At 32.4% G+C, this 51,529-nt stretch overlaps 7 protein-coding genes across 9 annotated transcripts; 3 read left to right on the forward strand and 4 right to left on the reverse strand.

Moving 5' to 3' along the window:
* Positions 1-925: 925 nt before the first annotated feature.
* On the forward strand, positions 926-23,578 carry LOC109598249 (uncharacterized). The gene is made up of 10 exons (XM_020014123.2): positions 926-1,155; positions 17,032-17,330; positions 18,711-19,004; positions 19,196-19,506; positions 19,561-19,701; positions 19,757-20,310; positions 20,366-20,532; positions 20,591-20,723; positions 20,789-22,763; positions 22,821-23,578. Exons 1-10 carry the CDS (start codon positions 1,139-1,141, stop codon positions 23,091-23,093), a joined length of 4,164 nt encoding a protein of 1,387 aa, XP_019869682.2. The 5' UTR covers positions 926-1,138; the 3' UTR covers positions 23,094-23,578.
* A 77-nt stretch (positions 23,579-23,655) lies between these two features.
* Positions 23,656-25,417, reverse strand: LOC109598225 (protein starmaker-like). Of its 2 annotated transcripts, none has more exons than XM_020014083.2 (2): positions 25,081-25,417; positions 23,656-25,026 (listed from the first exon to the last, which is right to left on the reverse strand). In XM_020014083.2, exons 1-2 carry the CDS (start codon positions 25,264-25,266, stop codon positions 23,725-23,727), a joined length of 1,488 nt encoding a protein of 495 aa, XP_019869642.2. In that variant the 5' UTR covers positions 25,267-25,417; the 3' UTR covers positions 23,656-23,724. The 2 variants fall into 2 exon arrangements, with proteins under 2 accessions (XP_019869642.2, XP_049817403.1); XM_049961446.1 differs by having other exon boundaries at positions 23,656-24,390; positions 24,721-25,415.
* A 952-nt stretch (positions 25,418-26,369) lies between these two features.
* LOC109598235 (ER lumen protein-retaining receptor) lies at positions 26,370-28,297 on the forward strand. Its single transcript, XM_020014104.2, has 4 exons — positions 26,370-26,532; positions 26,779-27,038; positions 27,088-27,340; positions 27,738-28,297. The coding sequence occupies exons 1-4, from the start codon at positions 26,442-26,444 to the stop codon at positions 27,770-27,772; spliced, it is 639 nt and encodes a 212-aa protein (XP_019869663.1). The 5' UTR covers positions 26,370-26,441; the 3' UTR covers positions 27,773-28,297.
* Positions 28,298-28,327: 30 nt separating this feature from the next.
* On the reverse strand, positions 28,328-30,575 carry LOC109598237 (nucleolar complex protein 4 homolog A). Its single transcript, XM_020014106.2, has 5 exons — positions 30,498-30,575; positions 30,051-30,411; positions 29,666-29,995; positions 29,075-29,552; positions 28,328-29,016 (listed from the first exon to the last, which is right to left on the reverse strand). Exons 2-5 carry the CDS (start codon positions 30,382-30,384, stop codon positions 28,662-28,664), a joined length of 1,497 nt encoding a protein of 498 aa, XP_019869665.1. The 5' UTR covers positions 30,385-30,411; positions 30,498-30,575; the 3' UTR covers positions 28,328-28,661.
* A 541-nt stretch (positions 30,576-31,116) lies between these two features.
* On the reverse strand, positions 31,117-33,093 carry LOC109598236 (bifunctional coenzyme A synthase). Its single transcript, XM_049961444.1, has 6 exons — positions 32,878-33,093; positions 32,448-32,823; positions 32,193-32,393; positions 31,739-32,136; positions 31,540-31,683; positions 31,117-31,485 (listed from the first exon to the last, which is right to left on the reverse strand). The coding sequence occupies exons 1-6, from the start codon at positions 33,091-33,093 to the stop codon at positions 31,261-31,263; spliced, it is 1,560 nt and encodes a 519-aa protein (XP_049817401.1). The 3' UTR covers positions 31,117-31,260.
* Positions 33,094-33,221: 128 nt separating this feature from the next.
* On the forward strand, positions 33,222-34,565 carry LOC109598239 (glutathione S-transferase theta-1). Its single transcript, XM_020014109.2, has 5 exons — positions 33,222-33,362; positions 33,413-33,503; positions 33,871-34,021; positions 34,082-34,265; positions 34,323-34,565. The coding sequence occupies exons 1-5, from the start codon at positions 33,251-33,253 to the stop codon at positions 34,457-34,459; spliced, it is 675 nt and encodes a 224-aa protein (XP_019869668.1). The 5' UTR covers positions 33,222-33,250; the 3' UTR covers positions 34,460-34,565.
* A 116-nt stretch (positions 34,566-34,681) lies between these two features.
* Positions 34,682-50,304, reverse strand: LOC109598238 (uncharacterized). 2 transcript variants are annotated; one of them, XM_020014108.2, is made up of 5 exons: positions 50,047-50,304; positions 46,319-46,345; positions 39,030-39,341; positions 36,481-38,589; positions 34,682-36,420 (listed from the first exon to the last, which is right to left on the reverse strand). In XM_020014108.2, the coding sequence occupies exons 3-5, from the start codon at positions 39,322-39,324 to the stop codon at positions 35,630-35,632; spliced, it is 3,195 nt and encodes a 1,064-aa protein (XP_019869667.2). In that variant the 5' UTR covers positions 39,325-39,341; positions 46,319-46,345; positions 50,047-50,304; the 3' UTR covers positions 34,682-35,629. The 2 variants fall into 2 exon arrangements, with proteins under 2 accessions (XP_019869667.2, XP_049817400.1); XM_049961443.1 differs by lacking the exons at positions 46,319-46,345; positions 50,047-50,304 and adding exons at positions 40,177-40,776; positions 41,059-41,214.
* Between the last annotated feature and the right edge of the window lie 1,225 nt (positions 50,305-51,529).

A 51,529-nucleotide genomic window follows, 5' to 3' on the forward strand; every position in this document is an offset into this window, starting at 1 on the left:
TTTTTAACAACCAAAAAACTTTGTTAACATGACATTTCTATAAATATAAAAAGATTGTCTTATTCTCTTATTTTTTTAAATAAAATCATTAATCTAAAAAGAGATAATAATATTGTGTAACATTAATTAGGTGTTATTGTATTATCTTAGATGAAACATTATAATAAACACATTTTTTCTCAGGAAATCCGTCATTACAAATTTATTTCAAGGATTAAAAGCCTTGTTGGAATAATTGTTAATTGATACAATTGGAGCTTAGCACTGTCACTGTTATCAATAATTTAGATTATTTTGGGTAGGACATACGTACATCCATTATTTATTCTTACAATCAAATTTACAAGACAGTTAAGGTCGCAGACATACAATAACCAAAAAACAAACTCCGCATCTTAAACTAGCACCATAGTGCTAAAACACCAACATATAAATTCCAAGCAAAACCAGTTTTTTTAATTTGATTCAACCAATCGCAAAAGTGAAAGTTAGCTCCGTATGTGACGTAATCGAGCAATCTTACGTGGTACCGGTTCGTAACAGGTCTGTGTGATTTGCACTGACCAATCGCATCGTCGAAAGTTAGCACTCGTGGGCTAAAACACTGTTGCCGTCTGTTCTAATCGTACTCCTTTTCATCTCCATTCCCTGCATACGTTTAACTCTGCATTGAAAACCACTGTCGTGGAGTTTGGCATGAAAAATCGGCGGGCCGGTGCGAAAAAAATCGAAAGTCGGGGTGCCAATACACGGTTGCCGGTTTTCGTTCGGCGGGGTTCTGGTGGGACAGGACGGGGTTCGTGATGATGTTTGGGTGCCACTGATTGGCCGGCATCCTCCGCGCAAATCGACTTTCTCCGTTAATAAGCGGCCGCGGTGCGAACGTACGGCACACCAGAACGAGAGCCTGCGGTGATCCGGCAGGACCTGTAGTACCGTACAGTAGGGGTATATCTTTGCTGTAGTACGCGTGCGACCACCGGATTAGACGGATTGGGATACGATACAGTGCGATGTGTGTGTGATTCCCCTGTGGATATTCGATTAAGGATTTTTCGTATATTATTTCTTGGGGGTAGACCGAGTATTTATTATATTTTATTTTGTTGCTGCAGTCACTGGCACTGACTACGGAAAGATGGGGATATTTATAGGGTAAGTTAATTTTTTTTCTATTTCAATTTCTAGAATTAGTAAATGCATTTTGTTCACTAGACTGAGTGAATTTTATCAATTTTTATCCTCGTGTTTATTAATAAAATTAAATTATTAATTATTGTGATTGGAAGCATGTGATTTAGTTACTTTCGCTTTTTTATTTAGTTGATTTAAAATTTAAATAAGTCGTTTCGTTCTTAATTATTAATAGTTAATAAATATGTTAATAGTTTAACATTTTCATTTCAGAAAACATTCTTACATATTTTATTGTTCTGTGTTATATTTTGATAATAATAATTACTTCTAAATTTTATTATTTAGAAATATATATATATATATATATATATATATATATATATATATATATATATATATAAATTTATATATATATATATATATATATACATATATATATATATAAATTTTATTACATTATTTTTTATAATTAATTATTATTTATGCCCACTAAACAAGTGAAATTTATTAAAATTTCGTTGTTTTTTTTTAAATTAGTATAAAAGTAAAAAATATTTTGTTTTTACATAAATAATATAATTTTTAAAATTGTGAAACATTGTGGCATATTTTAAAAATTATTCATATTTTATTTTGCATATTTATTTTAAATATTTAAAAGAGAACATACAAAATATATTTTTACTTACTTTAAAATTTTTATAAAAAAAAACATTTATTTAATTAAAATTATTCGTATTTAAATATTTAAATTTATGATTCTAAAAAATTCATTTTAATTATGTTTTTAAATTGGTACATGACTTCACAGATTAACAAATTACTTAAAATATAAAATTTAAACGTAAATTTTTATAATTCTAATAAATATTTTTATTTTTTGTATTTAAGACTATAAAAATGCAAAAATAACAATTTTTTTATGGATTACTGAAGTGGAAAATTAACAATTTTTAAAATTCATCATATTTAATTTAAACATGTATAATTTATTGAAATTTAAAATTTTTATATATTATTAATATTTTTTGAAAAAATATAAATATTCATTTATTCATTATTAATATTTAAATTCAATAGAATTTATTAATAGAGAACTGCGATTATTAAATTTGAGTCCTTGAAATACAAATTTATAACAAATTTTATGGTTTAATTGAAAAATTAATATATTTTTAATAATTTAATCAAAATTTAATTTTTTAAATATTTTAATATTTAATTGTTTTTAGGTATTAAAAAACTCTAGTTTAATAGTATTTTTTATTGAATCACTTTTACATTTTACAACAAAAATAATGAGATTTACGACACTTCCATTAAAACAACTAATAAAAACTTACATTTCTCAAATTACTTTACAAATTTGTAATGTAACATTTGTATTACGAGAGAATTACATATGTATAGAATGTTTATTACAGCATTGTATTGTAAGCTAAATGCCAATTTTATAAATTAAATTCACGGACTTTCCAAGAATATAAAAATTCAATTCAAAAACAAACAATACATAATGTATTTAAGGAACAAATCTGTGCACTAATTAGCTGTTAATAAATATTAAAATGAACGGCAAACAACGAAAATTACGTCGAACAATTAAATCCAGTAAGCAGTGATACAACGGGAAGTACTTTTGTAATTGGCAGTTTATCGAGTTGCGTAAAAAATTTACTAGACTGTGGTATAAATTCGTAATAGCATTCGGCGGAATTAAATTGCCTGTAAAACCGTATCGAAATCCCGATGCTCATCGTTCGATGGCACGTCGAAAAAAAGTAGGACGGCAAAACGTAGAAAGTGACAGTCTCGTGACCGAACGTGAAAAGCGCTCGATCTTAATGTCATTTTTATTTGCATATTTAATGGACGCGATTAAACAAACAATGCGACTGTTTATTTTCGGGAGAAACCGAAACGAATATTCCGACAGAAATTTGATTTGGAAGTGGGTCAAAATTTTGAGGGGATCGCCTCTGGATACACAGGGGCAATGGTCATTGTTGAATTCTGACTGAATTATTATTGCATAAAACTAGTTCCACCCACCCAAAGGTGGAAAAAAATGCTATAGTCATTCTTAACCTTAACATTATGTAAATTTGTTTATTTTTGTTGCCGTGTGTATGTGTGTGTGTGTAATAGAACAAGAACAATAAATAATTTTACGTCTGGCAAACAATTATAATCAATTTTCGTAAATATCAACGAATAAATACAAGTATTTCAAAACAATAACATAATACATAAATAACCAGTTAAATCATTCATAAAATAAGACACTGACACCTATGTATATAGGAATATTTACTTAAATATCATTAAAATATTAATTTTTAATAAAAAACATGCTCAATTAAAAAACATTCGTCCTTGCCAATTAAAAATCGTTAATTCAGTTTTTACGATCGTATTCTAAATAAATGACTCCAAAAACCTGATTCGAAAATAAATCGTTTAATATTTCACAACTAATTAAACTAATATTGAATTGTTTATATATAAATAAACAATTTACGTAATGATTTCTCTTATAGAAACAGAGAAATGCAGGTACCAAGATGATTCGCAACCCCGAATAACAATTAAAGCGATTAGGATGTGTGGTAATTGTTGCAAAATTCCGCCCATCTTTGTTCTTGTTGGCAAAGCGTTCGCTTATCCGAGAAGCGGTTGAGCAATATTTGCATTTATGGACACGATCTGTTCGTCAGTCGATAGAAAAGTTACTTTTTGCGAGATTTTAATGAAAATTTATATTGAACATTTGGTTTTTCTATGTTTAAAAGGACGAAACGTAAGTTTTTGGTGGTGATTCAAATGACGGATTAAGCGACGAACTTTTTAAATATTAATTATTATTAGAAATCTAGTTTAAACTGGATTTTATAAAGAAAAAATGAGTGCGAATTTACTATTTAACATTTTTAATTTGGTTTATTGAACATAAAATGCATTTTAATTATTAAAAAGAAGTAACGTTAGTTTTTTTGGAGATTGAAACGATGGACGAAACGGGAAACGTTTTTAATTTGAAGTATTATTATAAACTCGGTTTAAATTCGTTTTTTTTTCATAAATAAGTATAATTTTTTATTTCAAATGTACTATTTAACAATTTGTGTAGTTTATTTTAATCATTAAAATTAAAGAAATATAGTTTTTGGCGATTTTAACGAAGAATTAAGTATCGAACCATATTAGATTTTAATTATAGACATTAAAAATGTAGTTTAAACAATTTTGTTAAATAATGTCGTTTTAATCAGTAAAACGAAACAACGTTAGCATCTTTTTTCATTAGAAAAAAAAAACAAGAGAAACCTTTTTAAAATCTTTCATGTCTTCAAATAAAAATTGTTTAAGACTAGTACGTACAATATTTATGAATGTAAAATTGTTAAAAAATGCACAAAAGACTTTCAATTTTGTGTGTGAATTCATCAACAAATTTCTAGATTCTTAGTAATTTTCCAAATGGAAATAATGTGGGAGCGGCGACATTTGAATATTTTTGATTAATTTTAGATGACAACAATACTTTCATTTTTTTTTTGTAAATTATAACTTTCAATTTTTAACCTCGTTTAAAAAAAATTAAGTTTTGGTAAAAATGCGAGGGCACTTTCAGAAGCAAATTAAAAACAAGTTTATTAAAGGAAACGTTTTTAAATGAGTGTTTCTCAACAAATAAATTTTATCAGATGAATTCTTGCAGAAGATCCGAATTAAATAAATAATCCGAATTTCGCAGCATCCTAGAAACAATTATCGATCGTCCTTCAACTTGATTAAGGATCAAACGCCTGACATTATCTCAGGGTCTCGCGGTGTAATTCCCGTGGAATGTTCACTTGCGAAGAAGATCAGCGGATTGGATATCGGGTCACAAGTTTGCGTTCCAAATAATACTTTGGTCGTGTGATGTCATCGTCGAGTGAAAAAGCACCGTAGAAAGTTAATAAAACATATCTGCATAAAACGTGGCGTATTTTGATCGTCGATTTCTTACATTATCGTTAAGTTTTATCGCCTCGGGTTTTACGTTTGATGTCTGCTTTGCATGACGACGACGGAACGCTCAAACCGTACGACCAGGATGTACCATTGTTTGCTAATAGGAATTCGTACGTACGCGGCAATTTGCCTTCATTAAAATGATAATAATTCCCCCGAATCGTCCTTTTAAACGATCGTTTGCGTTTACGGATTTAAATCGTTAATTGTTTGTTGATGATTAACTCCATAATTGTACTTGATGTGTTGGTTGTAACTAACTAAAGCATGGAAATCGGCTTTTTGAATGGGTTTTCATTAAAATTCTTGCAAGATTACCTTTTATGCGATTGTTTCTCTTTAAGGATTTAATTATGATTAACTGCTGCTTTGTTGTTAATTAACAGCAGTTTTAAGATTAGCTGTAGGTCACAACTGAACCCGAACACATAAAATACACATCTTTACGATTTTTGGCAATGCTACTTTTTAACGAATGCAAATCGCGTCCGATTATAAATTCAAATCTCAAGGCGCCTCGTAGATTTTTTTTATTACGATTTCATGATAATTGAATGAAATCAGGATGAAGGAATAAATTTGGTTCCTTGTGCTGTGCGGAGGAAAAAAACCGTGTAAATGTCAGATAAAATCATATTATTAAATATATCACAAGTTTTGAATAATTCAATTAGGTTGGACTGACAACTTTCGAACGATTTTAAAATATGTTTTAGAAAAATGTTTTTTTTTTCATGGTTTTCGATAAATATATGAATTTCTTCGTCTAAATATAGAATTTAATGCAAGTTTATGTATGTGATTATATTATGCTAATAACCCGAAAGGTTAGAGTCTCTTTCCTTTTACTAAATTGTAAATTTCACGCAATATAATAATATATATATATATAATATTTTATAACATTTATAATATGTTAATTTGATAACACTTCGACTTCCTGAATGTGTTAAACCAGTTTTAGTTAAAAATATTATTAATTGACGTGTTATCAAATGAAATTTCTATTCAGAGATTGAAATATCAAATTCAGGTACGAAGCTTTACCTAAAATTCGTAAAAAGATGTTAAAATATAGTTAAATAAAAATATAAAAAGGTTAAGGTTTTTGAGTTACAAACGTACGTGTATATATAAATAAATATAAATTTTAAGTTTAATAAAATGAATTAAAACAATAAAAAAACGACACAACTACACAATAAACAATTATTTCAATGGACAAATATATAGTTATAAGTTGGTATCGTAAAAGTATGTTAAAATTAAATTAAAAAAGAAAATTGAAAAGGTGAAGATTTTTACAACACAAACTTTATTATGTAGTTGAGAAATACAAACAATATAAAATTTTATAAACATTTTATAAAAAAAATAAATAATAAACAGATTTTCACCCTTTAATTTTATTTAAGAGAAGGAAAAACAATTTGAAATATGTAAAATGATTATATTTATAACCTGACAAGTTGGAATCGTAAATTATGTTAAAATTAAATTTTAAAAAATCGAATTGAATAAAATTTAATCATAAAGTAATAAAGTATTTATATTAATTGTATTTGAAACTTACGATTTTAATATGTCTTAAAAAGAAGAAAATTATTAACAATGTAAAATGACAAAGAGTCAAAAATGTTCCATCATTTGAAATAAATCATCTGCACATTTTCAATTTCCGCACTCGTTTTAAATGTCAAGATATAACCCACAAACACACACACACACAAATTGAATCCGACAATTTCGAATTAGTCACAGATTGTTCTTCCTTTTATAAAAACAACTCGCACAATTGCAAATTGATTTTGACCGTGACAAATCGAAGAGTCACACACTAAAGGTTAACTGGCGTCTTAAGGATAATTCATTTTGCCATAGTACCATTGTTGGCATTTTTGCGAACAAAGCTGCACAAAATTTCGACTATTAAACAATTTTAATAGTGAAAGTAATAGTTACACAACGTATGAATCTGCAAAAAAATGTTCACAATGCACTTTAGTGAATCACAACCACAAGTTTTGGTCGTAGACTCAAAATAAAAAAAGTAACAATAACTCTTTTAGGATAATTAGGTGAAAGCAAGTTAAAAGCATTATCATACAATTTACATAATTGCAATTGTATAATGTTTTACGAAAAAAGAACACTCGATTGTTGTTGTTTTAATTGGACGAAAACATACCATTTACCCAATTTAGTTCTAGTTGTGCATGTAATCAAAAAAAAAAAAACTGTTGCACCGAAGGGGCGGTCATAAATCAACTTTCTAAATACGCTAGATAACAATTACCAGTTTGACTGGACCCTTCATCAATAAACCGAATAAACCGAACGATAAACGAGATTTAATAATCGAACGAGCCGATGGAATTTCAGGAAGCGATTTCGTCCGGGCGTGCCCATCAAAACTAGTTTAATACGAGATGCGTTATGTAAAGTTTTTACTTTTTAATTGTGCCGGTAACTCCCCGAAGACGTAACAATTCATTATTATCTAGCGAGTGTAGATGTTTTGCTACCTGTGAAACCGCACAAAGCGTGTACAACATTTAAAACCGCGATGTAAAAATTTAAGAAAAACCGGTCAATAAACACATAAGAATTATTCAATCGTAGAGCCAATCAACATGTTTATTTATAATGTAATAAAATTAGAAACAATTTCCATGCCAGACTCAAGGTTAGCCTAGGTTATGTATAATATTATCACCAGATCATCTCCGATAACAAATCAATAAATAGTGCATAAATTAATAATAATACTATGATACTATGATAGTTTCTAAATCGTGTTGTTTAATGATTCGAATCGTTTCGTATTATCGCATAACAAAAGTGAAGTTCGAACAGCTGTTGAACAATGGTTGTAGATGTTAGATTGTGGCGTTTAATTAGTGGTTTAATGGTATTAAAACACGGACAAACAAGCTCGACATAATGTTTCAATTTTATTTTAAAATGGTTATTGTTTGCGGGTTCGTGAGAACGATATAATTAATTTAACGAACGGTAAAAATAATAAGCACCATTTGTGATTTTTATTGTTATTGTTCTATTGAAAATTCCAAAGTGTACAAAAATAGAATCTGAAACGTTTAATTTGCATTTTTATGTACAAGACATTCATTACTTCTATTTAAAGAAAATCATAAATGTTAACAGTTTGAATAAAAATAAAAAATGCACAAAACATTTTTATATGTATTAAAATTTTGAATTTCAGAATTCTCAAATTAATTGTTTCTCCTTTTTACAGATATTGATGATATGTTTATAAATCCAAAATCTGATTATATATTTAAAATTTGTTTTAAACAATTAAATACAATTAAATAAGGTTGTCTAAAAAGGGTGTCATTTATAAATTTAAAAAAATGAAAATGTGTTTTATTTTAAAAATTATTAAATATTAAAATTGGTTTTAAGTATCTACACTTAATAACGGAATAGTAATTTTTTTGTATGCTAATTTTTATTTTTTAAATTAAATAATATTCAAAATTATAAAAAGATAGATGTTTTAATATTTCTCGAAGAATAGAATTAAATGATTAAATAAGTAAAATAAAAATTAAATTCTTCCATCTTATTAAAAACATTTGAATTTTATATTCTAACAAGTTTAAATTTGTTAAAATAATTTTTTAAATATTTTTCCGTCAATTTAAAATTTATAATTGGATGTTCATTAAGAAAATTAAATGAATAATTAATAAGACATTCTGTTACATTGGAATTTTTATTTAATGTTGAAGTTTAAAAATATTAAAATTGTAAAAAACGTTTAGTCTTTTAATATTTTTAGGAGAATAGAATTAATTAAACTTTTAACTTATTTTTTTAATTTTATTTAAAACATTTTGATTTGTATAATCTAATTAGTAAGTTTAAATTTATTAAGATTTTTTAAATTTTTTTCTCATCAATTTGAAGTTTAAAAAATATTAAAAATTGTAAAAAACTTTTAGTCTTTTAATATTTTTAGGAGAAAGGAATTAATTAAAGTAGAATAGAGTTTTCTAAGTTAAATAAGTAAAATAAAAATAACTAACTTAACTTAACTTTTTAATTTTATTTAAAACATTCTGATTTATATATTCTAATTAGTAAGTTTAAATTTATTAAGATTTTTTAAATATTTTTCTCATCAATTTATAATCCGATGTTGATTATGAAAATTAAATGAATGTTTAAAACATATCAAACACATTTCAATAGGCACGTTCTGCCATTAATAGTCAAAATATCGACAGTCAAACATTAAAATAATTATATGCAAAACACAGCCAAAGGATCACAACCAAGGTAAACGAAATGCCATCGCAATCTCGATAAATATTTCAACAATCCGTCCCGATGACATTTAGATCTGCCGGTATTGTCTTCGGCTCACAATTATCGTCAATTGCAATCGAATCCTGTTTTTTTCATATTATTATTATTAACCAGGTATTTACCCGAAGCAACGGATTCGGCTAATTAAATTGTTGTTTGTCGGCTACTTAAATGTCACCGAGTCCATTAATTTCTCGACGATGATACGTAAACAATCTCTTTGAAGGATTTTCGGTAATACACGCGCTTAGCCGGAAAAATTCACACATTCCACTGTTTATTCAATGAAGTCATCGTTTCGTGTCTCTTCTATTATTAACCGTCGGCTAATTACAATTCAAGATTCGCGCATGTACGACATATTTATTACTGTTTTCCATACTGCCGTGTTCATTTCCCTGCACACGTTAAACGAGCAGGATCTTCGGGAAAAGGTAAAAATCGCCACAAATGCTGTCAAGGTTCCCCGACACTTAATAACAATTATTAATATAAATATGTAATAGAAACGCTGCGGCATCGTGAGTGGTGGTGTCGAAAGAAATTCCGTTCGATTCGAATACGACGAGATAAGGCCCGAAGGCCGGTGCCGGGGGATCTTGCGCAAAAATTGCGTCACACCAGCCACAAGGATTCCGAATCCTCAACTCGATTGCTTCAGTTATTCCCGTTTCTTTTCTTGTGCCGCCTATTGTATGCTTGATTTTATTGGGATCATTTTGGACTGGGCCCCAATTAAATGACATAAATATCTTTTTTGGCGGAAAAAATTCACCGCAATGTAAGCGTCTTTATAATCAAAAGTTCTAAAGGAAGGGGTTTAAACGCCATTGACATCAGAAAATATCTTTTTTCTAATTTGCCAATTTATCTTGAGAATATTTGCATTATTTTTCATTATATTCTTATCGTATCTCTGCAAATAGAGCGGTGTTAACACGTTAAACAAAGAAAAACATCAATTTCTAATTTGTCTGAACAGAATTGTATTCCTTCTTACATCAGTCGTAATATAAATAAAATTGAAAAACTTGTTGTTTTTCAAAGTCCTATAGAAAGGAATTAGGAATTTCGTTGTTGAAAAATTTGACTTATTATTAAGTAAGTTAAAAGACGTAATTGTCACTATCGCAATTGAAGCTATCGCCATCGCTATGTTTATTTAAAATTAAAAGAGCTTATAATTCTAATAAAATTAAAGTTAACAACCATAAAAATAGATAATTATTGTTATTAAACAAACATCGTCGAGCATCCATAGAAAATACCACCTGTTCATCATTACCGTGCATGTACATGTACAAATAAAGTGTTGGATTCCAATCATTCCGTGGCAGCATTCAATCAAACCGCTTCCACATAACGAACGGCAACAAACCTCCCATCTTAGTTATTCGACAAGGACCGCAGAGGATTATGCAACGCGCATTAAAAAAACCGCACATTTAAACACAATAATTATAGCCGCGTGCGAGAATCCGCGTATTTACATTAAGTGATTTTTCAACGTGTCTGGGCCAAGGATGAAGAGTGACGTTGATTTAGCGCCGTTCGCGGATCCGTTTTGCGAAAACGCTCGTAAATTCGCAACGAGCAAATGCCGGAGTCGCTGACGCCGCCGACCACCGTCGTCGCCTCCGCCTCCACCTCCGCCCCCGCACCGGATAATGGTCCCATTGACGACCGTTGCATTTTAAAATTGTTGCGCAACCCGAATTAATTTCGACACGACTTATGGTAATTTTCTGCGGTGAATGTGATGCATTCACATCCACATGCTCGAACTGAAAAACAATTTTCACCCGTCCTTTATTGTAAATCCTTGAACTCTTTCGATGCTCGATCGGAACGTGCCGAAAAACATGGAAGCGTTTTGTTAACAGGTGCGACAAATGGATCGATATTAGAAATGTGCGTTACGAAATCTATTGTCGAAACGCGTACATCGATGAGGAAAAATCAGCGTTTTAATGCAATCAATGTCGGTTCGTATTGAGGTCGATGCAATTTCGTATTGACCGTACTACATGGAATAATTAATGTTTATGTTTACATAAGCTTTTGAATTGTTGTTATTTGTATGGAAACGCATCATTCTTCTTGTTTTTTATAATTGTTTCGTGCTATTCTTATTTAGTGCGGATTGTTTTTTATTATTCCCCTCTTTTTATCTACGTATCGACCTATATTATATAATTTAATTTTTTAGAATTATATCAAAAGTGTGGGTGAAAATATTACATCTCACATTTTTTGTATATACCAGGGGGGCCAACCTCTGAAGACTCTTTGAAGGATTATTTGTGGCTCTCACTTAAGAGAAGTGAAATAAATGTGTTTAATTTTTAATATTTAAATTCAATACACATATTTTTTTATATGTTTTCAATAAATATAATTTCTGTAAAAAAAATTAATACCTCTTTTGCATATCTTTTAAATAGGTATTTAATTGCGGCTCGCGAAATATTTAAAATTTTGAAAAATGGCTCGGACTATCAAGAAACTTGGCCAACCCTGACATATACAGTCGAACTAGATAACTTGAAGTAGATTGGTTGGTAATGGTGTTCAGGGTGAAAACTATGTGTAATATTTACTTGATAACTCGAACTAAATATTTGGCACAACCTTCGTTAAGTCGAATTTCTCCTACCTTAGGTAAACTCCTCGAAATTTTTCGTTTCCGATGATACCTGTCTTATGTCCGAACGGCATTCCCTGCCTGCGGCACTTCATCAATTATCGATTGATTAGAATAATACTTTATGGTGTTTACATGATTACAATATCCTAAATTTTACTAAGGATTTTTCTAATGAAATGTCTGAAAGACAACCCCTATAATGGTAGTGCTTGTATTTTGCTACTAGGCTTCGTGTGAGAAAACCTATGTGTGAAAATGTCGACAAAGCTATTTTGGAATGGTTTAATCCTTTCGTCAAACACATTTATTTATTTGCATTAAAATAAAAACTTAATACGTAATATAATACATAATAATAATAATAATAATAATAATAATAATAATAATAATAATAATAATATTGATTGTTTTATGTATTCTATATTTATAGATTTCAAAATGTTGTTTTTGATAAATAATATACTTTAGCAGTATCTTTTATAATATCTAGCTTAAATAGTACTTACATATATGATGAATACACATTTATAACTTTCTATGTTTGTATTTTATTTAATAACTCCATTTTTTGTAGTAAATCATGGTTTGAATTATCGAAATTCGGCTGTATTTCTTCAATTACAGAATCTCAACATTTCCATTTATACAATTTAATATTTTTATCAATTACTATTCTATTAACCTATAAAATATTAAAGTTAATATTTATTATAAACGTAAACGTATCACTTTTCATTTGTTCCGTTAAACAGAAATAAGATATCTATTGTTAAGTGAAAGTAAAATAATATCCTATCCAAGAATATACCGGATATATTACAACTTATCCGGCAAATTTTAACCACATACTCACTGTTACATAAAAAATCAATTTATCAAAAAAAAAATTGTAATAAAAGTCCAACAGGAAACAAGGTAAAAAAATAATATAGTTGAATTCAATAGCCGACCTAAATTGTCCCATTGGTTTGGATGCATCCTTAGGCACGTCGAATCCAATTTTGATGTAATAATTCAAATGTTCCTCCTTCCCTGCTGATCCTGATATGATCAGAGAAAACATCTACAGGATTCAGATCTGGGAACCGTGGAAGTCAAGCTAATTTATTCTTTTCAATTCCGACTTCAAATACTAAATATAAAACATTATTATTTATCTCCTTGAAGTGAAAACTTCTTTAGCCGCGTTGGGCACTGCGTCACCGACATGCTCGTCCTTCTTTTGTCTGAATTTATGTATGTATATAGAAATCAAGTTTACAACAGCCCGTAATATAATATTCTTGAATAATAAAAAAACATTTAAACATGCATTGTTACTCGGAGTGTCAATAGATGTTAAAACCACATTGATGTTGATAATTTTAAATCAAGTTTTCACTTCTATCGGCACTCTCTATAACTGTAACTGCCATTTTTTTATACAAATACATTTTTTATGCAACTTTAACACCCTGTATAGACGTTGACTTTAAATAATAATTAGTAGTATGTTATCACATCAAAACCAATTTAACTGAGCAGTTCTATACAATCGATATATTCAATGATTGCTGTTCATAATTTAATTTATTTTGAACTCTTTAAAACCTGTCTTAGTGAATTAATAGTAAGAAAATCAAAGTACATAATGTTAAGAAAATTTTGCAAACACCAATATTTGTAAAACTCTGGTCGTTGTAATATAAATGTGATATGTATTGGGTTGTTCGGAAAGTCATTTCGTTTTTTCCCGATAGAGGATTTAATTGTATTTTTTTGCACCCAACTTCACACTTAAGCCGTATAATTTTTATATGCATTGAGAGCTCATATAGCAGAAGAAGGTGTGTTGACAGTACGCCAGTGCTAGAATTGGTTCGCTAGATTCGATCCGGCAATTTTGATGTAGAAGATGCACCACATTCGGGAAGGCCGGTTGAAGCTGATGAAGACACGATAAAGGCATTAGTTGATGCGAACCGGCGAATAACGACACGTGAGATCGGATTGAGGTTAAATTTATCAAATTCAACATTTCCGAACAACCCAATAAATTATGTGTTGCAAAAAAGAGTAATGAAATCCAATATGGCGGACATTAACTGTCAAAATATTATTGACCGTAGTTACCCCCATTTTTATAAATATATTAGAATAAAGTTTAAAAACGATAAGCAAATAATAAATTCAATTAGTTTCTTTGTGAACATCGTCATCATCCCATTTTGTAAGTCCACAGTTTCTTGTTCAGTGAGTATGACCTATAAATCATTGCGTTGCATATTAAGATTGCAATTACGCGATAATATACCGCTAATTAGAATTACAAAACACACATAAACAGTTACAGGCAAGAATGTTCCGTTTGTCTTATATTCGTATCATTGAAACGAACTTGATGCGCATCCGCCATTTTTAACAGAAATTCCGGTCTATTTACCGGCAATTGCGACAGGCGCGCATACACAAATTGCCTTTCGTCCGGATCGCGTTGCGCAATCGTTATTTTAGTCACTGTCACTTTCTAAACTATCGCCGATACACAAAACGGCGCTCTTAAAAATCCATCAATTATGAAACGAATCCATTTCCGGACGATTCCACGACCACGTTGGGTAACGTGTCTTTGAACCTTGGGTGGTGATGGGGCGAAAATTCCGAAGACGTCGACCTTTCGAGTCTTTGTTTGTCGCACAGAAGCCCGAGCCTTTGTTACGTCACCAGTTCCTTGAAAGTGTTAATTAAGATTGAATTACGCCTTCGCGTCCACCATCCTCGTTCCTGATTCACTCCTATTATTATTAAAACTATTAACGCGCGCACGTATTATTATTTTCATTAGGTCGTTATTATCCGATCTGTGTCAAGATGCATTGTGCCCGTTTCGTTATTGGTTATCAACGCGTCTTTGATTTTTCGCTTTCGTTGCAAATTAGATACAATTACGGCTATTTGTGTCAGGACGCGTTCACTCATGTATGGACGTTTGTTTGCACGCCACGCGATTTCGTTAACATTGCCGCCGATTTTGGCAGTCGAATATCGACGTGGAAACGGTGAAAGTGGACGACGAGCAAAACTCGGTACGTTTTGTGTCCACGGCCGAGGCGGTTTCGATTTCGAACGCGTTCGAACGCAAAAACTAGTTTAATGTCAATAACGCCGTGGCTGTTTACACTATCCGATTCACAATGGAAGTGATACGGTTGTTATGCAATTACGATTCAAGAATTTGACCAGGAAGGCTTCACGAAAGTTACGCAACCAGAGGTTCGATCGTTTGTTTGCGGAGGAACGCTGGGAAATTGCATAAATTTACTTTCTGTCATCATTCAATGGAAATTGTATAAGAAAACATAAAAGATTTACAAATATTTCCAGCTAAACATCTTACAGTAAATTCACAGAAAATGTATTGTATTAATTATATATTATTTTTGACTGATAACTTGAATATTTTAATAACTTTTCGATGACTGTATATATCATACATTTCAATGATAATTCAGAGAAACTTATATTCTTTTGAGAAAATCTTTGTAAGAACTTTATCTTAGCTATTTCAATGTTTAACCTGTTACCGCCACTGTCGAACTTCCATAACTCGTATTCCTGATAACTCGAAGCAAATTGGTCGGCAATGGTACCCAGGATGAAAATTATGTGTAATTTTTACATGATAACTTCGATTAGAATAATGCCGGAAACTGCTATTTACTTTATGCTATTTACATGATTACAACACGTTAAATTCTAATTGGAATTACATTTTACTAAGGGTTTTTCCAGTTAAATGTCTTAAAGTCAATCCCTACAATGGTCATGCTTATATTTCGTTACTAGGCTTGATATGAGAAAACCTATATATGAAAATGTCATCAAAGCCATTCTGAAATGATTTAATTGTAGGTTTTTTTGAAAATGAAAATAAAAATGCTTTCGTCAAACACAAATAACTGACTTTTTTGCATTATGCACTATGCATATTACATAATACAAATACACAATGATAATAATAATATTGATATTACATTTTTTATAGGTTCTAAAATGTTATCTTTGATAAGTAGTGTACTTATCTAGCAGTATATGTTATTTTGTAATATCTAGCTTAAGTCATACTTACATTGATAACTTTCTATGTAAGTCTTGATAAGTCGAATTATTTTGTGGTATATCATGGTTTGAGTTATCGAAGTTCAACTGTATTTCTATATTACAATATAATAAATTAAATCGATTAAATTGAAACATGTCAATGTTTAAATCCCTTAGCGATTTAGAGAAGCTTATATTCTTTTGTGAAAATCTTTGTAAGAACTCTATCTTATATTTTTCAATGTTTAACGTGTTACCGCCACTCTATATAAATGGATGTAGCTAGAAAATTCAATAAAAAATATGATAAAGGTTCACAAGATATACATCATCTTAGAATCCTAAAATTATTTACACTTATTTACACTGTGGGACTACTGTTATTAATAATATTTATGTATGTATATATTCGATTGAATGAATAATTTCAGAAATTGTTTGTACTCTCTTTGATAACTCATGGCTCGACTTATCGAAGTTCAGTTATGCGCCAAAGAAAATGAAACTAGCACACATTCCAATTAAGTCACGTCATCACGTTTTTCATTCAGCAATTTAGCTTTCACATCAAAAACCGCTAAACCTACTCCAAACTTCCTTGCGATTACAAAATTACGACCCAAAGAAATTGTAAACACAATTTAAATGGAAAGGATGACAAAGACGTTTCAGTTTTTAATCAAATATTACCTAACACTTTCACTTCTAATGCAATTCCTCGAACCAAACAAACCCACTTTTTATTTACTCGACACATAAACGAAGAGGTCACCTCAATTAAATCCCCGTTTTCTTTTGAATTTTAGGGCGATCCTATCGCTGCTAGCGATTACACCGAGCCTAACTAGTCACAGCCCTTACGAGTACAACGTAACGTCGTACACTAGAAGCCTTCCGGACGACCTTCGACCCATCGCGCTCCGCGCTTTGAAAATCGAAGCTCAAGCGGGCAAACCCGGTAAGGAATGTACGATTGAAGACCAGATCCCTTGTCCACCGAACAAGTTCCGGCAACCGAACGGGATGTGCAACAACGTCCGGCACTCGAGATGGGGAAGCAGGGGCTCGGCGTTCCTGAGGCTGCTGCCACCGGTTTACGTTGACGGTAAGTGGCACGGTTATGGTCAATTTCACTTTCATTGACCGAGGAAGTAGACACCTGGTCTAACGTAAGTCATTGTTACTTTCCACGTTTTGCCTATATTTTTGCTCGGCCAGTTTGTTTGCATTTGACATTTAATAACTGATCATTACGCCACTTCCCGCAATCAACCGTGAAATTGCTCTGACACATCGTCGCGATGAAAAAATGCAGGAAGCACAAACAAGCCTATAACTTCTCTAATAAAAGTGGAGTTCTTTGACCTTCACAGGTTCAATAAATCTTAGAGAATGATTATAAAGTGGTTCGTATCAAGGTTTTCCGCTCTATTAAACGGTCGTCTGTTGCGAACTCGAGACGGTGAGAAGAAATTGTGAACTCTGACCGGTCCAGTCACTTTCTTCCGCTCGGATCAGGAAGTCTGCGCGTGTTTCGAATTATTGTAATTTTCACCGAAAGCGAGGTGGAAAGAAATCGATTATTGAACGGAGAAACTGTAACAGATTAAATAATTAAGTTAATTAATAACATTTAACATAGATATAGAACAACATGGAACTAAATTTTAATAACCAAGATGATTCTGACAGTTTTTTAATAAGTAATTACAAAGTGTATTCAGTTTCATTCTAAATAACAAGACGTAGAGAAAGTAACAACTCTTGACCGGCATTCCCACGTCTGACGTCATCGCGCATCAAAAACGGATGTTTTGCAGGCAAGATAGCAAATCTGTCTATCTCTAATATTAAAAATGTTTATAATTCACATAAATGACAAACAAACTCAAATTACTGAGGTGAAACCGAACAACGGTTCCGTTAATTTTTGATGCCGTGTGCACACCACAATTAGCAAAGTAATTTATTGAGGATATTAGATGGGACTCGCATAACACTTTCTTCTCGACACGTAAAAAGGCGGCCGTTGCGCAATCGTTAATAATTTTAGATGGGTGAAACCGTTCTAGAAATGAAATAAACAAACCGCACAAAATGACCGAGTCGATTATCGAATTGGTTTATGGATTTGCGTTTTGTTCCGGCTTTTCTAGCTCATTAATTTTTTTTGTTTTGTTTCGGATGTTGGCTGGATGGATTTTATGTGAGCGCATGTATTATTTATAGAAAGAAAGTAAATATGTGAAAGTGTCTGTCTTATATTAATTGATAGTATCCGATTTTTTATCTGTGGCTTGCCAGCACAACTGGGCAATTTAAGTTGACACAAATTTGTAATTGTTGTTTTCATTATAAAAAATTATACGAAAACACCTCGAATGTCCATTTACGTGATATATGAACATTAATTAATTCCAAACATTTCCGTTCTGAACGTTTAGTTTTAATAATTTAATAAACTGTCCTCTTTTTATGGCACTAGGAATCTCGAAACCGAGGGAGTCCACCCACAACCACCACCTCCCAAGCGCCCTGGACGTAGCCTCCACTCTCCAGAACATCCCAGCTGAAAAACACGAATCGGTCACCGCGTTGTTGGGCGCCTGGAGCGAATTGCTGCTCCACGATTTGGCCAGCACAGGAAACCTCAAGAGTCAAGACTGCTGCAGCGACGATGCCAAAAAACACGCCGAATGTTTCGGAAAACTGGGCAACGGACAATGCAGGGAGTACATGCGTACTTTACCTGCCGTCGACATGGATTCCTGCAACTTCAGTAAGTGTCATAGTGCGTGCGTTACCAATTCCAAGTGAAAACGCATAGATCTAAACAGACGGTTGTAGGTTTATGTCAAGGTGACTCAGGCAAAACTAGTTCCATTAAGATTGTTTGTTAAGATTGCACACTCCTTTTGTAGATCCAGTTATTGTTTCTATATACGAGGGCTAATCCATCATTTACTTTAGGTCACCGTAACCAGATGAATTTGGCCACATCCTACCTAGACGGTTCCGCACTTTACGGAAACACCGAACACCAACTAGAAAGACTCCGAACGTACGATGCCGGTCTGGTAAACGTATCCGCGTGTCAATCCTGCCAGTCAAACGCTTTGTACTCCGCCATTTTGAAGGAACACAACAGGATCGCCATCAATTTGGGTCAACTCAACAGACACTGGGACGACGAAACTTTATTCTATGAGAGCAGAAGAATAGTTGCTGCTGAAATACAACACATCACCTACAACGAGTTCTTGCCAACTGTTCTTGGAGATGTAAGAAGCTTTTAACATCAGTGGTCACAATATTTCATATTGTTTTCATTACAGGAGGCTGTCGTTCATTCAGAACTCGAACTTAAAGCCCATGGACGCTACTCCAAATACTCTAGCTCCAAGAAAACTGGTGTGTATAACGAAGTTGCAATCGGCGCATTCCCGGCGCTCTTATCGATGATCCCATCAAGCCTGGTTAGTTTTTTTTTTTTCATATTTTTTTTATATAATTATCATATCTGTTTCTTAGAAAAATGAAACAGCTGAGTCGTTTGCGGAAATGATCGACGTTCTGATAACAACACCAGCTCAATCTCCAAGCACGCACATGATGGTAAACTTGCGAGACGATTGGGACACAGCAGCCCTTTTCATCCACATGGGACGAGACCACGGTTTGGCTCCCTACCCAAGCTGGATCCAGTATTGCTCCAACGTGACCTACCCAAACCAACTAACCTTTAATGACCTCAAACTGACAGGCATCAAGCAGGAATATATGAAAGCACTGAAATATTTGTATAGGAACACCGACGATATCGATTTGCTAGCCGGTGTATTGTTGGAGAAGCCTATTGCAGGTGCCGTTGTCGGTCCGACTTTGAGGTGTCTGTTAAAGGAGCAGTTCAGATTATTGAAAGAGTCCGATAGGTTTTGGTATGAAAATGATTTGCCTCCAAGCAGTTTGACCACTGAACAGTTAAAGGAAATCAAAAAGATTACTATAGCTGGTTTGTTGTGTGCAAATACTGATGATTTGAACAAAATTCAACCTAAGGCTTTTGTTCAAGAGGATCCCTATCTGTAAGTTTCTAATTTTTTCACAGTAACTATTTAGTTTAATTATTTTTGTATTTAGTAATGCTCCAATCTCCTGTGATCAACATCCTCTTCCTCAACTGGCTGAGTGGGTGGAAATGGACCACATGGCAGATCTGAACGAAGATATTTTGATGGAAGCTTTAAACAAGGGCGAACACGAAGTTTTGCAAAGGAGAAAATTAGAATATGAAGCTTGGAGCAAATGTAAGTGATAGTTTTTTATATTATTATATTTAATTTTCTAAAAATTGTGTTATTACAGTTGGTGGAGTTGATCCTAAGTCACCGACAGGAACTGCAGCTTCCTTTAGCAAAGCCAACAAACAAGCCTTAAAGATTGCCAATTCTTCACTGCTCTTCGAATTCGCTTCCAATGAAATAATCAACTCCCTAATGTAAGTTAATTACTCTTTCATATTGTAAAATATTTTCACTAACGATTTCCCTTTGTTTATTTTAGGCATCGAAGAAGACGTCGCCAACTGTTTGACAGTAACGTTCTTTCGAGCGTGTTCAGAGACGAACTGTCGGATAATCTCCAAAACGTGGATATAGCTTCCCTAATTCCTCCCCAAACCTTAAACGACAACCAATGCGACGAACTTGGACCTTGCGATCCATCTAGTCCCTACAGAACGTATACAGGACATTGCAATAACATGAGAAACCCACAATGGGGTAAAAGTTTAACAACTTTCGCCAGATTGTTGCCCAGTGTTTATGACGATGGTATATCCAAACCTAGAATTAAGGGGGTAACCGGCGACCTCCTTCCAAATCCCAGAGTGATTTCCACTTTAATTCATCCCGATATCAGTAATTTACATAACAGATATACTTTGATGACAATGCAATTCGCACAAATCTTGGATCACGATTTGACCATGACACCAATTCACAAAGGATTCTTCGAAAGTATCCCCAATTGTAGATCGTGCGACAGTCCCAGAACCGTACACCCTGAATGTAACCCCTTCCCTATTCCATCCGGCGATCATTATTATCCAGAAGTCAACATTTCTTCCGGAGAAAGGCTATGTTTCCCGTTCATGAGGTCGTTACCAGGTCAACAAAGATTAGGTCCCAGAGAACAGATCAACCAAAACACCGCCTTTTTGGATGCCTCTGAAATTTACGGCGAAAACCCTTGCGTAATAAACGGTTTGAAAGGATCAGCCGGTGACATGAACTTCACTACTCATCCGATTAGAGGAAAACACTTGCTGCCCCAAAGCGACAAACATCCCGAATGCAAATCTCCCACCAACCAGTGCTTTATTGCAGGTGATGGAAGAGCTAGTGAACAACCGGGATTAACAGCTCTCCACACTATTTTCATGAGAGAACACAATCGTATCAGTCAGATTTTAAGACGGATAAACCCGCACTGGAACATGGAAAAACTGTTCGAACAAACTAGAAGGATTATTATAGCAGTTAATCAACACATCACTTACAACGAATTCTTGCCTAGAGTGCTCAGTTGGAACGCCATGAATTTGTACGGTCTTAAATTGCTACCGCAAGGTTACTACAAGGAATACAATCCGACGTGCAATCCTGCTATATTCACCGAGTTTGCCGCGGCTGCCTTCAGGATCGGTCATTCACTGCTACGACCTCATATTCCAAGGGTGAGCGAGACTTACCAAGTCGTGGAACCACCATTACTACTCAGAGACGGATTTTTCAAAACGGATATTTTCATGGAGCATCCCGGTTTGGTCGACGAAATTGCCAGAGGTTTGGTTTCGACACCTATGGAAACACTTGACCAGTTCATCACCGGAGAAGTCACCAACCATTTGTTCGAAGATAGAAAGATACCGTTCTCTGGAATCGATCTAATCAGTTTAAACATCCAGCGTGCTAGAGATCACGGAATTCCATCCTATAACAACTACCGTGCTTTGTGTAACTTGAAACGTGCAACCACATTCGAAGATTTGGCTAGGGAAATCCCAACAGAAGTTATAATCAGATTGAAAAGATTGTACGCCACCGTCGACGATATCGATCTATTCCCAGGCGGTATGAGCGAAAGACCGCTTCAGGGAGGTTTAGTGGGTCCGACCTTTGCCTGCATCATTGCCACGCAATTCAGGCAATTGAGAAAGTGCGATCGTCACTGGTACGAAAGCGCAGATCCCGTTGTGAGGTTCACCGAACAACAGTTGGCGGAAATCAGGAAAATCACTCTAGGAAAAATCATTTGCGAAAACATGGACGGTCCCGCCGAGATGCAAAGGGCTGCGTTCGACCTACCGTCAAACTTCTTGAATCCAAGGATCCCTTGCGAGAGTCACCCGGGCATAGACTTGTCGGCATGGAGGGAGAACACCGGAAGCGGCTGCATTATCGGAGACAGGCACGTGCAAGTTGGCCAAAGCAGTTTTCCCACGCCTTGCACCAGTTGCGTCTGCACAAACGAAGGCGTAAGTTTATATTTTTCTCACACTATTCAAATTACTCAATAATTTTGTATTTTTTAGGGCAACTGTGCATCGTTGCGAGTAACAGATTGCAATCAGTTACTAAGAGAATGGTCGAAGGAAGCAATTTTGAGAGATGACGTTTGTACCGCACAATGTGGTTTCCTGTTGGGTGGCGATCGAATTCAGGGAGGCCCGTCGAATATCAACACTAATTTGAGTCCACCGCCACCACACGCGAGGACTAGACAATTAAGCAGGCCAAAGTTCACATTTGGAGGCTTCTCTCAGGGTTTTAACTTTCCGGATCTGTCGCCCTTCATCGCAAAATGATTGGATCCGATATATGTTTGGACATTGAATGAGTGTAAATGTAGTTAGTGTTATTGTATAAAAACGAACTCATCGCCTATAATCAGTTCCAGTAAATTATTATTGTTATCTATATTTTTAAGATGTAACCAATTTTGTATTTTGCTCAGCCCTTAGTTAAGACAGTGTATTATAGAAAGAAGGCAAATGCAAAAAAAAAATGCAGAAGAGTCTGCGGGTGTTTTTGAAATTTCGGATCTCCATAAATGAATGTTATTTTCAAAAACGTACCCCTAATTTAGCTCAGCGAAACCCCTTGTACATATTATTAATTATTTCACGACGAGATAAAAGGAACAAATATGAAGTATTTAGGTTTAATTGAATTTTTGTATATAATCTCTTTTTTTAACAAAGTATTTTCACTGCCTTGTATGTAAATTAAATTTTGTTAATATTCGATATTTGTTAACATTCCGATTTTAATGAATATTGTATATTTTTAATATGGTTTTATTTCTGCTTACCTGGATTTCCTACATAAAAAATAAAATTTTCTTAACGAGCAAGAATAATCATTGAAGAAGTGTAATTTTTTTATTTCAAAAATTATAAAGCTTCACCAGCTTAATAGTAAAATACAACGAAATACCTAATGTTTTTCTAACTGAGCCGTATACTTGGCGATTTTCTTCTTTAATTTTCTATCTTTGACCAAATCCCTCTTTGAAGAGAATTGTGTCTGACATCCAATGTATGGGCACCACGCTGGTTTATTTTTGAGCTTCATGATTTTAATGTGGTTCTTAATTGAATGGCGCTCAAACACATGATTGCATACGGAGCTTCTTAGCGGATGTTTAATAGGTATCTTCAATATCGGATCAAGTGGAACAGTAAAATCTAAACGTTGTTTACGCTTGTCTCGTTTACATTCGTTATCACTTTCATGCTTGTCAGTGTGGACGTTATCGGTCTTAGATTTCACGTCTTCTAAATGACTCGCAGACTGTTTTGAAGGGTCCATTTCAGTATCAGATTCATCACTAACAATATAAATTTGGCCTTGTTTAAAACCAAAGCTTTCCAGCATCGGCTTTGATTTAATCTTAGCAATTTCATACTGGCCAAAGACGATTTCGTTATTGGTCTGGTATGTTACGCCTTCTATTTGATTCACAGACTCTTTTGGAGGTCCCATTTCCATATCAGATTCATCACTAATAACGTAGACTTGGTCATGATCAGAATCTGTTGCCTTAGGCAAGTCTCCTTTGTTATCAATCTCATCTTTGTCAGTGTGGACTTCGTTATTGGCCTGGTATTTCACGTTTTCTTTTTGACTCAGAGACTCTTCCATTTCTGTATCAGATTCGTCACTAATAATATAAACTTGGTCATGGTTAAAAAAAGTTTTAGACATCGAGTTTTTTTTATCTTTACCAGTTTCATACTGGCCAAAGTGGATTTCGTTATTGGTCTGGTATGTTACGCCTTCTATTTGACTCACAGACTCTTTTGGAGGCTCCATTTCTATATCAGATTCGTCACTAATAACGTAGACTTGGTCATGATCAGAATCTGTTGTCTTAGACAAGTCTCCTTGGTTATCAATCTCATCTTTGTCAGTGTGGACTTCGTTATTGACCTGGTATTTCACGTCTCCTTTTTGACTCAGAGACTCTTCCATTTCTGTATCAGATTCGTCACTAATAACGTAGACTTGGTCATGATCAGAATCTGTCGTCTTAGCCAAGTCTCCTTTGTTACCAATCTCATCCTTGTCAGTGTGGACTTCGTTATTGGCCTGGTATTTCACGTCTTCTTTTTGACTCTCTGGCTCATCTGTATCGGATTCGTCAAATAAAGTGAAGCGTTGACCGTGTAATAATACTATCTTCTGTTTAATGCGACGCGGCTTTTGTAGAGTAGTTGGAGTAATTGAGGCCAGTTCCTCATAATTTATGTTATGATTATTTTCTCCTTTATAAGAATCCTTATCACTTACAGATTCCACATCCTTATTTTGACTGTCCCAGTTTTCTGGAAGGGCTGGATCCATTTCAGTGTCAGATTTTGAATTTATGTCCTCATCACAAATGTCCATTTCGTCGTTATCAGATCCGCCATCGCTTACGGTTAGCATATCCTCCTTGTTGCTTGATGAATCTGATACAGAAATGTCTGGATCCATTTCTGTATCAGATTATGATGTGCTGATGATTCTCGTCGATGTGAATATGTATTTCGTCGTTATTAGAAATGTAAACTGTTTCGGTTTGCATATCCCCATGACTACTTGACGATTCTTCTGAAAATATTGGGTTCTTTTTTTTTCTGACCTAGGATTTTCGTCGTTGCTAAGTGAATTTCGTCGTTATCAGAATGGCCATGGATCACTGTTTCCACATACTCATGATCACGACGAACCTTCTGGGTCCCTTACTATATCAGATTAATATGATTTTCGTCACTGTGAATGTGATCTACGAATATGGAATGCGCTTTTCTTAGTTGTGCCTATTTCTGAAAGACCTGGATCTGTTTGTGCATCTCTATGGGATTGTAATGAGCTGCTATTTGATATGAAAAATATGAAAGAGGATATTTATTGATATATTTGTAAGTATTTCGAATTTAAAATCTTATGGTATCTTTACATTGTGCCGTAGATTAATTAGAAACAATATAATTAACGTTTATTTCTTTTATTTCAAAATTACCTAATATTATGACTAAAATTAAAACTATTTTTTTAAAAATATTTGTATATTGTTATAAAAAAAGTATAAGTATAATTGTATTACGGTTCGATTAAGTAGGGACAATTAGTTGAACAATTTAAAATAATTTTCATGAAATTATTTAAAAACTTTTTTATTATTACAAATTATATAAAGAGTAAACATTATTAAATAAAAGAGAATCATTAGAAGAAAATATTTTTCGCATAATTCTAATGGTTAGAACAAGTAAACTTTTTAAATGATATAATTACTTATTTAATTACATTGTAAATAATAATGTTATAATTTATTTTCTAATATGACATTTAATTATCAAATATTTACAATTAATATACGTTACATTATTTGTAAAATAAATTTGAAAACAAGTACATTAATTCTATTTAAGTTGTCCTAATTATTGACATACATACTACTAAATAGTATTAGGCATCCAGATGCGGTAAACGAATTAAAATCATCACATTTATTTTTAGACCATTTGAATACGTGATTTACGATTTTGTGTTGGCAGTCCGTTGTTTGTGATACGCGACCGCCATCTGTAGACGAACGATGGAATAGAGCCACGTCACGTCTGAATATCGGGTGTTGATAGTAAACTTAGTAAAAGGAAGAGAAAATGAACATTTTCCGACTTACCGGGGACTTATCCCATTTGGTTGCTATCATCATACTCCTGCAGAAAATATGGCGTTCCAGATCGTGTGCGGGTAAGTGTTAATTTAGTTCAAACTTCCCTTTACCGGGTTCATATTTTATGTTCATTATTTAAGGTTTGCCGACCCAGTTTTTCCCCACACAAGCCCTTTTTGTTTCGTCAACGCCCAGCGATTGTTCCTATGTTTGTTTTAAATTCTTCTCATACAATCCGCCACGATAAACTTAACCTTCCACGTCAATAACACTACCTACAATTAACCTGACAAGTTCTATCACATTGATGTATTTCATTTCAGGAATATCCGGCAAAAGTCAAATCCTTTTCGCCCTGGTATATACGACGCGGTATTTGGATCTCTTTACCTCATACCTATCAGCTTATAACACATTCATGAAGTTTGTGTTTCTGGTTACCTCCTATGCTACAATCTATCTCATTTACATAAAATTTAAAGCAACCTACGACCACAATCACGACACGTTCAGGATTGAGTTTTTGGTTGGACCTGCTTTTCTATTAGCACTGTTGATCAACAATGAATTCAGTGTTTTAGAGGTAACTCTTACACTGGTCATAAGTATTTGTTTTAATAAATATTTTTTAGATTTTGTGGACATTCAGTATTTATCTGGAATCGGTGGCAATTTTGCCACAGTTGTTTATGGTCAGTAAAACTGGTGAGGCAGAAAGTATCACCTCACATTATTTGTTTGCCCTTGGATCATACAGGGCTTTATACATTTTGAATTGGATCTATCGCTATGCAACCGAAAGCCACTATGATTTGATCGCGATCGTTGCCGGAGTTGTGCAGACTGTGTTATATTGTGACTTCTTCTATTTGTATGTCACCAAAGGTTTGTATTACTTTTTTACTTTTGTTAACAATTAACAACAAATATTTATTATTATTATTATTTATTCATAAATAATTGACAAATAAGACATTAAAATTCCATAAGGTGTCGTTATTTAAATTGATAAAATAGTCATTATATATACATTTGTTAATGTGAAAATAATTAAAATTGATTGTGCCATGTAAGTTTAGATATAATTTATATACATCTCATCAAAGCACTTGAATATTAATAAATAAATTTAAATAGTCAAATTTATTTTAAAGTATTTTTGAAATATGTTTTTCCATTTTTGTAATAAACTGTTTCTATTTGCACAAACACAACAATTCAAACTATATTATGTACACACTTATAAAATTTACATATTTTAATGTGTTTATATTTGTTTCAGTTCTCCATGGAAAGAAATTACAACTACCAGCTTGAAATAAGCAGCTCAAGCAAGACTCTTTTGTACAAAACAATTTAAAAGTGTTTAAATAAATTTTATTAAGAATTTTTTATTCTATTTATAAATTCATCTGAAGGAATTAGAGCATATATAAAATTATTTTTTGTTAATTTTCTCATCTTACAACGTTCCTGTTAGTGGGAAACTACATTTAGTTTTTAGTTCTTGGTGTGCTTAACTATTTTTTTATGTGTTATATTTTTGTTATTTTGAGCTAAAAGCTGTTTGTAACAATTTCTCACTAATTAATTGATGTGAATGTATATAGGTATAAGTTGAATAACCAAAAACAATCAAATGTTATTGCTGAATGTATTATTTTGTATTGAGAATAAAACACATTACATTTTAATTCTAGGTTTTAGACATTTGATGCCAATATTAAAGTATTGTATAATTTTACTGTATTAAATTTATTAAGCCGTAAATGAGTTTAACTCGTTAAAACACCGATTATAATTGTAAAGATCTTCCTAATAAAAACAAAACGGTAAATTTTACTTTTATTTTATTATTAAATAAAACGCTGGTTTACAAAAAGCAACAATTTATTAACATAAAAGTGTATTAAACATTAACATATCTATCCTAGGATTATCCATATAAAATAACACAGCAAATATACGGTTCCCAATACGAGTACAAACGGTGAAATTCTTGATAGGAGAACACGATAATACATCAAGATTATCTCACATTGGAAAACCCTTTAGTATAGTCATACCTCAGGCATAAATATCACTGTCCAGTAAAAAATAACATAAAAAACAACCAAAGGTTTACATTTTGGTTAAATACACGATAATTAAAATCAATGTGCATAAACATCGCTACGCAAACCGTCGGAATGTCACAGCTCCCAAACTAAAAGTCCCAAAACTGCATAAGTTTTTCGCCTTTGGCAAGCGCCGGTCCGTTTGGCTTTTCGAATTGCAACACGATCAATTTGCTATGTTTCTTAACCTCTTTGTCGAAAATGTCGTCGGCGTTTTTGTCTAACACTTGGCTCAAATCCCATTCGACGCTGGGCAGGGGCGAGTTTATGAAACGGGCGGCCGTTGCAACTGACGGTTGATAGTGTTGTTGCAAGCTTTGGATTTCCCACAGAGAACTGTTGATCGCGTTAGACTTCAACGGATCTCTTTCCTCCATTATGTAAGGATCGGTACTGGCCGGATCGAGGTTTGTGCTGTTCAGCAAGCATTTCAATCCAGGGTGTCTAAAATTAACAATTACTATCATAACGCTCATTGTGGTTGCTCCGCTACTTGTCTTACCTGAGAATTAAATTTCCTATAAAATGACAAATAATGATCACGTCCTCGGATGGAGCGATTAAAGCCAATCTGGCCAATCGTTTAGCGAAAGCTGCAACTAAATTCTCTGGGAGATGAGTAGAACTAAGAAACAAATCGGATAAATAAAACAAACGCGCTTTGTATTTTGTATGGAAAATTTCGGGTTCGAACATCGAGTATAGTTTTGCGAAAATATTCGGGTAATCGAGATTATGCACTTGGATCATTGTAAATATTCCCTGTAGAGCCAGAAGGCTGACCGGCCCACCGATATCCAACGAATCCATCAGAAAGTCGGTCAATAGTAAAGGTTTCTCTAAATGCGGCAGTAGGGTTTCCAAAAGCACTATCAACAGTTGCTTATGTGTTTGAGGCGTGTGTTCCCATCGCATTATGCATTGCCAGATCTTGTTCAAGGCTTTTTTTGTCTGACCCTCGTCAAATGTGAAAAATTCATCTGGAAAACACAGTTAAATTAGCAATAAATATGTATCAATTAATCTCAATATAATATTTTGGTTTATACTGACTTTCTGTTGCCAGCTTAATAGTTTAGTAAAAAAAACTTACCATTGTTTATAGCACACAGAATTTTCGTTTCTGGGTTTCTAGTGACTTGAAGCTTTTCTAATAGCATCAAATAGTTTACCATGTATATGTCCTTGGGATTTGTTTTGGCCGTAAGAGAAGGCAAAACCTTCCAAGTAAAAAATAATATATCATCATACATTAAATACTCTGTATACTTATTGATAATTTGACTCTTGTTCTGTTTGGTTGATATGATTTCCATTAAAATGTGTTTGAGTTTTTGCAGTGGTACATATTGTTCAAAGTTGCCTTTAGTTTCCAATGGATATCTTCCTTCATATGATAAAATGTTCATAGCACTAGACAAAGCTATAAAATCCTCATTAAAAAATGACCAATATAATAAAATAATTAAAATATTTACCTTGCACTTGTACCTTAGTAGATTCATGTCCAATACACTCTACAATCTTGCTAAAACAGCCCTCATAGTTGCTTCTGATCCAATCATTGTACTGTTGATCACTGTATCCTTCAACGGTTTTAAACGGCACGAACTCTATATGCATAATCCTGTCCTTCAGCAAAGCAGTGAACAGCATTTCCAAAGTAAGTAAACAGGAAACAGTGTCATTTCCAGACTGGAAGTGTCCGACGATTTCCTGCAGACATTCGGTTCGCTGCATGTTAGCCAGGAACTCCTGGGCCTTGGCTCGCAGCATTTTCGATGTTTTCAACGGCTTCTCTTGCTGAGACATTGCGCAGCGAGCCGACCTATCAAAAAACTAAACAGACCGTACCCGAAGTTAGGTTAGGAAAGGATGAGCAGGGATTTTTATTTCTATAGCACTGCATAAAAAAACATGTTTACCTTGTACAATAAAATATATATTTACTCCTTGTTTTCTAAAATTATTGACACAAGAGGTCTTTTTTATTGATAAAATTCGGTTAAACTAAAATAAATTACAAAATTGTCAATTTGAAATAATTTGCAGTGTTGCCACATATGACGTTTTAATTGATAAATATATATTTACTGATTTTTTTCTAAAATTGTTAACACAAGATGTTTTTTTTGATGATAAAATTCGGTTAAACTAAAATAAATTACAAAATTAGCAATTTAAAATAATTTGAAGTGTTGCCACATTTGTCTTTTTATTTAAAAAAATTTTAAAATTTTTCGAAACTACAAGTTTGTCGCCTCTAAACAATGCTAAGTAGTTAAAATTTCCGGGCGACGATCTTTTTTTAAAGAGTCACTTGAAATTGTGTTGATACAGAGCAAAATTAGTTTAACGCAATCTTAAGAAAGGAGGGACACTAGAGAGTAGTGTCCTTAAAAAAAGTAAGTTTAAGCTAAACGATAAAACTATTTAATATAAATGTATATTCCACACTCACGCAGAATACTGGACTCACCCTAGATTTAAATATGATTATTTTTTTATATTTTAATAATTTTTTGGTTAATGAGACAATACAACAAAAGTAAAAAACATATATTTCCAATATATCTACAAAATGTTCCTTAGAACTTGTTTAAATGCCCCGATTTGACTTAGACAACAATGATCTTTTAAAAACATCTCATGTGCACATATTTACATAAAAATCTAAAAATTTAAACATCATAAATGTTTAATTCTTTGTTCCAGTAACTGCCAAGCACGTGTAACTTGTTGTTTAGTATATTCCTTCGTCCATAGTGAACAAAAAACGACATTCGAACTCTGAACATACTTCGAATTGCACGGCTGTGAATCAATACGGTTGTTTGCTTGTTCTTCCGTTAAATTGTTCCTATTTTTTAGCCGTTCTATAGCTTCCGTCCTGGGCACAACAGTTGTCCAAACCTAAACAAAAAACAAGTTAAAATTATCAATTATATTGAGTTAAGTTCAATTTACTTCATGGCAGATTCTTTCCCAACCAGCCATCAATAAGACAGCTGCTTCAATAACAATAACTTTCTTGTCAGACTTCCGAATGATTTCCTTCACCTCCTCCTCAATTCCGGGCCAGACAATCGAATTCAAAGCCTCCAATTGTTTCTACAATAAATTTATAGTCAATTTAAAATATTTTCTAACAACAAACAAATCGTACAGCATCCTGAAATACGATCGGACCGAGAACTTTGCGGTCGATTTCACCATCAGTTCCTACTATTTTCTCACCGAAATGTTCGATTAGTTGTTCGTAGCATGGCTTCCCCCGTTTGTAAACTTGATGAGCTACAATATCGCAATTAATTATCTCCGCGCCCAGTTCACTCAATTCATTTGCAACGTTGGATTTGCCACTTGCAATTCCGCCTGTAAGTCCAATAATGTAAGGTGATTTGGGAATGTTTTTCAGTTGTATTGGGTTTAAGAGTGTGCCTAAAAGTCTCATTCTTTGTGTACTTGAACTGATTTTAGATTCTTCTACAGGGTTTGGGTTTGGTTCATCTACCAGTTCGATAGGTTTTACAACAAGCTCTGGCAGATTTTTTTCTTTTCTAACTGGAATGATACAAATGTGAATTAATAAAATATTACAATTGTTGTTACTATTATACTTTCATTAATTTTTAGGCCTCCTCTTAAAGTTTCTGCACTAACAACAATTAATTCCATTGTAGGGTCAGTTATTGCAGGTCCGAATGGATCAGAAATAGGAACTACATTATACTGGAGTTCTGGACAAACGTCTTTCAGAAAATTCACCACGTTTTCTATCCTTATATCTATTGGCTGAATCAGTTCCCATAATGTCTTTGCTAAAAACAACATTTAAATTATTTAAAATTTTAAATAATTTGTGCCAAACTCACTTTTTATCATGTTTTCTTCAGTAACACCAACAGTAATAGTCTCTTTGGCCCTTAATATAGCCTCACTAAGTAAAACTTTGTGAGCCAAATGCAACCTATCGAAAGTGCCACCCAAAACAGTATGTTTAAACACTTGATCATTGTCTGTACCTGTAAGTTTGGCTGGTTCCAATTCACCAGCATCAACAGTTAATATGTTACCATTTTTGGAGAAGTTACTGATTCTTTTACTAATAAAATTGTCTATATCTGGTTTACTGTACGGTTTGTCGAAGATGATCAGATCAACCGGATAGTGTGTTTGTATAGTAGAAATGTTGTACTTTAAGCCAGATAATAAAACCCTCACATCCAAGTCTTTGCAATGTGTGGCAGCCTAAAATAATTATGCTAATTAACAAAAATTTAATCAACTGATTATCATGCTTACCTGTGAATAAATTCCAAAAACAGTTTGACTAAATTTGGGCCAGGTGTTGAAAACGTTGGGATAAAAACTACCCAAAGGTTCGCCCAAAGCGGACAACAATTGTATATACAGAGTGTTTTTGACGTTGTTTTTAACAGTGGATAAAATCTTACCTATTTTATTGGGGTTGGAACAGACAATCAGACCGGTTTTACCCAACATTTTATTCCCTGTCATCAGACCAGGTTACATAAAAAATGCGAATTGTTTTCGTGTTGCATTATAAAACACGATAAGATTAATCCTGCTAAAAATACAATAGTGCCAACTTAATGCTCTTTGAACCTTTACCAGGGTCAACAAAGCATAAGTGTTGCACGGTTAACTTGACGAGATGACTTTAAAATTGTTTTACGACTTATTGTCGCAACCCTCCAGAACACTTTACATCTTCCTAAAAATCAACAACATTCCATTCGAAGCTGTTCCGGTTGCGTTAAGAAAAGGTATTGTTTATACATTGAATGTTCAACAGGTGATTGACACTTTGTTACAGGAGAACATCTTACCGAGGAGTTCAAGGAAAAGTACAGCAAATTCGGAAAAGTGCCCTTTATACATGACGGAAATTTCAGGTTATCCGAAAGGTCAGTTTTACGAGGGAGGGTTGTTATTAACTTTTCAATTTTTGTTTTAACTAAATTAGTTACATTGATTTGTTTTCTATTTATATATTTAAATTTTTTTTAACCAACCGGACATGGATCTTTTAAAATGACTCGTAATGATTGGTTTTATATTTTTATTGGTGTGCTTCGTCGTTTAACATATGTTTATTGGTAGCTACAATTACTGGTGTATTTTTTATTCAAAGATACAAATATTTTTAGCCAAACAGTTTGGAAAATATTTAAACAATTAGGAATTCTTAATAATAATAGATCATCTATAGAAAATTGAATTACTGATGTTTATTTTTAAGATGAAAGAAAATTTTTTAAATGTTTTTTTCAGCGTGGCAATTATCCGATATTTGGCGGAAACTCGAAAAATCGCAGACCACTGGTATCCGAGAGACATAAAAGAAAGAGCAAAAGTCGACGAATACCTAGAATGGCAACATTTGAACACCAGGGCAAATTGCGCATTATATTTTCTCAGAACAGTACAAAACCTTTCTAATTTTCTTCTAATTATAATACACTGTATAATTTTAATTTCATAGGTAGTTGAACCAATGATGACTGGGGCTCCACCAACGGAAAGTCGTGTAAAAAGGTTGAAGAAAAATATGGAAAATTCTCTCAAGGATATGGAGACTTTATGGTTAGCTAATGATAAAAAATATATAACAGGCGACAAAATTTCAGTGGCTGATATTTTTGCCGCCACGGAAATCGAACAGACTCGTACGTTTCTTTTATACAGATTTGTTAAAATATTTCTCTATCCTTTTTTATTTTAAGGTATGGCTGGATATGATCCCAGGGCCAAATACCCAATTCTTGAAAAATGGTTAGAAAGGGTGAAGAAGGAAACTGATCCTTTTTATACCGAATCTCACGTTTTTGTTGATAAACTGGCAGCAAAGTCTAAATTGTAAAAGTTGACAATGTTTTATTTTTTATTTTTTTTTTAATTTGTCTAATATAATTACAATGTTAAAATTCAGATATTTTAAGTAAACTAAATAATAAAGGAATGTTTATACACTATATACTTTTATTTTGGAGAACTTAAAAATAACTAATATATGATAATATTTATATTGATATTATCTACCACTTACCAACTTGGGATATAGTAAAAACATATTTACGTTTTGTAAGATTTTATTTGCAGACTGAAACTCCCATTAATACATATTTTTGACTTTTAACATTTTATAGTATATAAACTGCAGAAACAACAATTAAATAAATGTACAAAATACATTTAAATAAACTAAATTTTAATTTATTTGAACTGATCGACCATTTAAAACAAATCAGGCAATTAAAAATGACTTACAAATATGAATCACAATTTAGTATAAATCCTAAAATTACTTAGTAAGAACACATTTTAAAAAATTTATTTTACCTTGTTTATCGAATATAAATTATTGACAAAATCTGACTTATCTAAATGTGATAATATATTGGCCTGATTAATTATTTATTTGTTTTATTAAAAACATGTTTAATCTTATCTAATACGTGTAATAAATAATTATTATATAAAGGAAAACATAATTATTGTCACAGTATAAAACACAGAATATTCTTGAGATGGCGCCATTTTGAATCTAGATAATACAACTCTTATAATTAATTAGTCTTGTAACAAAAATAATATATATTATATAATATATGTTTTATTCATCATAAAAATATTTCTGTAGGATGTTCAATAATTTTAATGCCATTTTGAACCACTATATTTATTTATAATAATATTATGTTTGTTTGACCGTGGCTCAAAATAACTAACAAAATTTCAAGTCTGACAAATGATTCGAGACTGGTAACATGTAATTCACAACACAAGGTTACAAGAAAACCATTTACCAGAAAAGATTTTTTATTAGAAAAGTAAAAAACAAACGTTTTATAATACATTTTCTAAAATACGTATACATTTATATTTTACACGTGAACAAGTTTTAATCGTAGTATTCAACTAGACAAAACACATATGACACTAATTCAAAGTACTTAACTAGATTCAATAAACTTAAAACTAACAGTGCAATTCAATTCTTAAACCTCCATCAACGCAAAAACGTAAAATCTCAAGAACTAACATTATTCGTCGTCGTTTCTCTATATTTCTGTTCGAGATTGTTTATATAATTGTTGAACAACACCTTTAAACCGTTGGTGTTGTGCATGGTCAGAAAAGTCTGAAATGAAATTGGAATGTTGCCCCTATAAATCTGATATCCAGTCACGAATTTATAATACCAAAAAAAATCTTCGGGCACGTACTTGTGCACCATATTGTATTCAGTCACATACTCGTCTGGTTTGGCCAGAATGTCCTTGTCACTGAACTCACAGTCGGGCGGTACCTTAATGATTTCTTTCCCCGTTTTAAACATTTGATTCTGCACGTTCTCAACATGTTCAGGCCTGATTCCGTTTTTGTAACACTGCTTGTAAATATCCTTCACATTGTAACTCTGATCGGATTTTTTCAAATTCTCGATGAACAAATGGATCTGTGCCTCGTCGAAGTATCGGATGAAATAGTGTTGTTCGCGGATGTAGCAAAGCTTACCTTTTGGTATCCGTTTACTGTAAGGCTTTTCCACATTCACCACCTTCTGCGGTTTGCTCGCCGCCCCCGCGTCGCTACTGCTGCTTATGGACTCCACTGATAGTCTTGAGTCTGAACGCAGGAACGGGAACGTTTCTGGAGGTTTCAGTGGTGTTGTTGCCACTTCATCCTCAGATATATCCTCTATCATTCTTTCTTTGAGCCCTGACTTATCTGACGCGACTGAATTGTGCGAGGTGTCTTGTGAATCTTCGATTATGGTGATCTGACTATTTTCTTCGTCTAGGGGCTTACCAACACTTCCTGCAACGTTATAAATTTGTTAACAAACATTCTGTCATTGCGTGAAGAACAAGAACATACCTTCGTAACCACTGTCGGTAGGTTTGTGAGTCTCGGCAAGTTCGCTGCCGTCATTGCTCCTTTCGGAAATACAAATGGGGGATGGGTTTTTCAAGCTATCCGTGCTTCGAACTGTAATTGGTGAGGTGTTGCTTTGTGGTGAATGTGGTGGAGTGTTTTTCGGCGGCTTCACCACCATAATTTCGAACATTTTAAATGATAGGAAGTCGACTTCATGTGAGAATTTAGTCTGTATGTGATTACCTAAATGATCCACCACCGCTGTTATGAACGGTTCGTGCGATATAAGATCCAGTCCATCCATTTTTTTAACGTTCAATAGTTCTATGTGAAAGTTTTTAGCTAAGTAGTTAATATCTAGTTCGCAGTTGCGTTTGACATTCGACAAGCTAGTGTTAATATCCGACTTGAGGGTGGAAATGTTTAAAGTACCGACGAAGGAGGTGTTGTTTGAGTTCGACTGCATGTTGATGAGATGTAATATCAAGGATTTAAAAATCGAGTTGCACTTGGCAATTAACTGCTTCAAAAACGAATCGGTGCAAGCGTTGTTGAAGTGCTTCGAAAAGAACATGAACACTTGTTCGTTGACGCGTTCGAGGGTCGCGTCCAAGTGTTTCGAGCCGCAGAACATGGTCTTCATTCGATTAACATGAGCGGCAGATATCGATGGTACAGTCCTAGAATGTGAATTCGGGCTAGATTTCTCGTCGCTTTCGCAAAACGAATCATTCGAACTGGTTAAACATTGATTAATTGTACCTGGGTGGGTGTTGTTGTTGATTTCGAGCGGACGTTGTACGGGCAAATGGAATGGCGAAAACGCCGGATGTCTAAGGCCGTTCGGCGTTTGCGGCGGACTCATGATCACCGACTGGACCTCCGGCTTTTTTTTCTTGACCGCCCCCTTCGGTCGGCCTCGCTGTCGTTTGACCGTCTGCTCAGGCCGGCCATAGAACACGGCCGGTTCGCTTTCGGGACGCACGTTCAGGAATAGATCTCTTTGGGGGAGGTAACTGGGTGAGATCTCTGGCGATGGGAAGCCGTGCCACGACGGAACGCCTATGCCCGTCGCGTCCGGGTGAAAGCTAAATCTGGACGGCTCCGGAGGATAATTTTGCATAGGTAGCACGTAAGAGTTAGGCGGTATCATAGCTTCGCGTGGGGATATTCTGTTACGTTGCGCTACCTCGTTCTGTCCACACCATAACAGCGGTTGTTGGTGTTTTGGTGATACCACGTTTCTGTGGTTCGGCGGTAGGTATTGAGTTGAAACAGGGGTAACTGGTACCGGCCGATTCAACAACGATTTGCTAACTCTTATGCGTGTTCCACTTTCGAGCTCTTGCACCTTGCGAATCTTTTCTTCCACAACCCTGGTGTCCTGTCTTTCGGTTTTCTTTGTTTTATTTAATACCGGCTCTTTTACAGGCAACGTCAAATCCATTGCGGAACACTGACTGGCAGAGGGGGGATAATTGACCTCAGGTTGACCGAAAAATTTTGGCGATGGAGGCCTGTACGTCACACGCGTCACCTTCAACCCTTGTCTTTCGTTATGATCGATGAATCTATCTTCTATCTCATTGAGATTGTTGCTGGGAATGTGTGTGATTGTCGCGGTATGTTTGAGAGGGAAAGACGTCTGTCGCACGTCTTCCAATATTGCCTCCATTCCGAAAGACGGTTTTCTTGGGGGCAAGTGACTTTTGGTTTCCGGAGAAAGTGGTTTAATAGTCGTATTTGAGTTGGTTTCTTGTAGTACTTTTTCAGTATTTGTTTGGTTTATAGGTGCTATTATTGGTTCCACTTTATTAGTGATTTCCGCACTGTTTATAAGTGAACACTCTTTTCTTATTACAGTAGTTTGTATACTGTTGTCAATAGAATTTTCGCGGCTTAATCTTCTAACGAGATTTTCAGTTAAATTGTTAGTTTCTTCAGATTCCTGATCTTTCGTTTTATCCACGCCTAAAGACAATAATATTGAATCAGTAAGTTGCTGAGTAGTTACACGAGGTTCTGGTCCAGTCTGGCTTGTAGATCTTAAAATTTTTTCTTGAGAGGCACGATAACCCTCTTTAGTTTTACATAGGGTAGTCGAGTTTCCTAAAAATAAAATTATCAATAAAATTGTTATTTCATATAAAGAAGAGTTTAAACTAGGTCAATAATAATGATTACAACAATTTAAGAAAAAAAGATTAGTATTTAATTATCATAATAGATTACTGCCCCTGATAAAGATTAAATTAAATATAAAGTAAGTAAATATCAGTTGTAAATAATACAATCTTATCAGGTATGTTTAAATAGGTGTTACGATTACATTTTATTTTTTATATATAATAATGTTAACATCTGATAAGATAACAATATTTAACGATAATTATAATCGGTATCCGAGTTAATACATTTTGCCATACTTTAAGTCGATAAAAGAACCTAGTAACCATTCAAGAAGTCAAAGGTAAAACCACCATGTTTGAAAACATAATGACTGTGAATAGTTGAGCCAAAAATAGTCTAAAAATTAATTATATACTTACTACTTTCCCCAAGTTTGTACAGTTCCAGTTTCTCGTGACTGAACGCAAGATTCCTAGCGTTTTTTCGCCGCTTAGGTTGATGCTCACCGCTTTTGTCCTGTCTCTGAGATTCCCAATCTTCACTATCGCTCTCTTTCCTCTTATTTTTTCCGCCGCCGGTTTCTTCGTCGTCATCCCTTTTACCTCTCGCCTCCGCACCGTCCAGATTTGAGTTTTCGTCCCTGTTAATCGGGTTCTCGTGCATTTGTATTATGCGTTTTTTGTAATGCAAGATTTCGTCTCCGTTCTCCGACATTTTTGAGCGTCTAGAACCTAAAATAATTGTATTGAATTGTAATTAACCATCAGTAATGATTACGGGAAGTACAACAGCCCTTATTAGGTACATTTTCATTCATGACTTACCAGAAACAAGGTCATTTGTAAATGAAAAGCGTAAAAATGAAAATATTTAATTCTATCCTTCATCAACAGGCGCTTGATAAAGGACTGGTTATGTGCTTTACTTTTAGTATAATTCAGACTAAATTCTGTAATAAATATCTCTTATCAGATGTTATCGGTTTAATATGGTTTATTATCACAAGATATGTTTATAGAGGTGATTCCGATTTCTTGAAGCTGATATAGTTTTCTAAATAAATCACAGTCAAAAATAACAAATAAATTAGTCAATAAGATAAATAGAAGTAAATAAAAATATACAATTTCCATTTTAAATTATAATACTTTAATATTTTTAAACTATTTTTTGTGTGATTTTAATTATTTTTTGGTTTTTGGAATTTCATTATGTTTAAGATATTTGTAACAATTAATGAACAACAGTATTATTGAAATCAACGCGTCATCTATAAATTACTGATAGATATATACATTATTTTAAAATCATTCTTTATTCAACAACAATGAGATACTTAAATTAATAATTTTCATAAACAGTCGCAAACAAGATCAATTCAAATGCACTAATAATAAATTGTTGTGCAATTTTATGGGAGTAAAAAACTGTAATACTAATTGCCCAAATGCCTAATTAAAATATTCAATTTCAAAAGGAGCCAAACACTCCCATTCATTTATGTAAGTGCATAGTGTTGGTACATGCACAAATTTACAAATCATATAAAAAGTTAAAAAAACGTACCTGGAACAGGAACAGTTTTATTAATTACTTGATCCCGCACGTCGCGATGCTGTTTATCTGTTTCTATCTCGTCCTCGTTACTTTTCCCATCGATCTGCGACTTTTGCGACCAGGTAAACGCTCTGATTTCTCGCGCGTATTTCCTCCGCAACGTATTTATTGACTTCGTCCCTTTTTTCATGCCATCCAAAATGCAAGCGGGTTTCCGGATTAACTCCGGTTTTGCCTCCGCATCTCTGTTCGGTTCTTCGATGGTTTCCGGTAGCGGAGAGTATCGAATAAACTCGTACTTGTCGCAGAAATCGGTCTGCATAATCTCTTCGATGTGATGCGATTTTAGTGTCAAATCGATGACCGTTTCGGGACATCTCCGGAGCACCACTTTCGTCTTATCCCTGTCGAAGTGTTTAACATTGTAATTGAAGAGTGCGGCAGGAATTTCATCGAGTTTTTCCTGTTTAATTCGGACGGTTTGGTCCATGTTTAACACTTTGATTAAATTCGGATCTTGTTGGGCTTCTGCGTTTGTCAAGAGATGGTCTCCGTCGATTTTTTTCAAGAAGACCCTCAAAACTCGGGGCTGATACACGCATTGCATGGCTAAACCCAATACGCAATTAGAAGTAACAATGGAAGAATTGTTGGATGGTAAAATACAAACGATAAATTTGTCAGAACTGATTTTATTCGTTTTGGAAAATGCTTTGTGATCAGCACGTTTGTTTACATGTTAATTGTTCTATTGTTTTAAATTTTAAAATGAATAATAATCGTTAGTTTGATGGAAAATCTGCATTGGTACAACGGAAAAAAGTGTGATAACTCTTAAACATATATTCACAATACAGATACAAGTAATTGTATTAAATTTTAAAAACTTACGCTTCCTTTTACGTCCTCTTCTTTTTCCTTTGACACCCATGCTTTGCTGAGATGTTCTGTCACCATCTTCCTTATCTTCTTTTTTAACATATGTTGAAGTTTTACAAACTCTTTTCCTATTCGGCAACGCAGATTTTCTTCTTTTCGGATTATCTTCCGGACGTTTAACTGATCTTAAAGACATTTCTTGTAAGATTCCAGCTATACTGTTATCAACTGGTAAATTATATACTATTTCCGACGGATGTTCATCATAATTTACCCCCACTGAAAGATTTCCGTGATTTGATGGCATCTCTTCGAAAAATTCAAATGATTTGTCTTGCTTCATTGAACTTCCAGAAGTTCCAAGTACATCAAGTGCTTTTCTATTATTTTTTTCTGTAGAATTTTGTGTGACATGTGGATTATTTGGAATATTATCTTCACCAGAAAGTTCGATTATTTGATGTTTTTTGTTGGACACTTCTATAGCCGTCATGAGTTTAGCATTCATTTTGTGCAAGAATATGGCATTCTCTTCAATTGTCCTTTTAGGTCTTACAATATGTTGTATAAATTTTTTTGTACAAAATTTGTTGTTACTTTTTCTAACTTCTTGTATTTTTTCATCACACATCGCAACTACAGGTCCCGAAATAGCTATATCTAGATCGGTCATCAACGTGTCTTCACCTGATATATTAGTATCATTTATTAACGTTTGCACAGAAATAGTTTTGTCATCGTTGTTTATATTGGTACATCCATAAGATTTTACAATAGCTTCTTCCAAATCAGCAATTACAGCATCTGTAGACTTTTCCCATTCAGTTTTTATTTTGTTCACTGAGTCACTGTCAGTTGGGAACTGGGAATCTCCGACAATAGCATTATAATTTTCATCAGCTTTATTTTCAGGTACTTTTATTTGGTTTGTAGATTGAACACACTTTTCAATAACAAGATCTTTTATCCGGTCCTTCACAATTTCATCCACTTCTTTATTTTTTGTTGTGACAGAATTATTTATCAATGTTGAGGGCCAGGAGATCAACAATTTTTCGACGTTAGATACGCTGGAGATTTCATTTAATTTGTTTTCTACGATTTCCATAACAGCTTTATTTTTATTTTTCATAATTTTTTTGCACATACCTTTATTGCAGAATTTAAGTTCATTCTTTTTTATAACTATTTCGTTTTTTGATTTTACAGTGGTGGAAGGAAATGAATCTTCATGCTCGTTTACAAATTTTAATGACACATCTGCAACCGAGTTTTCGCTGTCTTCAAGTTCACATAATAAGTTTGTAGTTTCCTGTAGTTCGATATCTAAATTTGACTTAGCCTCGCTGCCCATATTTATAGAATTGAGCGAGTTTATTAAAATACTCTTCATGTTTTCTTGTCGATCTTCAACATTATCATTTATCATTTGATCCGCACCGGATCCTTCGTAAGCTACGTACCAAGCCACCTTTCTCAAACGCCAGTCGGCTAACATATCGATCAAGGAATTTATTTCATTTCTCCACAACAACTTCAATCTGCGAATTGAAACTCCATCCTGTTCTGTGGTATCACCGTTCTGTCTATACTCGTTGGTTAAATTCAGCTCGTATCGTGTTCTAGGACAATCTTCTTCATCTGTCGTTTCTTCCAAATCAATGTTCATTAAGAAATCATCCTGGATGCCTGGTTTGCACTTGGATCCAAACAATCTGTACGCCAATATTTTCATACAATGCTCCGGATCCCAAGAAAGACTTCCAGATGATTCTTCCGGATCGTTGGCTTCATGAGACGAACTGTATTGCGTCTCTTGTAATTGTATAGGATAATCAAGGATGTATTCTTCATCTGGTACCTCAGTTGATGTAGATGCTATGGTCACCCATTTACCGGGAGTATGTGTATTTCGTGCTTTCATTTTGCAACCTGGTTTCAACAGCTCCCAAATGCGGTTCACCTGGTCTGGCAGCAACAATTTCGCGAATTCTTTCATGAGCACATCGACAATCTCTGTCAGATCCAAATGAAGGATGTTCCGTTGCTTGGACGAGGCATAAAGTTTAATTACCAGCGGGCCTGAGTTACATTTATTATTACATCTTTTATGGGCTCTGTGTCTGTATCTTGTTAGTCTTCGTTTTTGTGCAGGAAAAAGTGTGGTGATAGTCGAAGTGTTATCGCTTTCTACAATATCCACAAATTCGTACCGGTCCCCAAACGGCGTTTCCATGAGCCGTTCTATCTGTTCCTCCTCCATCATCAAGTCGACAATTTCGTCTTCCGATTGAACGGTCCCCGGACTTGTACTGGATGTTCCGCTACCGTCCGAATTGTCTTCAACATCTGTGATCATGCCACTATCACCATCACCAACGTACCGTTCGAGGTTTAAAATTTGGACGGCCTCGAGATCGTTGACGATCTCACGGAAGCGCAGTGGTCGGCCGTCGCCCCGTTTCCATTTAACGTAGACGCGTCTAAGGGCGCGCCCCTTGGCGGTCATCGAGCGGGTGGACATCGTGTGAGTCGACATCGCGAGTTCCGGACAACTGAACGACATGAAGCTACCGGCCGAAGTGAACGACAACGGTTGCCACGCGCCCAGGTGCATCACGATGCGCATAGCGGATGCACTTGAGCTCAAGTGGGGCGCCGGAGTTTCGGATTTGTTAATGGGTCAGGTGAAGAGGTGGAAACATTTTCGTTTTTATATTCCTTTGACTTGTATCCTTTTATGAACCGTTTAATTAGTTGTGAAATGTATTGGATATATGTTTCATGCCTTTATTGTATAGTTTTGTATGTTTTATATAATCTTATATATATATATATATATATATATATATATATATATATATATATATATATATATATATATAAATAAATGTTTAAATTACTATTAGATAGTAAACTGTAACTAAATTGTAATATATTTTTATAAGAATTTTTTAAGGTTAAAAACACAGTTATTTAATAATAATTTATTATTTAATTAAGAATTCACAAATTTCAATTTTATTTATTCAATCATTTTTGTTTAAGTTTAAAACATATCACAGTACATATAAATGCTTAAATAACAAAATAATAAAAACTTTAAAATTCATTTTTTTTGTTAGAAAATTATTTTTAAAAAAATTTAAGAAAATTATATTCTAAACAGACAATTTTACTTTACTCATAAATCGTACTAAGCAGTGAATTTAAAATTAACAAAAATAAATGTTTTGTATAATTTAAGTTTATGGCCATGGTAGATTATTAAAAACAAAACAAGAAAACAGTATTTATTCAATAATTTTAATGGTTAAAAAATAAGATTTCAAAAAACTTTGTATATGTTTGAATTACAATTATATAATAAACAAAATACAAATTTGGATATTTTAAAATTCAATAATATAATAATATAATTTAAAAAATGTTTTTTTATTAAACAATTTTTATTAGTGTTTAAAACATACTTTTGAATATAATTCTATAAATACAAAATTGTCAAATTGCCAAATAAACAAAATATAAAATATTAAAAATTAATATTAATATTTTAAAATTCATCTTTTCTCTAAGGTAATAAATAATATTAAAAAATATAATAAAGTTAAAAAATGTAACATAATTCTATTGTTTAATAGATAATTCATGTTTATATTAACATAACACTCATATGTAAAATTCTGAATGTCAATAATAAAAAAATAAAAAATTTAATATTTTAAAATTATTATTATTGATTAAAAGTTTTTTTATATATTTAATAATTATAAGAAATGTAAGAAGTTTATATTTTTATTGCAGATACAAAGATAATTCATTCAATTCAGTTTATAAAAGCTAAAATATTTTAAAATTTAATTTTTTTCAAAGAAATTAAGAAATATAATATATAAAAATCAATTGTTTTACCCGAAAGCCGAAAGATAATAAACAAAATATGTACATTTTATAATTAATCTTTTATTAAATTAAAAATGTGAAAAACTACATGAAAAATATTTCATTTAATTTCAAGTGTTTTTAAATTAAAATACGTATTTTGTTTTTGATGTATTTCACGTTTAAAATTTTATTTAATATTTCTATTCCAGGAAATATTATTTAATATCTTTTAATTTGACATACGAGTTGTAATTAAAAGTAGCTTAATATGGGAACTAATTTTTCAATTAAGTCGTAATGAAATTCCTATTTACTCTCGCTCGTTTGTTACTCTTTTATATATTTTTTTAAATTTTTTACTGTCCCTGTTTTTAATATCCAGGAAATTACAACGTGTTTATTAACGTTCATCCTCTTGCACCTTGTACTCAGTTTATTACCTATTATCTTCACACATACGCAGAATCGGATAGTAATTCAAACCGAACAATTCTAAACACGAACGAGTAATACATCCGTTCCCTAATCTAAATCGGATTCTTCTTCGATCAATAATACCAATTCAAATATAAATAAATCGATTATCGCATTTCCTGACTCAACAATTTTTAAATTACTTATTGTTACTCATTCTCAATACCTGTTCTATCAGTATCACCATGATTAATTATGCGTTATCTTTCGTTCATTGTTTAAATTTGTGCAATTGCAACATTACATATTAATATGTATTAATTTTGTTCTAATTTATTTAGTTCAAATTTTAATCCTGCATCCAGGTTTTCCATGTTTTTATCTTGCTTTGTAACAGTATTTTTTCTTGCAGATTTTAATTTGTAAGAAATTATAAATAACTAAAAATAGCAACGATTATTATTCATATTAAATTATTATATATTATAAAATTTTAATACACATCGGGATAATATATTAATGTATATTAAAATTATATTTAAACACAATATATCCCTCCTTAAGAAAATATTAATAAATATCAAATAGTAAATAATTTATTAATGTTAAGTAGCCTTTCTGTAATAATAGGATCAGTGACAGCGAATCATATTAAAATAATCGAAACTTATTAAATATGCATTAATATACATTCTTATTATTAAAAGTATTTTCTTTGTTTTAAATATGTTTCTTTTTAATAGTTACACTGTTAGTATTTAGTATTGAATCAAACTGGTATTAAAATTGTATTACCGAAGTATACTATTTTCTGTATTAATATTCCTGGAACAAATAAAAATTGCACATATTCACAAATTTGAATTTAAATGAACATATTTTATTAATCGAGTTGATCGATTTGTCTTCCAATTAAAGTTAATAATACATAATGGGCTGTCGTACTTGTTTATAGACCTGTATTTTTCCTTACCTTTTTCATAAAGCTTACGTGGAAAATCTGCAACAGAAAATCAATATAAGCAACATTTGAAAGAGAAACGAGCTTTGTAATATCATATATAAACTTCTGAGAATTTTATTCTGAGATTTCACGAGATAAATATTAAATTTTTAGTGGAGACAAATAAACATAAAATTTTATAACGTTTTAATGAGTTTGCTTCCCAACAAATTTATATCATTGCGTTGTTTCTTCTAATTGGAATTGGGTAAAATGTAAGCAAAAGATTACAATTATTAGTGTTTACAAAAAAAAAAATAACTTTCAAATATACATATATGCGCATGCACCATAATTTAAACACAATTATTTCCAAAGAATTTAATTAATTAAATCATCATTAATTTTATTGTGCTCGGGGTAACTTATATAACTTTGTTAAGAAATTAATTTTAACAGGTAATGAAGTTGTTTGTTAACTGATAAAATGCTCATTAAAAAACTTTATTATATTTTATTAAAAGATAACACGGGAGTCCGTAATAATCTCGAAAATAATACAAAAAAGGCGATGAATTCCTTTGCTAATTCTATTGACATGTTTAGACTGTACCTAATACCATAAACTCATAAAAATCGAACATTAACCGATACGAATTTTGCAACGCGAGACACGTCGTTAAATCGGTGCAACTGTGCGGGAAATTATTTTGAAATGCGAGTTAGAGATTTTACGACGCCCTTGAATAAGAAAATCAACAAATTGCATTTCTTAAAATAGTCTCGTCTGTTTGATAAAGAATCTATATTTTTGTTTAAACATAATATTAATTTATTACAGTTTATAAAGAGATTAAAAAAATAATGATTAAATAAAATGGATTTTTCTTCTATTTAAAAATTTATATATTTCAGCATCAGAATAATAATATGACATTGTTTCATTTTCGTACTTTTTTATAAAGTTACGTTTATAAAGTTTATTTTCAAGTTATTACTATTATTAATGAAGAAATTATCAAATTGTGGTTACTTATTAATATATATGTAAATTTTAAGACTAACGTATACCAAATGAACACAACATTAACTATATGTTTTAATCAAAAAATTGGTCTTATTATACCTTATTTCAAAGGCATTTTTGGATGAGTGGTTATAGAAGTATGAGCAATTCATTTAATGTTAATGTGATAAAACTAGATATTCCTACAAAATATCACAGGTAAAATAAGCTATATAAATTTATTAATAATAAAACAATGTTTTTTGTTTTTGAACAGATTTTTAATTTAAAGTAAGCAGCTTCGTTTCCCAAGAATATTGAGTTAGATGAATTAAAACGAACAAAACCCAACGTTAAAAATAACATTAACAAATCGAAATATAAATATGAGACGAATCGATGCAATTTTTTCATTCCTTTATTTTATTTTGTCGTTGTTGCTTTGGCAGCGAAACGTGCTTGAGTTCGAATCGCTTCGTTTTAAATTCACGTACAATTTTTCCCACCCCCGTTTCAACTGTACAATCAGTTTTGCGTCGCGATCACGCTTATCTTTATCTTATCACTACCTAAAGATAAACAATTGTCAATGTCGTCACATCATATAATCAAATATGTGTCTTTCGTTTCGCATTTTGTTTTGTTGTTAGTGAAATTTTATATTTGGAATAGGATTATTTAAAAATAATCGTGTATTGTTAAATAAATAATTTTAAATTTTGTTTATAATAATTTAAAACAAATCTAAATAAAATAAATTAGAATAAGTGATGTGGAAATTAAACGTATAGAAACAATTTTTAGCAATATCTATTTGCTATTTTTAGAATAGGACATTAAAATTTTTAATTAATCATTGAAATGATTATGAATGAATAAAGCACATTATTTTTCTAACATTAAATTGATAGTGTTTAATTTAAAAATAGAAATTTGTAATATACTTTTTTATAGTAGTATTATAAATAGACGATAAAAACAATTACTGAAAAATCTCAAAATTTCTTACAGTTAATTTTAATTTCATTTAACAAAAAACTAGTCTGTATGAGATGCTGTTTATTTTCGTTCAAGTTTACTCTTCGAATTTAATCAAGAGTAATTTGTCAAGTATAGTATATAATTAAACTTTTTATTAATCGTAAATTGCAAGCGCCATAAAATTTTATATTTTCTATGATATCGATAAAGTTTGAGAATTTACAGAGTATAAATAGTTAAGTATGTAAAATAAACTCGAACCTACTTGCAAAAAGGGTGGAGACGATAATATCTCATTATTTGTGTTCTAAATTGTAAATATTTTACATAAAATCGTGTGGACTTTATTCCAGTTTAATTTGATTAGTAACACAACAATATATGAAAACAGTTACAAATTCATTTCAATTAAAGTTTGGTAAAGTTGTGAGAATGGTTTAACCGGAACAATTTATTTGTAGTTTCGCTAATTACATTAATAAAATTTCGACATTCAAATGTAACAGTTTACTCATTGGATCAATAATAAAAAATATCTAGTTCACATAAATTATTCATAAAATGATTTCAACGTTGCTAATTTTATTATAAGTTACGAATTTAAAAAAATGATGCTTGTAAAAATAACATTTTACGATGAAACACATAAAACACGAATCGTTTCGCTCTTATCGTCTAATTAAAACTGAAATCCATTATTCGTAGCACTAATAATTTTGTAGCATGCGAAAAGACCTTCTGTAATTGTTATTGTGAGTTGCGGTTTTGTGATAACATACAACTGAGTAATTCTTTTCAATGAAAATCTTAGTCATGTAACACGATAAGGAAAAATTTCAAATCACAACATTAGGAAATATTTTTAGTTTATGTTTATCGGTCATTTTCTTGATTTATCTGTTTTAGATAAAAAAAATATAATGTGATTTTATAGCGATATAGTAAAATGAATGGAAATTACTAAAAGTATTTTTTCTTATCTGTCTGTATAAACATTAAAAAAATAATAAAAGATTTGTTTGAACTATTGTTCACGTCAATGTTTATCAAGTTGAATTGTTTGAAATTCTTTTGTAGCATATTTTAATTAGAAAACAATTAAAATTTAATTAGAGACTAACAAGTTTAAATTAATAATGAATATTAAAAATTGTTATTTAAACGTGTATGTTTAAGTAATGAAATTAGGAGTTTTAATGTTTTATTCTAAAAGTGGAAAGTACAAATTTAAAATAGTAAACTTAAAATTATTATCGTTTATGTTAATTTTGGTTTTGTTTAAATCATACCGGAAAAAGAATTGTTAACAAAAATAAATACCATAAAACAGGAAAATAGATTAGATAAGTAACTGTTTCAGGATTTTTTTTCAAATATTATAAATAAATAAATAAACAATAAAGGTAATTATAAAATTTTAATTACTATTCCTTTGCAAATTTTAAAAAAATGGTTTGAAAATTTAATGTTAACTATAGAAAAAAATTAATAGATAAATGGAAACTAGAAAGTAAACAAAGGGATAAAAATAGAAATAAGTATAGAAAAAAATATATATGTGCGTTTATAAACCACCAGAAAAGAAAATAAAAACTAAACAATTTAGAGTAAAAATAACATCGTATACTATTAATGATCGAATTTACTTTAGCTTATGGGCAACTTTAATTGAAACTTATTAACGAATCACTTCTGTAAAACTAAAGAAATAATTATACCAATATATTGAATTGCGGTTCGAAAAATCTTGTTAGATACATTTGCACCCTACCTTCAGTTGAACATGTGGCGTCGAGCGACCGTTCCGGCAGGACCGCGTGGTAGGATGATCAGGTCCGTGCATCTGCAGCATCTCCATCGTCCATCATCTGTTCGTGCCGTCGCCAAAAGATCCACAATACTAGTGCGGCGACATTTTAACCGCGCGCTTGCATTCACCACCGGAAGACCTGTTGGACCACGTCATCCACTAAACTATTGATTTATTCCGCGTTTTAATAATGTAAATGTGAAAACCGACCGTAATCCTTTTTTAATTGTACGCCGACGAAAGTGTACGTGCACCACGTACCGAGTACATAGTATTCGTTTTCATCAGAAGATACTGTGAATAAAGTTCTCTTATCTCAGTTAGGTGATACGGTATCAATATTTGCCTTTCATTTCACATGTGTATGCTGATGTGCACGGCGAATGGACCACACTCATTATACAACAACACTGTGAGCTAAATTAATAATATTATTTCAAACAGACATTTGTACACAAAAATTTATTTTACTAAAACTAAAGTCAGTCACCGTATTTTCATGAGTCAAAGTAAATTACAGCAAGAATGATCGTTGTTCAAATTTATTTGTTAAATTAGATTTTATTGTTTGTTTCAGGTTCAAGTCCAAAAACTTACCAAAATGTATGGACCATCTATTGCCGTTTAAATAAATGAACAACCATTTACATTTAATTAATATCTAAGAAAATTAACATCACTTAAAAAACAACGAATAACAAGAAAACTTAATAAATACAAAGATATAAACTTAAAATGGTTCCTAGTACTCAAAATATACTAAATTCAATCACGTGATCCAAAAACTTCCCCATTTTGATATAGGAATAATTTCGTTAATATATTTATCCTGTAATAAATTTTTTCGTTTTCAGATTTTAAAATATTAAACAGAACATTTACAACCTAATTAAATGCTTTATCACACACCAAACACGTGTCTTTCAACAGAAAATTATTCAGTTATTCCTATTTCATATAATAATCACGATTGGTTCAGTTCTATGTTTGTGTATAATATAAATTTTACTGCGCGTTTCAATTTTCACAACGCACAAATGCATTTTTATTATTGTTTGCGTTACTTCCAATAGACACAACAAAATTTCACCTTCTGTGTATAAAATTATGGTGTAATTTGTATCACATTGTATATTAAGATAATCACTTATGGTGTTTAGTCATTTGTTGTGCTTTTTTCCGTCATTATCTCCATGCTTACGATAGTTCAAATCATGGTTTATTAATAATTTGTTTATTTACAAGAGGCTTGGCTTTAAATAAAGAATAATCTGTACCTCATTTTTATACATGTATATCAGTAGATAATTGCATAACGTTGGACAGTTATACAATTTTAGTCCAAAAGCTTGTATGGTAATTCCATCAATTAGATTATAACTAAAAACTCAAAATTCTCCGATTTGCCTGTGATTTTTGATACTTTATCAAATTTCCCACGTTC

This window comes from Aethina tumida, chromosome 1 (genome assembly GCF_024364675.1).
Source record: "Aethina tumida isolate Nest 87 chromosome 1, icAetTumi1.1, whole genome shotgun sequence".
Lineage (NCBI taxonomy): Eukaryota > Metazoa > Arthropoda > Insecta > Coleoptera > Nitidulidae > Aethina > Aethina tumida.

Coding starts and splice junctions, on each gene's coding strand:
- LOC109598235 (XM_020014104.2), top strand. CDS start 26,442: ATGAACATTTTCCGACTTACCGGGGACTTATCCCATTTGGTTGCTATC. Junction 26,533..26,778: donor GCGTTCCAGATCGTGTGCGG/GTAAGTGTTAAT, acceptor ATTTCATTTCAG/GAATATCCGGCAAAAGTCAA. Junction 27,039..27,087: donor ATGAATTCAGTGTTTTAGAG/GTAACTCTTACA, acceptor AATATTTTTTAG/ATTTTGTGGACATTCAGTAT.
- LOC109598239 (XM_020014109.2), top strand. CDS start 33,251: ATGACTTTAAAATTGTTTTACGACTTATTGTCGCAACCCTCCAGAACA. Junction 33,504..33,870: donor AATTTCAGGTTATCCGAAAG/GTCAGTTTTACG, acceptor TGTTTTTTTCAG/CGTGGCAATTATCCGATATT. Junction 34,022..34,081: donor CATTATATTTTCTCAGAACA/GTACAAAACCTT, acceptor TTAATTTCATAG/GTAGTTGAACCAATGATGAC.
- LOC109598249 (XM_020014123.2), top strand. Junction 19,005..19,195: donor CATGGATTCCTGCAACTTCA/GTAAGTGTCATA, acceptor CATTTACTTTAG/GTCACCGTAACCAGATGAAT. Junction 19,507..19,560: donor TGCCAACTGTTCTTGGAGAT/GTAAGAAGCTTT, acceptor TTTTCATTACAG/GAGGCTGTCGTTCATTCAGA.
- LOC109598236 (XM_049961444.1), bottom strand. CDS start 33,093: ATGACAGGGAATAAAATGTTGGGTAAAACCGGTCTGATTGTCTGTTCC. Junction 32,824..32,877: donor TTTTTGGAATTTATTCACAG/GTAAGCATGATA, acceptor TAATTATTTTAG/GCTGCCACACATTGCAAAGA. Junction 31,486..31,539: donor GGGAAAGAATCTGCCATGAA/GTAAATTGAACT, acceptor TTTTTTGTTTAG/GTTTGGACAACTGTTGTGCC.
- LOC109598238 (XM_049961443.1), bottom strand. CDS start 41,098: ATGGGTGTCAAAGGAAAAAGAAGAGGACGTAAAAGGAAGC. Junction 40,777..41,058: donor AAGAGGACGTAAAAGGAAGC/GTAAGTTTTTAA, acceptor TATTGGGTTTAG/CCATGCAATGCGTGTATCAG. Junction 39,342..40,176: donor TAAAACTGTTCCTGTTCCAG/GTACGTTTTTTT, acceptor CAATTATTTTAG/GTTCTAGACGCTCAAAAATG.
- LOC109598237 (XM_020014106.2), bottom strand. CDS start 30,384: ATGTCTCAGCAAGAGAAGCCGTTGAAAACATCGAAAATGCTGCGAGCC. Junction 29,996..30,050: donor TACTAAGGTACAAGTGCAAG/GTAAATATTTTA, acceptor AGGATTTTATAG/CTTTGTCTAGTGCTATGAAC. Junction 29,553..29,665: donor TCTGTGTGCTATAAACAATG/GTAAGTTTTTTT, acceptor TGTGTTTTCCAG/ATGAATTTTTCACATTTGAC.
- LOC109598225 (XM_020014083.2), bottom strand. CDS start 25,266: ATGGATCCAGACATTTCTGTATCAGATTCATCAAGCAACAAGGAGGAT. Junction 25,027..25,080: donor AAAATAAGGATGTGGAATCT/GTAAGTGATAAG, acceptor ATAAATTATGAG/GAACTGGCCTCAATTACTCC.